Genomic DNA, 72,089 nt, shown 5'->3' on the forward strand with positions numbered 1-72,089 from the left:
GACCACTGCTTAATTCCATAACATGTATGTAACTTACACATTTGACTTTCATCATTGACTAACCACTCATTGTTTATGTATTTTGAATAACTACTCAATAGTTTATAGGTTTGTATTAATGTTGGGTATGTATGAGTTTGAAAATTAATTGTTTAAATGTTTCTATAAATCAATACTTTGTAAAATGTATCATATTTTTTTATGGAAATCATGTCCAAATTATACTCTGCAAGAGTAGGAAAATTTGGTCCATGTGACTGATAAGATAACATGTTGATTTTTGTATTGGGAGGAGAAAATAGCAACACCCCGAGCTAAGACAATCAGTGCAATCCAAACGGGATATATCACCCTCCGAAGGGCACGCCACATTAAAGGGTCATTCCAAACCAAAGTGCTCAAAACTGGCCACTTCAAAGGGCCCTTTGGAATGAAGGATTTTGACGGGTACAACTGATGGACACTTCTGGTTACCCTGATCCTTTGCACAGATTCTTTGCATGATGACAGCGCCTCCGTGTGGGCACATGATGATGACGATGAAGAAAGGCACTTCAAGAAATAGTTGTTTAGTACCCTACACCCTTCAACCCTTCTATGTTAAATCTTTGAAAGGATTAGAGCATAGGAATGAGCCCTTCCGAATGGAACACAGGGAATATCTTATTGGTCAAGACACCATTTTGGATGTGTCCAACAGCCCAGTTTAAATACCCAGGACACCATAAAATTATGCTTTTTGCCTTGTTGGCTTTTAGCCAATGCTTTTAGTCATAATTTTTTCTGAGTTAAGTTTTGCCACAACTCTGTATCTCCGAGTTCACCTTGAGTCTGTGATGCCTCAAGACTTCAACCAGCTCACAACTCCGCATCTTCAGCCCATTGGCTTTCCAAGACGTCACTTCAATGACTACTGAACTTCAAGCCAATCAGCAACCTTGGGATAGCTTTTTCTGCAACGATCACAACAAGGGAACCCCCAACCAAGTAATGCAAATACCTCCAGATTCTAGCTGAACTGGTGCATTTAAAGTGTTGGTTCATCCAAAAATAAAAATTATCCCATAAATTAATCATCCTCAAGTCATCCTATGTGTATATGTCTTCCTTCTATCAGGCTAATCCAGTCGGAGTCATATTAAAAATTGTGTTTGATCTTTCAAGTTGTTTCAATCTCAGTGGGTACTACATCAGTACAAAAGAATTTAAATAAAAAGCCCCCATCCATAAAAAAAGTGTCTTACACAGCTCCGGGGGGTGAACAAAGGCCTCCTGTAGTGAATCAATGTGTTTTTGTAAAAAAATATATATATTCAAAATGTCATATTTTAGCTGTAAAAATATGACATTTTTAGGTGAACTAACCCTTTAATATAATTTTTAGCCTCATTTAGGAACTCTATGCAAGGGTACTGAAATGATTGATGGTTGTTCAGGTCTAAGTTATTGCACATTGCTATAAACTTGGGATTTCACATTTTCACTCTCTCTTATATCATTTATAAAGATAGTGCTTATTTGAAAATTTGCTTCTCTGATTTCAGAGATGTGAGCTCCAGGTGATCAGCGGGTGCTCATATATCCACTGAGAGCAGCCTCACCACGGCAAGTCCTTCTGACAATTGCAGCTTTCTCTGATGCCTCGGTAGTGGTTAAACATGAGATAAAATTATTTTTGTGTATATATAACAGGTAATCTTTGGTATTGTGAATTTATTATTTGTTCCAGGTCATATCGTTTCAGCTGAGCACAGTTATGTTTCATAACTTTATATTTTTATTTAAATGTACTGTAGTACAGTGCTGACTTTGTAGTGTTTGACTGAATTGTTTGCTTTTGTCTTTATTTCCTATTTCAAAAGTGTCTTTCATAAACTTTCATAAAATTATATCCCCTTGAAAGAGTCCATACAACTTCCAGTCATTTGTGTTAGATTTCTCCCACTTCCCAGTATAGTTCACTGTTTCAGGACCTTGGACAGCTCAGTTGTATTGTAAGTATGAGAGAGAGAGAGAGAGAGAGAGAGAGAGAGAGAATTTTTGAATTTTAACATCACTTTATTTTGCCTTCTTCAAATGGCACTTAATACAGATATAAAAACATTTAAAAAATACACGCATTAAACAAAGTTTTCAGAAAAAGATAAAATTTCTCCATTCACAGTACATATTTTCCCATTTAAGCTCCAAATCTCTTTAAAACCTTCAACATTATCCATTAATCTATAATAATTAAATTCTAAATGTATCCTAGCTCTTGTTATACATTAAAAAAAAACAAGAACATCAATATTATTATTTTGTTCTATTTTTCTTTTTCTTGTTGCATAAATTGTTAATTTAGCTTGTCCTAATAGAAAATTTAAGATTTTACAAATATCCCTCTTATTTTTCCAAATTTTCACTCCAAAAATGAAACAAACATCAGAGAACATTTCTCCAAACAAATTAAACAATTCTTTCAAAAAAAACAAATAAAGGCAACAATCGTTTGCACCTAAGAAAACAATGAAAAATAGTTTCTCTACAATTACAAAAAGGACAGGTATCAGTAATTTCAGAATTTATAATAGACACAAAAGCATTTACTGCAATAATACCATGCAGTATTCTCCACTGAATATCTCCAACCTTTTTGGTCAATGGTGGCTTATAAATTGCTTCCCATACTGGCATTATCTCATCTTTTACATCCAGATATTTCCTCCATGGTGTGTCAATCCTATTTTTTAATTTTCCTTTATTCAGCACCTTAACACAAAAGGAATAAATACTTTTCCCTCCTACAGAATTAAAAACAGTAAAACGAACATCATTTTTGAAAAACCCTGATAGATATTGAAAGTCCTCTTCATCCATTCTCGGTCTCACTCCCATACTCGGAAAGAGATCAGTAGACTCAGGCAATTCACATCCTTCCATCCAATTTTTAAGTCTTAATTTTTCTTCTTCCGTTAATAACTCCCGAAAGCCTTGTAAAAACTGTCCAACTTTTCGAAAAGAATGAATACCAAGTCTTTCTGCCACCGCCTCCACATTATTCAAATTCGGACCTGCTAACTTTGTCAGATGTTTCATTGTCACCACTCCAGCTTTAATAAAAGCATCATTCATACCCGGAAATTCATCTTTTTTTAAAAACATTCGTGACCCATACACAATTGGTTCTTCTAATAACCAAAATAATGATGATTTTTTGTAAACAATCTTCTCCTTTCTACAACACTCCATGCTCTAAACACACTACAATAGAAAGAAAAAAATCCTCTCACATTCAAAAAAGTGGTATCCAGAAGAAAATTGTTTGTCTCAAACCTAAATTTCCAACCAGTTTTAAAATTCGCCCAGCTAACACTCTGCATGGAGTTTCCAAATTCCCTGTATACTAATTTCTGCACAAATTGTATTCTAAAAGCAACTTTCCTACTTACCAAATGAATCAAACCTTGACCTCCAAACTCTCTTGATAAAAATAAGACACTCTGCGGTATCCAATGCATTTGATCCCAAAAAAAATCAACAAGCATTCTTTGTATTTTCATTAACAAATCAATTGGAGGTTCTAAAATTGCTAATTTGTGCCACAACACAGAAGCTATTAAATTATTAATAATTAATATTCTACCTCTATAAGACAAACATGAGTGGAGCCATTTCCATTTTTTTAAATCTTCCTTCCACCATTTCTAAAATTCCATTCCAATTCTCTTTTTCTATAGACTCATTCCCCAAATGAACACCTAAATATCTAAAACCTCCACGAGTCCAGCTTAAACCACCTGGCAATTTAGGTTTTTCTTCCCTCCAATCTCCTACTAATAAACCTGAACTCTTTTTCCAATTAATCTTAGCAGATGAAATTATGCCAAATTCATCTACTACTGAAGATATTTTATTAACATCATCTTGATTTCTAATAAAAACAACAATATCGTCTGCATATGCTGAAGTACACACAGGTATAACATTATCATCAATTGTTAAACCTACCAATTCATTACGAAATCTGTTCAACAAAGGTTCAATAACTAATGTGTATAACATGCCCGATAAGGAGCAAACTTGTCTTATCCCTCGATTTACCTTAAAAGATGCCCTTAAGCCACCATTGACCTTCAGAACACTCTCAATACCTCTATAAAGGGCTTTTACCATATTTAAAAAAACTGAAGAAAAATTAAAAGTCTCCGTTATACTCCACAAATATTTGTGCTCCACTCGATCAAAAGCCTTCTCTTGATCCATTGAAAAAAGACCAAATTTAAGACCAAACAATTCAGAAGTGTGAAGTAAATCTCTTATAAAAGATATATTATCAAAAATGTATCTGCCTGGAACACAATAGGACTGATCACTATGTATCACAAATTCCATTGCCTTCTTCAACCTATTTGCCAATGTTTTAGATAATGCCTTGTAGTCTGCACATAACAAAGCAACAGGTCTCCAGTTTGTTATATCTCTTAAATCCCCTTTTTTTGGTAGCAACGTCAACACTGCTCTTCTGCAGCTCAACGGGAGCTGCTCTTCAGCAAAACTCCCATTAAACACTGCTAACATATCTGACCCCATTATGCTCCAAAATGTTTTATAAAATTCTATGGGGATTCCATCAATTCCTGGAGCTTTACCATTTGCCATACTCATCAAAGCTGAGTAAACTTCAGGCAATGACAATGGTTGCTCAAGTACAGCATTTATTTCAGCTGACACGTGTGGAAGACCTTCAAAAAACTTATGTGTGACATTCATTTCTTCTTTATATTCAGAGGCATATAATGCTGAATAAAATTCCACAGTTCTCTTCCGTATTTCAGAAGGCTCTGTCAAATCATTCCCATCATCATCCCACAATGAATGAATCAATCTGCTTTGTCCGTTTTTTTTTTCTCAAGACCAAAAAAATAACTTGTTGGTGCATCCATCTTGTTAAAATTTTGAAAACGTGATCTCACTAGTGATCCTTGTCCCCTAATTCCAAGCAGCTCAGTTAAAACATCTTTTTTCTTTTTTATAGACTGCAAAAGGCTTTGATCTTGAGTTGATTCACTTAAAATCTGAAGGTCTATTATATCAGATTCAACATCTTCAATCAACTTAACAATATTTTTAGAGGCATTAAGAGTGTACTGTTTACAAAATTGTTGAATATTAAGTTTGCCCACATCCCACCATTGTTGAATGGATTCAAAATGATTTACATTCATTTTCCACTGTTCCCAAAAGAACATAAAACCTTTTTTAAAACAATTATCATTTAACAACGAAACATTAAAATGCCAGTATGCACTTCTTACTTTAAGAGAATTAATAAAAACCACTCCACATACCAATCCATGATCTGAAAAACTAACTGGAGTGATAACACATGATTTAAAAATCTGTGAATGATGCTTATAACAATATATTCTATCAATCCTAGCCATAGAAATACAATTTTCCTTATAATGGGCCCAGGAGTACTGTCTAAAATCTCCATGCTTTTCACGCCATACATCTGCTAAATCAAATGTTTCCACAATTCTTAAAAGTTTATTTCTTGAAGCCATATGTGGTTCAACATGATTTCGGTCCAAATTATTAATCGTACAATTAAAATCTCCAGCTAAAAAGAGGAAATCTGAATCACATCCTTCCAATGTACTAGCCAATTTTTCTAAAAACAACATTCTTTCTTTTGCAAAAACAGGAGCATGTACATTGATCAGATTTATAGTTTTTCTTTCATATTTTGCAGTAACTTTAATTAATCTTCCAGCAATAACTTCATCTACCTCATAAGATAAAGGTGCAAAAGATCTTGAAAAAAGAATGGCTACACCAGCACTAGTGGAGCTTTTATGACTCATTATAACAGTCCCATCCCATTCTCTTTGCCAATCAATTTCATTTTCTTTACATGAGTGGGTTTCCTGTATGAAAGATATATCAATATTTTTTATTTTACTAATTCATAAAAAGAATTTCTTTTCTTTACATCACGTGCTCCATTTAAATTTAGTGAGGAAATCTTGAACTCAGCCATAAAAAGAAGTGTTATGACTACTAAGACAAACCTCACTCCAAAGCAAATCCATCTATTGTTGTGATCCTTCCAACTCATCTTTTTGCATTTGTGTTCTTGTCTTTTGTACTAATTTCTTAAGACGATAAATTTCAGTCTCAGCAAGACCATCTCCTCCCACATTTTTCATCACCTCCCTTGCAGATTCAATAAAATTAGCTAGATCTGGAAAAAAGTCATCAACAACCACATTTCTTTTTCCTTTTGTTACCTGTAAAAAACTGCGAAACTTATCCAAATCGTACCTCTCCGCCTTTCTTACATTTATTGTTGCTTGAGTAGAGACTCCTTTTTCACTATCAGATTCTGATGAATATTCTGTCTCACTGCCAGCATCAGTTTTACTCATATCCTTCATCTCAGTTTTTTCTTTGACATGACCCTTCTTTAAATTCTTCTCACTCTGTCCACTACTTGTTGCTTTACGCTTTGTAGCTGGCAATTTAAAATTTTGTTCAGCTGTTTCCATTAATTCTTGCCCTGAAACAATGACTTCAAACTCTTTTACCATTTTTTCTCTAGCTTCGTCTTCTTTTTCTTGTGCATTAGATTCTACATTATTCTCAATTCTGCTTTCATTATGCTGATTTTCAGGCACTTCGATTTCAGTTGTTGTATTGCTACTCTGAGTTTCTATCAAGACTGACTCTTTTTCTCTTTCCTTTTCAGGACAACCTCTCGCCAAATGTCCTTCAGTTTTACAAATGAAACACTTCATTGTTTCAGTTGTAGCAAAGATTACGTAATCGAACCCGTCAATCTTAAACTTGAACGAAACATTCAACTCATCAACTCCTTGTTTTAACACCATGAACGCTTGTCGTCTGAACGATACAACATGCTTCAACAGTGGTGATTTACATCCTACCGGAATTTTTTTAATTGCCGAGACAAATTGTCCATAACGCGACAATTCGCGTTCTAAAACGTCATCTTTGATGAATGGCGGTACATTTGACAAAAGTATCTTCTTTGTCGGATTTACGAGGGGAAAAACCGGAGTATATGCATTTTTCACAACAATACCTTGTTCAACGATCTTATTCACCTTATCTACTGAATCCAAGAAAAGAACCATCGCGCTATTCATTCTAGAAGCTGATCTTATACTTTCATGCCCGATCACCTGTCCAACCGCAAGACTGCACTCTTCCACAGAACAGTCACTCCCGACCGGCACTTTAATTCCATGCCGTCGGGTCAGCTGTTCTAACCCTACTCCCTCCTTCACACCGGCCATAATGGCCAGTATCAAAAAATAAACTACTCCTCTAACCCTTACACTTTTACCATATAAATAAATAAATAAGTAAATAAAATAAAAAAAGTCAAAACAAACCGTGAAAGTTGGGAAAACACACAGTCGCTCTCACAGCCACGCTCCACTCGCTCCACAAACGCCCACGCATGCGCACGAGAGAGAGAGAGAGAAAACATTAGCCATAATGTAAAATATAAGTGTTTTTTTTTTTTATCAAACATTTAATCTATTTCTTACCATTATGATTAATCCTGATAACCAACAAGTCAATTGAGAATAAATTCAGAATAAAATATTAAGCTAAATACTTTTTTGCATTTACTTTTTCCAGTTTGAAAACAAAATATTACATAATTTTTTTTTTTTAAATGTAAAAATAAATAACTTTAAATAACTATTAATTAACAATAATAACACAATAGTTTGAAAGTGTTAGACTCAATGGAAGTCTAAAGAAAATTTAAAACTATTAAAAACTAATATAAAAAATATTGGCAGTGTAAGAGTAAACACAAGTAAACATGACTTTAATCATATAAGATTTTCAAGTCTAAATATACTATAAATTACTAAGCCAAATACTGAATGTTCACATGAGTCAAGTATAGTGATGTGAAAAAGTTTTTGCCCTCTTGCTGTTTTTTTTTTTTTTTTTTTTTTAAATGTATATTACACAAATATAATCCGAGTAAATACAAAAATGTATGTATGAAATAGTGATTTAATAAATTAAAGGAAAAAGATGTACAAGCCTGACTGGCACTATTTGAAAAAGTCTAAAATCTAACAACTGGTTGTGCCACCCTTTGCAGCAACAACTGCAATCAAGCATTTGCGATAACTGGCAATGAGTCTCTCACATTGTTGTGGATGAATTTCGGCCCACTATTCTTTGCAGATTTGTATTAATCCAGCCACATTGGAGGGTTTTCAAGCACAAATGGACTGTTTAAGATTATACCACAGCATCTCAATTGGATTTAAGTCCGGACTTTGACTTGGCCACTCCAAAACTTTAATTTAGTTTTTCTTGAGCTATTGAGAGGTGTGTTTGGGATCATTGCTCTGCTGCATATCCCAAGTGTGCTTGAGCTGGAGCTGATGTCTGGACATTCTCCTTCAGGATTTTTTAATAGAGTTCAGAATTCATGGTTCCATCAATTATGGCAAGTCATACAGGTCCTGAAGCGACAAAGCAAATAATCATTTAAAACGGGTATTTTGTATTTGCCTGCATTGTCTTTGTGTCAAATTAATTATGTAAAATTAAGAATCTTTTAAGTGTGACAAATATGCAAAAACTAAACAACAACAACAACAAAACACACACACACACACACACACAAAAACATCAGGAAAAAACCTTTTCACGGCATTGTATTTTCACAGCTGATTCTCAGGGTAAGTAGTTTCACACTAATCTTTCAGTTCATACTGCTGATTTATGGGGCTGTTTTTAATACTTAAATTCTCTTATGTACCTTCTAAGCTGATTGCAAGTTGAAATTTATTAGGAAGCAAAAAGACTGCTCTAGCCAAAACCAAAAGCGTAATGGTCATAATTTATAAAGAGGCTATTCAAACCCTGTGCATAAAAGCAGGATAAAAAAAAATTAACAAGGGAGTAATTTGTATATTGAGTTGTGCTTTGCTTACTCAGAGGAAGGCAGCTATCTCTGTGGAAACTCAAACAGCCGTGCTGCATTAAAGAACCCCACTGAGCTTCAGGCTGCTCTCCTTCCCGCCACAAAATGGCTGCCTGGTGAGCCTGTTCGGCACAAACATCAATTAGAGAAAGGTTAGCTTGCACCACTGCTGGCTTGCACCAAAGACAAGGACAAAAACATGGGGGTGGATTCATTTTTGCCTTTTTCTTTCTCTCCTTCACTGAATTTTGTATTTCTGACTTTATATCAAAAGGTCACTTCATGCTTTGCTGTATCTTTTGGCCGGGTGCCAGCTGTGCTCCATGGGCGGCCCAGGTGAGCCTGAAAGACTCAGGCTTTGATGATGGGAATTACATTTAGAGCGGCTTGTATACACATGCACAATTACATCATCACATGCTTCCCAACTTACTGGAAAGCTGTTATTCACATTTGTCATTGTAACTATTGTTGTCACAGAGTGAAATAAATTTGGCCTACATGGTTCAGTCAACGTAACAGGTATCTGAGCACTGTCATTGCACTTTTAATTTACATAAAGGAGTTAAAAAAAATCTCAAACTTTTTGATTCAAAGCAGATCCCAAAATATGATGATCTTCCTAGAATATATGCAGCATATTACCTTGTTTAAAGCCTTTATACTGTGAAAAAAATAATAATAAAATTAAACTGTTTTACTATAATAATTATCATTAAATTGATGTTGATCTCATTTCTACCCACCATTAGAGTGGTTATATATATATATATATATATATATATATATATATATATATATATATATATATATATATATAATATCATGGAGAAAACTGTTCAAAAACCTCACCTTTTTAAAATATCTTCAATATTAGACAATATATTTTTTTCTAAATCAAAGGAATTTTAAGAAAAAAACTTAATTTTTTTTTATTTAAAAAATAATAAAAATTCTGAGTAATAAGAAAGGTTTCCTGAGCATATCTGAATGATTTCTGAAGGATCATGTGACACCGAAGACTAAAAATTCAGCTTTTCATTACATGAAAAGAGATTTAAAACTGTACCAAAAAATATTTAAATAGTAAAATAGAAAATGTAGATTTTAAAATGCAATAATATAAAAAATTCACATACATTGTTTTTACTGATACAGCGTAAATCAGAAAATACAGTGACACCCAACAACCTATCACTTAAAAAATACATAAAGGATCCATGCAAAAAACCAAGTCTGTACACAGGCTAACCATCAGGTGACCACATTTACCAAAACAGGAACAGGAAACAGGAAGTCGCTGCATCAAGTACAAAACAGTCCAAGATGCAATGCCCCATGTGGCTGCTTAATGTCTTAAGAAATTAATTAAAGTTAAGCATGTAAATTCACATTCCATTTTACTGTGCCAAATCAGATTTAGCCTTCCTGTTACTCCCTAGGGCAGCATAATATTTTTAATTGGGCCCTGTGTGTGTATGTGCAGGTACATGCATAAGATATTGTCAGAAGAAGGCATCATATGAAGGCAGAAACAATCCTGCTGGAGGAAACATCTGTAAAAAAGTAAGAGAATAAAATAAAGTGAAAGAGTATAAATAGGGTCGTAAACTAAAGCAGAGAAATGAAGGGAAGGGAGACAGTAGGTGGACCCCATGGGGACATCAGGCCGACAGAGACGGTCAGGCTGTGTTGTGGGGGGACAGGGAAGGACGAGAGGACACGTGTCTCAGAGAGGTCGGAAGCAGCCATGCGACTCTACAACCAGACGGGGTCAGCTGTCAGAGCAAGGCCTGCTGGGAATGGGGCAGGAGAGGTGGACGACAGGTGTCCAGACACAAGGTGAGTCGGGAGAGGAAGACAAAAAGAGAGAAAGAAAAAGAGATAATGAGAGAGAAAGAAATCACACAATACACAAATACACTAAAAACACAAGTCTCACATTATTTTCCCTTTCAGTTTAAAGGATTTTATCTTGACAGAAAATAATGGCATATCGCAATGCAAGCCATGTTTCCTGTCAGATTACGCTGCCGCCTGAAGGTGTTTGCTTTATTTACATTTGTTTCATAAATATAATTTATATCACATAATGCTGCAACTGTCACTTCAGTGCACTGGTAGCATTTCATTCTCAGGCACAGCAACGGCCTATAACCTGTCTAAATACAGATCTATATTATATCATATATCTCAAACCAAGTGGAATTTTTTTTAAAGAATGATAGCTTACATACACTTTTATTTCAAATGTAATTTATACTTATAATGACAAAGCTGAATTTTCAGTTTTAGTCTTTGGTGTCACTTTATCCTCCAGAAATCAATAAAATATGCTGTTCTGGGGCTCAAAAAACATTGTTGTGCTCCATACAATTTTTTTACTTTTTTAATATTTTTTCTGTGATTCTTTGATTAATAGAAAGTTCAAAATTATTATTATTATTATTATTTTTTTGCAGAAATCTTTTGTAACATTATAAATGCCATTCCTGTCACTTTAATCAATTTAATGCATCCTTGCTAAGAAAAAAAAAAGAAAAAAAGAAAAGAAAAAGACTCAAGTGTCCAAATGTATTTGGCTGCCAGATAACCCGTGGTGTGTTAGTGCTGTCTGGACCATGGCTGCCATTCCTCAGTTAATTGGATTAGATGAGTGATCATGTGATCATTATGAATTTATTCCCCATCACTTCTCTTCCATCATGATCCTTTGATCTCCAGTGGTATAGTGCGGATGACCACATTCATTTTCTCATATGGTATTCTGATTGCCATCATATGATTTCATAGGCTGCTGAATGTCACAAATCCCATGTGCTATTTGCTAAATATATATCTTGATGTTCATTCTGTTAGGAGATCATACAGATGGATCCAGCGGAAGTTTCATAAGCATAGAGCCACACTGCAATAAGCTCAGCAGTAATGTCATTGACCAGTACAGAGGTGATAAGAGCACTTATCCCATCAGCCAGTCTTATCTGCATAAAGATAGCTGGTGAAAATGTTGCATTCATTATCAGCAGCAAAACAAAGTTAACCAAAGCCTCTCCCAAACTCATATATAATCACCTCTGGAGTATCTGGAAATATTATGTTTTCTTTTCATGTTTTTCCTTATCTCCTTTTAACAAGATTAAAGCCTGGCACAGCACAACGAAGAGATAAAATTCATGAGAACATCCTCTAGGTTCTTTCATTCACTATGAGGCTTTTCTCCTTCTCAATATCTGTCTGATTTTTCCTTATTTGCATGCATCAACAATTTCCATTTTTTTAACAACCTGTTCTGTAAAAACTAAAATGTATTAGAGAAAAGTTTACTTTTGAGTTCTATCAATAATTGTCTTAATTGTAAAAAAAAAAAAAAAAAAAAAAAACTCTCACTCAGTCAATAAATTCTTCTCAAGACAATCAAAATGTTCTTGTTCAACAAATTATCAGCCAAGAGTTCAAATTATTTCATTATTGTTTACATTTCTCATAACTCTGTGAACTCTCAAGTGAACTTTGAACTTTATTTAATTAGCATATTTTAAAAAAACATTTTTTTCCCCTTTTTTTAAAAAAATACCTTGTAAAACAAAAATATCATGTGCAATATATGTCTTAAACAACATACATGCTTATTTGAAACTATTTCACATTTTGGTGGCAAATATGTACAATCTCATTTTTAAGCGTACATACATATGCCACGCTGAAGGTTAGATTTAGGGATTTACATTCTTTTTCTAAAAATCATATGTTTTTGAACAACACAAGTTGTACAAACTCATACAAATGTGCCATGAATTCACCAAAACATAACATAGTTTTGAGTTTTCTAATGAAATCAGGTTGGTTTTAACACAGAGGTCTAAAGAAGAGCTCTAAACATTACCACACAGCGAATTACTAACAGTAATAAAAAGAAAAAAAGAAAAAAGAAAAGAAACAAGAAAAACAAATAAAGTCAGCAAATAGCAAAACAATACTCCTACAACCATAACCGCATTATTTATTTAAGCTTCAATGAGTTCTGAGAGCTTATAAACCCTTAACAAATCAACAACATTGTTCAAAAAGAAACTGTGTGTTAGCTAGTTTGGACAACATTTGGTGGAGTACTGTCAGTCTAACATGAATTTTCATGTTGAAGTAAATTTACATTTAAATATTGAATTTATAAACCTGTTTTTTTTTTTTTTTTTTTTTTTTTTACAGTGGAACATCCAAAGTTTGTTGCTAGTATCACTATATCAAGGAACAGAGACATTCCGTCATATGTATTGGTTAAATAAGCACAGTACAATTTCATCATAACTTTAAACATTTATCCATCAGTTTCATCTAGAAAAACTTCCCATCACAAAGGACAGATACAGAAGAGCTCCAGGCACATCTCATTGTATGCGCTCAGCAGATGCTATTCCCTCGCTGCAGGGAGACACTCCATTTTACACCTTTCATTACCACACAAAAGACTGTGACAGGTTCCTCCTCACCTCCAGCTGCTGAAAGGAAATCTCCATTATTGCCTTCCAAATTACCCTGCTGCTTCACAGATAAAGGCAAAACATATTTGCCTCTTTGTGCCCAATAAACCTGTCAATCTGCCAAGCTGTGATACTATAGGCCTGACTGCTGTGAGTTATGCCTTTAATACAATACATGTACTCGAAGAGCACGATATATGTTTGTGCCAGACGCATGTGCGCGAAGCCCAGAGACTGTCTGTCTAGCCGTACTGTTTTGATATCGCTTAGTGTAATGCACTCTCAGTTCTGTTATTCACTGGCAGTGCCGTGTGCTGTTCACTGAATAGGCTTGATTAGTGTTTTGTTTTATTTAGTGGGAAATTGAAATTCTACCTGTTATTTCTCTGCTTCTACAGTGTCTGAGGAACAATCATTTCCAGACAATGGGACATGGCAATGGGGAAATTATTTTTACACATAAAAGCACATTGAGTTATTGGAATGCAACTCTTTAAGCATTAGGATACTTGAAGTGATTGGTTTTTGTCAACAGGACTGAATTGTGAGTACCTCAATAGTGTACGGCAACCAGGAGCGATGCTAGTTTTTTTTAGGTGGTATGAGCCTGAGTTACTGAGGACATTTTTTGTTCCTTAAAATGTAGTGCACCTAAAAATTTATATTGTGAAATCTTTGCAGTATTTAAATATAACATATGTGTATAATTATTATATGTGTACACTGTAAAAAATTGCTGTAGTTTCTACAGCAAAATTTTACAGAATTTTACTGTATAAACATTTTACAAGATGCAGCTGTAATTCGCAATGCATTATGGGTCAAATAAGGTTTTACAGTTGTTAACAGTATATTTCCACGTCAACTGTAATTCATTTACAGGAAGCAGGTGTTTCCTACACTAATTTACTGTAGTGTGGCATTATGGGATTGCGCGCGCATCATTCAAATTCAGAAACCCAGCCGACTGGAGCAGCTCGAGAACGATTGAAGATAAGAGGCTTTATTCATAATTCCTGGTAAGTTCACTTAATTATACTTAAGAAATATAACCCTTTATATTTATTTAAGTTAATCTATAAGCGATTTCATTTCACAATAGCCTCCTATCCTGACATTTAGTGGCCTTGGTAACTTCTGTGCAGTAAACTGGGAATTGCTATCATAGCATAGTTACGCCAAATGTTCGATTTTTGGAAGTACAATGTTCTTATTGAGAGCATTTAAAAGTAGTGTTTACCTAATGCGAACGATTGTCATAGTAACTAACGTTACTATCTATCTAAATAACTGACGAACAGCAACATTTGAAATTTCATTCGTTTATATGTGTTCAACTATCCCATATTGACTCGACGCCTTACTATAATAAATGAAAGACATCTTTATATGCCCGACTGGACAAGTTCGTCTGATTAAAAAAAAAAAAAAAAAAAAAAAAAAAGACTGAGGAAGCATCGAAACGCGAGACTGATTCTGATTATATTAACGTTTCATTCAACATCAAAAAAGCTTAACAGCACACATAAACTCACAGAAAACACATGAGGTAAGTTAAATGTTCAACTGTTGAGTTTATTTATAACATATAAGAAGCATCACAAGTGAGCTGTTTTGCTGAGTATCACGATTGCAAATACATAGTTCAATAAACAATTAGTTCACAACTTACTTACTTTTTTAGACACAATATTAACTGTTGTTGTATTTCACCGACGAATATAGTTCCAAACAAAGACCAAAGCAAAACTATTTTGCTCATTCTCAAATCAAAACTCTCCAAACTTGAGCTAAATGATTCATCTTTTTGAACGGATCAATGAATGACTCAGTTGATTCCAAGTATCCCAGAGTGCAGTCTGGACGATGGGGCGGGGCGACACGTTGGGGCGGAGCGACACGTGTCGCCCCGCCCACCTCAGCGGTTATTGGTTTATGATTAAGATGAGCTTATTGGTGTACAGATGAGTGACGATTTTACAGCTTATTGGTATAGAGAATTATGACGCTATTAACAGGATTGGAATGTGGAAGTAGACACTAAGATGAATAAACTTTTAATATAAATTAAAAAGTGAATATAAATGTTGTGTTTTTGCATTTATTGTTGCATTTCCACAACATCCCGTATAAATACAAAGAGATTTGGATTACGATGAACAGAATATAAATAAATGGTCTACTCCCTCAATGGCTGTAGTGTAGACGCTACCTCGGCATTACTCGCTGGTTTGAAAATGACACGGCAATATTATGCGAAGTATGGTTATGTAGATAGTCATGGAGTACCTTGATTTATATATTCAAATAATAAATACATACATATATATATGTGTGTGTGTGTCGTGTGTGTAACAAATTGTCACCAGTCTCTGAACGTCACCAATAATATTCTGAACATTCCCTTGGCCCCTACGAAAATTTACTATGGTTCTGCTACAGTAACTATAGTAAAACTATGGTGTTTTTATAATTACAGCTCACAGTAATTAATATGCCAACAAATATTTTTACTACAATAAATCCATGGTTACTTTTTGCAAGGAAGGAACTATACAGGTTCTAAAGAACTTGCCCAAAAACACTTGTTACTTTCTGTTATTTGTTTTCTGAACTGCACTACTGAAAACCTCATTAATCCTCACAATCCTGTCACAACTAAACTAAGAATCCATTATGAGCAATGCATAGCAAATCATGTTATCATCAAATATGAGAAACCTTAAAGAATGATAGACTGATGTAAATGACTGAAACCTGTTGTCATGCACGTGTTTTCCATAGCTTTTTTATTAAAACATTATACAGTGCAAAGTTTAACTTTAAATTACATCAATTAATAATCATGCCGCAAAAAAAAAAAAAAAAAAAAAACAGTCCTTGGACTGTATAAATCCTGTATAAACAAAAGCCCAGAAGATCACCACGCCGGTCTCTTCCCTGTACCCTGGTGGGTTAAACTTGAAAAGGGCTCTGCACTGCAAGCATTCCCTGATGCTGTACATCCGTCTGAACTCGTTCTGGGAGACAGGAGGACAATTCTTCCAGTTCGCCACAACTTATAGTGTAAAGACAAAATACATGAAAGATAATGATAATAAAAACAGCCTTCTACTACAAAATTCAATTGGAGAATGAGCATTAAACGGGGAAATCTTACTGTCTAGCCAGGCAAACTGTGCCGCTTTCCGAAAAACTTCGGAGCACAACCCTCAACCATCTGCAAACCAGAGAAAGTGTCAAATATGCAGAGTCACCCGCCGACAAAATAACTTCCCTGAGGATTTCCAGGGGAAGCTGTTGAATCAAAAACATACATAGGTTTATTTATACATGTATATAAAAGTTATTAAACATTATATAAACACTGAATACAGACAACCTTGCTTTAAACAAACTCTCATTAAAAACTCTATAGATTGTTGTCACAACTGCATACTCATTCTTTTATAATAACACTAATAAAATGTTAATATATACAGTACTGTGCAGAAGTATTAGTGTTAGTATTTTCACATTGAAAAAAAAACAGTTTTAAGCCAATTATTTATATCTTTTGCTGTTGTGTGTCAGTAGGATATATTAGTTTACATTTCCACACATTCATTTTGCCATTAATTGTAATAATCCAGTGAGATATTTGTATATATTTGTATGCATGATCCACATGAAGATCTTTTACATTGAATATAAATATTTCTGTCTTATATGGTGAACAAAATCCACATTAGATCACAAACAGAAGTTATTTAAAAAACTTGCTGCTGTCTGAAAATGAATTAAGCTGAAATGTTTTTAAATGTCTTTGATGCTGATGTTAACTGATAGTTATATATTAAATAATCCACAGTATTGACCAATATAGTACTTGTACATAATACCAATTTCACATCTGAACAACTATGTAGCTGTAATAACTAAAATACCTCTGCATGTACACACATGTAATTATTAGCTCTTAATGAATGTATGTGCACAAATAACCTGCTTTGCTGGACTCTGCCTGAAGACAGTGTCTTTTGAATGGTGAAGTTCCTCCCCTCAGTGGTTGAGCTCTAAAAGAACAAATGTCAAGAGGTAGGTATATTGCTAGATATAGTACAGAGTAATGTTTCATGTAGCAACATTCAAACAGCTACATACATTTGCGGAGTGAAGCTGTCCAGGAGAACAGAACACCACCACCTCCTGATCATGTTATCCTGAATAATAATAATAATAATAATAATAATAATAATAATAATAATAATAATAATAATATACACACAATAATCATGCATGTCTGTTCAAATAACTTGACAAATGTGATGCCATACCTCTGTAAAATCGAACCTATGAACTAAAGCCATGTACAGAGTGTACTGTTACAATCCACAAAGAACAATAAAATGAGCAATTTATAACAATTATTAACAATAATTATTCAAATTGAACGTACCATGGATAAATAAATGATCGAACATCGCATTTCATATTATAAGATATTTACACAACCACTTTTACTCACCTCAAGCAATCAACGGAATAGCGTTATTACTCTGCTGCTGTAGTTGCCACCGTTCTGTTTGTTTCAACGCAAACTGCCCCCTGCTGGCTCGGAGGAAAGTGTCAAAGGCGGGGAAAACAAATATGGGCGGGGCGACACGTGTCGCTCCGCCTCGAAGTGTCGCCCCGCCCCATCGTCCAGACTGCACTCTGGGGTTACTCGTTGATTCCCTCATTAAGTTATTTACTGCCACCTAATGGCGGATTAGTTTCAGGTTTAATAAGCAGCATTGCATTTTTCCAACATTTATTAATTGTATTTTCAAATTTCATATAATTTTGCACTGTTAATTATTTAATTTGATTGGTGGTACAGTCCTACAATGTAATATTACAATTTATAATTATAAATTATATAATTTATAATAGTTTGTTTATTCTAATATATATGCCTTTTGGGGTGTTAATTTTGGTCTCATTTACAATACATAATGCTTTAAAGAAATCACAAGATTATTTTCTTTATGTCTTTTAGGTGCAAAGAATATCAGATGATGTGGAGAAATGTTCGATGCTTCAAGACTCTGAAGCTGATTTTATTAGGTAATATATTAATTATTTAAATAATTTGATAAACTTGTAATTTAGATTACATACTGCATTGTAGGTTACATTATTGCTTATATTTATTAATTTCAGGTCCACCCAGTGGCTTTTGACTATTTGAGGGTCAGATGGTTGTGAATTCATACCTTAACATTGTGCGTCCCGGGAGCAGGCATCTTTTGCACACATTAATTTTTTCAAAGGTAAGAAGTTTTACTTAAGTAATTTCATTCGCGAAAAACGTTACTTATTCAAAATGAAATGTAGTCATTCATCATTGTTAACTGTTAATGTCGTTCCAAACCCGTAAAAGCTATGTTCATCTTCAGAACACAATTTTAGATATGTCAGATGAGAACCGGGAGGCTTGCGTCTGTCCCACTGACAGCCAAACAATTAACAATGTCTAAGCCCAGAAAAGTATGAAAAGGATTGTCAGAATAGTCCATCTGCCATCAGTGGTTCATCTGTAATTTCACGAAGCTACAAGAATAATTTTTTTATGCAAAGAAAACAAAAAGAACAACTTTATTCAACAAAGACGTTATTTTTTATTATGTCAGCCACACCACACGGATACGCTGTTTTCGTTCAAATCAAAGCATAAATAAACATAGAAAGCGTGTCCATGTGACCCAGCTGACACAGAACAGGCTATGTAGTGTGTGTCCAACAGATACTCTTCAAAAATGGCACTACACTGACGCAGAGGAGGCGAATTGTTGAATAAATCCTTATTTTTGTTTTCTTTGCATACAAAAAGTATTGTCGTCGCTTCATAACGTTACTGTTGAACCACTGATGGACTATTCTGATGATGTCTTTCATACTTTTCTGGGCCTTGACAGTGGTATTTACTGGAGAGTCTATGGGACGGTCACAATCTTCCCAGTTGCATTCAGAATATCTTAAATTGTGTTCCGAAGATGAACGAAGCTTTTACGGGTTTGGAACGACATGGACATAAGTGATTAATGGCAAGATTTTCATTTTGGGGTGGAATAACCTTTTAAGTACTGGTAAATGCTGATTGTATTGTATAAGTGGCATTTTGACATTTATTTTATTGAGCTAGTTTCATTTGATACATAACTTTATCCTGATGCTTTTGCTTGTTTTTATGTGCAGATGTTTTCTTGGAATCACAACACTCACTGGATACAAGACGGACACATAGAGGCAAAACAAGTGGAAAAGTCTCAGAAGAGGGACAACCCTCATGTATGTGCTCATCTCAGAAGTTTGATGGACTTTCAGTATGTATTTATTAAATTGTCTTTTGCAGGAATATTCTTAATTTAATAGAACATAAGCTCAAACAACAGAATTCGTGATTTAATGTTGATTCCAGCATTTTATTTGAATCCTTTTCTTTAAAACATTTTTATTTTTATTTTCAAATGTTTAAAAAAATTATACAAATTCTGTTGATTGACCTTCATTTTTATAGAAAGTTAATGTTCTACTCTGAATATGGCTTTTTTTTAACAGTTATTTGTGATGCTATGCTATTTTTATGATTAGATTTAACTGTTGAAAGACTGAAAATTTTATTTTACCAGTAAAAGCCTTGCAATGTCTTTCTGCCAGTTTTAATAAATACTTATTTGCAACATCATTGACTTGGTTTTCATTCATTTGTAAATGTATTAAGATAGAGCTCATGATAATGCATTTATATCAGTATTTTATAGTTTACTGTTAAAATTATTCTTTAAAGCAGTTTCATTGTTAAATTATTACAACATCATATTGTATTTAGGGGTATTTACATTATTTTATTGGCAACTTTTGTTGCCAGCTAAATACTGTAATTTAATGAAATTACAAAAAAATGCTGTAAAATATATTTACAGGATTTTATTGGCAACTTTTTTGCCAGGTAAATACTGTACTTTAGTGAATTTACAAAATATTGCTGTAAAATAAACTACTTGTAAAATTCAATGTTACTGTAAAAAATACTACAAACTACTGTATTTCACATACAGCAATTAACTGTTATTTGCTTTGCAGTAATATCCTGTAATCCATTTTACAGCAATTAACATCATTTTTACAGGATTTTATTGGCAACTTTTTTGCCAGTAAAATCCTGTAAATTCTACAGTACATTTTTTACAGTGTAGCCTACAATCTTTTACAACGAAAGAAAATGGAGTCCAATTTTGTTCTAGACACCACTGACTTTTTACCTGTCATAACTAATTAAGTTAAAAATATTTAACTATTTACGAGTACTGTAAACGTATATCAGCGTTCACAAAAATAATTTTGTAAATATTAAATTACAAATATTTCGACCATTAAACCATTAAAATTTTAAAAATGACATTAGCTCAGTCAGCACTAACAGCTTTCCCCTCATATCAAACAAATCTGATTTTCTGTTAAGTTACTAACTTTCAGTTATATTTTGAGTGAAATGAACCATTTTCATTTAGTAGATTTCACTGTTAGGTTTTTCATTGTACATAAAAACAGATTTGGAAAAACACAAGGGAGAGTAAATGAAAAAAAAAAAAAAAAACTGTCCCTTTACGATATTTGCAAAGGAAAGGCTGGGATGACACCATGTATATAGGTCTGTCTATGAAGGCAACCTTTCTGTCTCATTCATACACACACAAAACAAACAACGTTGTGTGAAGGACACAATTGTGACTGCTACCAGCAGGAGATGAGGTGATTTATGAGGTCTTGTCATAACAGCGGTGCTGACACTGTCATGGGGCCCAGAGAAACACCGGGAGGTAGAGGGTGTGCTTGTGTTTTGTGCTCAACTAGTTTATTTGAATGTACCTCAAATATCACAAAAGCATTCAGCATTCAGCCTCTAAAAAAATTTACACTGTAATAAAGTTGGGGTCAGTAAGACATTTTTATAATTTTAAAGAAGTTAAATTTGAGGTTAACTTAAACTATTTGATCAAAGATACAGTAAAAATTGAAATATTGTGAAATTACAATTTAAAATAACCGTTTTCTATTTGAATATGTTATTTATTCCTGTGATGATGTGATATATGTATACATAGATGCCATTGCTGCTTAATGTTTTGTAGAATCCATGATACATTTTTTAAAGAAGATTAGACAGTTCCAAATAACAGTATTTCTTTGAAATAGAAAAAATAATAACACTTGTATAGGGACCAACTCTCACTATTAAGGTAGAGTGGTAGAAAATGCCCCCTACAATTTTTTCCAAAATTACTGAGCTCTGCAAATGGTGCGCAGGAAAAACATTGTAGGCTAAATCGTGTGCATGATTTACTGTTTCGTTCCCTCGATTTATAAATTGTGCGCACAGTTTACTAATTTGTTTCCTCAATTTGCTAAATCATGCACACAATTTATAAATCGAGAGAACAAATTAGTAAAAACTCTGCCATAACTAGTTGCTTATTAGCATGCCTATAAATAACATATTTGCTGTTGGTACTTATAAATCAAATATTCTGCTTGAACATATTGTACATCCCTAACCAATACCTAAACTTTACAACTACCTTACTAACTATTAATAAGCAACAACTTAGTTTTTATTAAGGCAAAAGTTGTATTTAATATTTATTCAGCCAAAGAGGCATTAAATATGTAGTTAATATAGATGTAGTTAATATTCATTCAGCCAAAGCGGCATTAAATATGTAGTTAATATAGATTAATATATATGCATAAAGTAGTTAAAAAGTGACAGTAAAACATTTATGTCTATATTAAAACAAAACAACAACAAATATTTAACATTACATTTTTTTGTTTGTTTGTTTGTTTTGTTTTTTTGGTCACACTATTTAAGGTCCAATTCTTGCCATTAACAATCCATTCATTTCTTTCAAAAGCAACTACATATAGTTCTAGCTTCCCAGCCATGTATCTGTTTTGTTATTTGCTATTATCTGTGCTCATGGTAGAAATTTGTAGTTTTACAACATAATCCCTAAATAGAAAGAATGGTATGTAAAGGTTTAGATATTTTTGGTGGAAAGGTCAGACATTGGTAAAGAATGCAGCAAGTCATGCTTGAAACCAGAAGGTATGACAGTCAAACAATAATCCCATGGCTGACAAGCCATCTGTAATGTAACATATACATGTAGGACCAGAGCAACTGGCATTTGGCATTGACAGTATGGGGCATTTCAGACCAATTATGCCACATACAGATGGATTGCCATCCGACGCCTCATTCAAACAATGTGTCTAAACGTGTTACCATAAATATATAATACATATTTGTGAATTTGTGAAAAGGTAACAAAGGAAACAAAGAGCAGAAAACAAATGAACAGATGGCTCTGTTTTTTTTATAGCTACTACTAAACAGCACCTTAAAATCATAAGATAATGACAACAATTACTATAATACTTAGACAAGGCAATAGTGTATCTGCATTGTGACAGAAAAGCTGTATTGACTTTTCCCCAGACCTCTAATATGCATCTACAGAACTGGCTAATAACCTGCTTAAATCATTCATTTATGCCCCAGGGGCGGCCCACCCTTCAGTAGATGCTAATCGTTTAACATCACCACAGATCACAGTGTGCTGAGTGTGTCTTGCTCCTGTAAGAGGGCAATTCATCTAATCAATCCTGTCTAAAACCAGGGGTCTTAAGATAGGTGGAGGGTGGACAGCATTTTCCAAAGCACTTGTGAAAGTTTAAATCCTCCTAAAGTCTGATTTCTCATCAGATGATCTTCAAATGGTTCAGATTGAAATTAGATACAACATTTAATTCTGTACACCACTGTACGGATTCTAGATGCAGATTCTAGAAGTCTCTAGGTACTCAAAAGCCATCATATTTCAGCACATGCAGATTCTTCAGCTGTTTCTCACAGTACTGGCTGGGAATTATGAATAATTTGGCCTGGTTTGATTATCAAAGTTGTTTCCCACATCACCTTGACCTGATTCTTGAACACATTTACATTTGCATTACACAATATAAGCACCAAAGCTGTTTATAGATTTTATTTAACCTATAGCTGTTTATAGGTTCTGACACTCCATATGCTTGATTATGTGTAAAGTAGCATTATAATAACTAAACATTTGTGGCATTACACTTTGTTCAGGTGTAACCATAGAAACAGCACATAATTGTATCCAGATTTATTTGGACTGAAGAGTTTGAAATAAACGCCTGTTTTTCTCTAAAACATTTTAGATATTTGTGCTGCCAGTGACTGCATGAATTATTCATTCAGATAAATATGACAGGAGATGCTTTAAGAAACAGAAACAAAACTGTACAAAAGTCATCTTGGCTTATGGTTTAATTGGACTGAAAAGAGCTAATGCAACACAATTCTTAAACTTAATTTAATTGTGCGCAGTTAAGTTCAGTTTGTCAAATAGATGTTTACTTAATCAGTTTGTGCTGTGAATACACAAATCATACTTGTTCATAACTGAAACTGGGTAAGGGATTTGTAGCTCCCAGCATGCTTTGCATGGAGCTGGATGGGAAGAGTAAATGTTAAAATTAATTGTTATTTTATTTATTTATTTATATTATTTTATTTATTTTTAATAAAAAGATAAACATTGTAGTTTTTATTGTTCTGTGGGATGTAAAAGTCGAAAACTATCATTGCTGTCTCCCACATCATCTTGACCTGATTCCTGTTGTTATTGTTATTTTTCCATTAATTTGGAATTTTAAAGAGCTTCTGTACTATTGGCATTTTGGCGTTTCCATTATGTTACCAAATAATGGTTAGTTAATTTAGGTTTCTGGTACATAACTTCTTTGACTTGAGTTCATGTTGAGAAAACATATTTTTTATAACAAGTAAACATTGTGCAGTTGAACTGTGTTCAGCTTAGGACACTTTTTCCACCCTAATTTGTCTGAACAAATGTGTCTCCAAGGAACCGTTAGGGTTATCAGAGCCTTTAGTTAATATTTGTAACAACTTCCACCACATGAGCAAGCTTCAAACATAAAATATCAAAACTACTCACAGTTCTACTCCCTAAACTCCAAAGCTATTCTGCCTTTGATTTCACTGATATTTAAATCGTTAATATTTTAATAAAAAATTCAAAAACCAAAAGTAACTTTATAGCACACAATACCAGTCATCCAACAACTAGTCCAAACGAGACAAGCATGTTCATTTCAGTGTTGACTGCCCCATGCGTTACCCGATGCAAATCCTTAGTTTTTAACTGTCATGATAAGGATTTTTGTCTTGGTTCTCTCTGGACTCCAATTCCCATAAACCCCTGCCTAGGAATTCATTATTGCACCACACCTGTTTCCTATCAGGGACACTATAAAGGTAGCACACACACATTGCTGATTATTGTTTAGCCTGTATCCCGTTCCAAGTCTCTGTGTTTCCTTGCCTTGCTTTCTTGTTTTTTGACCACAGAATGTTTTTTAGATTACTCTTTTGTCTCTTCCTGAATTGTACCAGTTTGCTGGAGTGTAAACGTGCCTGTTTTTACCAATCTTGTGAATAAAAGCTGCATTTGGATCCTCAACTCTGTTGTCATGCCTCCCACTTTACAGAATAATCAGCCACACCCAGATCCAGAAGCTTTATGAGTGCATCCAGAACCACAAAGATGAATCCAGCAGCACAAATTATGTGTCTCCGTCAAGGAGATCAGCCCATCAAGGACTATGTAATGGACTATGCTGAGCTGGTCCGTTTGACCAACATGGACAAGGTATGCCTCATGATCTTTTTTTGATGAGGGCTGTCTGAGTCACTTAGTTTGAAAATGCCATTGGACAGCCAGCCTCCAGCTACACCAAGCTTGGAGGATCCCAGATCTTTGTCTCCGGCCTTCGAGTCCTGAACTACACTTCAGTCCATCGACCCTTTGGTGTCGCCTTGGCTCAATGCTCCCTCATCTCCATTGTGGCCTGCCAGTCTACTGGCTCCGCCATGCTTCCTCATTCCTCCGGCTCCATCTTGGTCATTCTTCAACCTGCCCTCATCTCAGGACTACACTCCTCTGGCTTCGCTTCATCCCTCCATCCCTCTGGCTCCTTTGGGCTCCTCTCTCTCTCTGGCTCCTCCTTGGTCCTTGGTCGCTCTGGCTCCACCATAGCCTTCTGGAACCCCATCTTTGCCTCTGTCGCTAGAGTCACCCTGGCTATTCTGTTCTCCATCTTAACCTTGGGCCGCTCGTCCACCGGCTCTGTTTCTGTCAGTCAGACCCTTGAGACCTCCTGTTTCACTCCCCTAGTGGTTCCTCCCTCCATCAACTCCACCGTGGACTGTGAATTTTTCTCATAATTCAGTTTGGAGTGTCTAGAATCCACTCTTAGTGGAGGGGGCTATGTCATTATAAGGGGTTTTGTCTTGGTTCTCTCCAGACTCCATTTCCCATAAACCCATGCCTAGGAACTCATTATTGCACCACACCTGTTTCCTATCAGGGACACTATAAAGGTTCCACACATGCACACACACATCGCTGATTATTGTTTAGCCTGTATTATGTTCCTTCTCTCCATGATGCCTTGCCTTCTTGTTTTTTGACCTTGGACTGTTCATCGGATAACTCTTTTGTTTGCCCTGCATTGTACCTGTTTGCTGGTGTTTGACCCTGCCTGTTTTGACCACTCTTGTGAATAAAAGCTGCATTTGGATCCTCACCTCCCACATTACATTAACCTTCTAACTGACTTTTACTAGTAGTATTGTGTTAACCTGACATGAATAAAAGTTAAAACTGTGTACATTCAGTCATATGAAAAGCTATTTGCACCTTAGAAATTAGAAGAAAAAAAAACTATGATTGAAGACTGCATCATTTGTAATGATAATTAATTATTCATCATAACATCATGTCAAGGCATTTAATTAGCTCCTCACACCAAAGTTCACTCCACAGCTGGCACTGTAGAAGCGGGTGAGGGAAAAAATAAAATACATGTTCTCAGTCAAGGCTATTCATAAAACCCCAGATGCAAATTAAAAATAATGGCATAATAAGAACCCTACGGCCAGTTGTTCTCAGTGACGTGAAAAGGTAACATACACAGAAAAGTGTTCAACCGCTGCAGGGACAATTAAATCCTGCATCCTTTTCATCTGAAGCACTCCAAACTGACCCCCCCCCCCCAACCCCAGTTCACTCTTAATCAAGGAACTGATTACACTTGATTCCCTCAGAACCTGTGGCTTGGAAAGACAAGCAGCCACCACTGCAGCGTTTCTTCTGTAGTACTTCTGACCATGATTCAAATTGCAATTATCCTGGTGTAGTGTGAAGTCTCAGGAATGTCTGTAGCCCTCGGTTTAAATGAACAGATTGCTTGGCTCAACAAAGAGTTATATTATGCTTCAGAAAAAAAAAAAAATCCTGCTCCCACTGTTTAAAGACTTTTTTTTTTAATTCAAAGAATATGACGTTTGTATACATTGATATACAGACTCAGTTTTAAATCCCACTAAGCTGCCTAGCTAGACCTCAGAAACATTTCAAATGCAAAGACTGTTCCAAAAGTAGCCGGAAATATTATGCTGCTTTATAAGAGACGTAATTATGGCTAAAAATCTAAAGCAACATTTTATATATAATCTCCAGGCGTAACTTGATCTCATGAGAAAAGGAAGTTATGGAAAATACTGTGCGTACAATTTTATTTGCCGTAGCACAAAAGCAGATCATAAAAAATGATGTGAGATTGTACAAATCCATATGAATATGCCACCAAATTCAGTGACAATCTTAATGAAACTGTTCGCCCAAATCAAAAGAAAACTACTCAACAGTTTATGTGGCATTTTGTCACCAAAGCATCAAGGAAATAATATGTTGATTACAAACAATATTTTATTAAATACTGGAAAATACCAAAAAAAGTTTACAAGGTAGTTGACAATGTACTGTAGAACAGATTCAGACCAATTGAGTTCAATTCAATATGGTCCATTAAAAAAATAACATTGTTCTGCTGTAATTCAAAACCCATCACCTTATTTTTCATCCACATGGCTTAATACTAACTCAAATCCTTTGTTATATTTACAAACCAAAATTATAAACCACTGTAAACCTAAATCGATTGCAACAATTTAAATTATGAAAAATCAGTATAATTGTTCTGAGGTAAAAAAAAAAAAAAAAAAAGAAACAGAGAAAAATAATTATATCATAACAGTTTGTTTTCTCATGCTGATTTATTATTCTGTTAGCTTTGTGTGTTTTGTGTTCTGAAGCACTTTTATTGCATTAATGAATCAAGCTTATTCTACCACCCAAAGGAATTAAACTGCCAGACATGGCCAGGTAGGCAGACAGAAGGCCATTTCACGGCTGATAAAGGGGCTAACGGTGGTATAACGGATCAATAAACACACGCCAGATTTACACACGTCCAGACAGTCGATGAACAGACAGCAGGAACACACACACGAGCCAATGCCACACCAGTCATGACCTCATTTCCTGCTCTGGTACCAGAGGTGAAAGTAAAACAGTGTAAGAGGCAGATAGATTTTAAACCAAGGCTCATTGCTTATGTATTGCAAGACTGGTGTTAAGATGAGACATGCACAGAATAACTGTAGATAAAGAAACAGCCATAGGGAGGTTTACACTCTGTGTGCTAAAGCATAGAAGCAATAGAAATGTCTACTTTTTATTTGTCTTACAGATATTCCCACTTTGGACCCAATGTGAGTTTGTGGGATCTAAGATATTGGATGTTTGACTGATCTGAAATTAGGTTAAAACAACAAAATAACTTTTTTCCTTGAATTGGAAATGCATTGCTGGAAAGTGAATTTCATCTGATTTTGGGCATAGATATTACTAGTGGGGTGACCTAACTGTTGGGAAGAGCAGATGAAGATAAGCTACATGATTATTTCAAAGCACTATGTACATTAAAAGAATAGTTCACCCAAAAAATGACAAATTGCTGAAAATGTAATCACCCTGAGGCCAGGGCCGGATTAACGTACAGGCCTACCGGGCAAGTGCCCAGGGCACTAGACCAGAGGGGGCCCAGTCAAAATACAGTTCCCTCCAGACTTCCACGTCATAGCCTGGCCCTGCCTGAGGCCATCAAAAATAGACAAGTTTGTTTCTTCATCAAAATAAATTTTAAATTAAATCACTTGCTCTCCACTGGGTTGTCTGCAGTGAATGGGAGCCATCAAAAATCATTGCAGACAACAGCCAACATCTGATGAAAAAAACAAAAAAAACAACACAATAATCCACCCAACTCCATCATTTAATGTTGTGTGCGCGTGACTGATATATTTGGTCTTTTCCACTAGAGAAAGCAATATTATGGATAGAGGACTCATATTTACATATAGTCAAAATAACTGGTTTGATTCTTTTTATTATAAACACAGCTTTTTACTTTACAAGACATTGATTGAGGGACTTGAGTAATATGGATTACTTATGTATTATTGTGATTTTTTGATCATGTGTTCATTCTGATGGCACCCATTCATTGCAGAGGATATGCTGACGTGAAGTGATGTAATGCAACATTTTTCCTAATCTGTTCCAATGAAAAAATAAAGTATTATACATTTGAGCTGAAGGTGAGTTATTTTTTTTTTGCATATTTAATTTTTGTGTGAACTATTCCTTTAAAATGTGCTTCTATTTAAAGGGTTCTGTAAATAGTAACCAAGCACTTTAATATATCTTACAGAGTTTAAGAAGTTTATTTTGAAAAGCATTATAAAAGATCATAAGAGATTACCACAGTGGTTGCAATTAAGATGAACGTTAAATATAACATATTTAGCTACACTGTTTGATATTATATAGAGCAACTAAAAAGAGCAATAAAGTGAATTACATCCTAAAATATTGTGCTGAAAAAGCCTGTATGAATTATAAAACAGTATCGCACAAACAGAACCTGTGTGAAAATGTGTGAGGCAAGGCAGTGGAACGCAAAATAACACAAGGCCTAGAGAGATGCACTTTAAAGAGTTACAGGGATACTCCACCCCATAATGGAAAAAATTTCATTAATCACTTACCGCCATGTTGTTCCAAACCGTAAAAGCTTTGGTCTTCTGTGTCATCCGCACTGCACAAATGTGATGTTTTCATTCAGATCAAAACGTAACTACACATAGAAAATGTATCCTTCTGTCGTGGCTGACACAGAATAGTGTACGCAGTTTGCTTTCAGCTGTGTTCTCCAAAATGTAACGTATCAGTTACATATTATCATTACTTACTTATAAGGCCCTAAATGGTTTAGCTCCTACGTATTTAACTAGCCTTATACCACATTACAATCCATCACGCTTCGTTAGGTCTCGAAATGCTGGACTTTTGGTAGTTCCTAGGATAGCAAAGTCCACTAAAGGAGGTAGAGCTTTTTCACATTTGGCTCCCAAAGTCCGGAATAGCCTTCCTGATAATGTTCGGGGTTCAGACACACTCTCTCTCTTTAAATCTAGATTAAAAACGCATCTTTTTCCACACCAAGCTTTCGAATAATGCATCTCTTAAATTGTGACTGCAGTTGTATCTGATCAAATGCACATTCTTATTCTTTAGCTTGGGTTAAACAAATTAATTTTACTTTGTTGGAACAGCAGCTATGCTAATGATGTCTCTATTTGTTTCTCTGTTTTGCCACGGGATTTACATAAAGCTCCAGTCTGGAGCTTTATCAAAAGATGATGCTGACCCCTCAGAGGACCTCAGATGATGCTAACCCTGAATCAACAAACAGAACTAACAAATACTGCTACAAGTGTGATTGCATCATATAATAATTGCTGTTAATAATGTTCATCGTCTGGCTGACTACGTCTTGTATTATTTTTTCGGAAAAAGTCCTGTCATATGCACACAAACTGACAGTCACCACTTATAAGCTACTACTAAATATTGTATAAACATAATTTTCTGTAAAGTTGCTTTGTAATGTTTTGTATCGTAAAAAGCGCTATACAAATAAACTTGAATTGACAATTGAATGGAAAATGGTGTACATTTTTGGGGTGGAGTATCCCTTTAACTTGAAGTGCAACGGTCAAACACAAACTTCAAGTTAGAACTGTGCAGTGGCAACTTGGATTATGTAACCACAATTTCTGAGACAAGTTGCTTAATAAATAAATGAATACTGAGTAAATTATATATTAATTATATATACTCAATATATTCATTGCCTTGAAAATTGTTTCAGAAAAAGCTGCAACACACAGTAGTGAGGGGTTCGTTACAAAATAGTCAGTTTGGAGAAAGATTTAATGACTTATTCATAAAGACAATACATTTGTTCCATTCCTGAATGAATCACTTTAATAAATTAGTCAATGATTCACACAAAAAGGCAGTTACTTGTCGCCACCTACTGGTGTAATTATGTAATTTGCACAGCAAGTCACTGAAAAATCTGTTTGCAAAATGAAAAAAAAAAAACATATGGCTGGAATGATGCAAACATTATAATCTCTTCAGATTAATCTGCATAATGTAAAACATCTCAAACATTCACAATCTGCACCGAAAATAAACAATATTGTAAAACTAAAACTAATGCCAAAAAGAACCAGAACTAGATGCTATAAAAATATCTGTATGTATTCAGAGAAGCGGCGTTGTCTGTTGTCTGTTTTGGAACTGCATCCAGCTCAGTTTCTCTATGAGGCTTTAAAGCTTGCAATGGCTCTTTGATCCCTGCTTATCTGCTCTTCTCTCTCAAACACATGCGTGTGGCCCACACACCCTTGGGGCTCATGGGAAAACAACTGAGAGTGTGTGCTTTTGAGTGTGTGAGAGCACACATGAGACAGCGACTCTTCTTGGCATCTGGCAAGCTCGTGATGTGCTGTTTCTCTTCTTGGGGAAACTGAGGAAGGAGTCTGGCTAGTTCCTGATTCCTCCCCTGGAAATATTGGAGCAGAAGCTGACAGCAGCGACTGCTGTGATGAATAGCCTTTTAAAACGATGAAGTACCTCGCCGTCGTTGTTTTTTCCTCCGACCTATGCCTGATGGATTGGCTCTTGGCTTGCAAGCGTCAACAACATTAGCTTCAGACCCTCAACATTGCCATAGCTTGTAAAGAAAATTGCATTCACAAAGCTGCTATACCACTCCAGAGTCATAGTGAAGAATATTTTCAGCCATTACAATGATACCATTTCAAAACTATTTATGTCTTGCACATTATATTCCATATCAATGGCCATCTAATACAGAATTTGATTTTACCAGACTAATGGGTATCCTTTAACGTTAGTTTCATTTAAGGATCAACATATTCAGAATAAGCAGGGAATAATTAATATCCTTATATTATAGCCTCCATATCCTTTGAAGAAACTTTGTTTCCGTGATATGTTTTCACTCTAAAACTAAAGGGAAAAGGACTAATTTGCATGTGACTTTGTTTTATGGTCTTAAAAAAAGTTTTGATCTAAGATTGTTCTCAATAGACTGTATGTGCCTCCTAGCAAAGCATTTAACAAGTAGCACAGTTCCTGTAGTTAGCAAACATTAAATTGTTTTCAATAAAATGATAAAAATATATATTTTATTTTCAGTTTAACTTAAGCTATAGGCACATTTTTCTTAAAGAGGTCATTGGATGCCCATTTTACACAAGCTGATATCAGAATGAGCTTATAGAATCAGAATCTGAATGAGCTTTATTACCAGGTATGTTTACATATACAAGGAATTTGTTTTCATGACTGGAGCTTCCACAGTGCAACAGAATGACAGCGACAGAACAAAAACACAGTTAATAAAAGAATAAAAATAGAACAAGTAAGTAAGGAATAATAATATACAAATTGACAATTGTATGTACAGGTATATTACAATAGACAGTTTTGTATGTATAGGTATATTATGTGCAAATTTGAAGTGTAGACTAAGTATGTGTGTTAGATAAATAAGCGTATGAGTGTATAAATAGTGTTGTGTGTTCCACAGTTATTATCAAGTGTTCATGAGATGGATTGCTTGGGGGAAGAAACTGTTCCTGTGTCTGGTAGTTCTGGTGCTCAGAGCTCTGTAGCGTCGACCAGATGGCAACAGTTCAAAGAGGGATTGTGCTGAATTTCTCAATGGTAGTGTAAAACAGGAAGTCGTGGCCTAGTGGTTAGAGAGTTTGACTCCTAACCCTAGTGTTGTGGGTTCGAATCATGGGCCGGCCGACTTAGGTGCCCTTGAGCAAGGCATCAAACCCCCAACTGCTCCCCAGGCACCGCAGCATAAATGGCTGCCCACTGCTCCGGGTGTGTGTTCACAGTGTGTGTGTGTGTTCACTGCTCTGTGTGCGTGCACTTTGGATGGGTTAAATGCAGAGCACAAATTCTGAGTATGGGTCACCATACTTGGCTGAATGTCACGTCACTGTTCCATGTTCCTTTAAATGCTAATGAGCACTGCTCACCCTGCCCCTCTCATGTGGGATTGTTTACATGATATTGTTTACTTTAGCTACAGAACTTGCTAACTAGCACATTATTAGGAAAGGCAATTTGCCAAGATACATAAAAGAACCTTATTCTCAATTCTTTTGTAGGTAAAGCTGGATCGCGAATGCGAGCATAAATGCATTTAGGTAGATCAGGGACACATTCCCTTTGAAAACAAAGGTAATGCACTGCATCTTCAGTGGCTCAGATGTTGGGAGTAAATGACAACTGCTATGTTCATTATCAAATCCAACAACAGAACACCTCAATCGCTTAGGAGACATACTTGTCTACATATAATCCAGAATCTAAACAATGGCAGCTCACTTAGGGCATTTCTGAGGTCGTGGGAAGGCCTGGGTCTGTGTGACATCACACTGACAGGCATCTGAGAATGGGAATAATAAAGGGCAAATTATTTAATGAGATCTTTATATTATATAATTACAGGGTTGTTGAGTACACAAACTGCCAACACACATTTCAGTTCAAACAACTTGTAAAAGTGAATATCACATCCGATGACCCCTTTAAGTAAAATATATAATATAATATAATATAATATAATATAATATAATATAATATAATATAATATAATATAATATAATATAATATAATATAATATAATAATTCACCTATAATAACAGTAACTTGTCATCACCTCTTGGTGTAGAAAAGTAGAAAGAGCAACTGTGTAGCATATATAAATATATAATCTTACATAATCATATTAAATCTCTTCTTTTGTCTTTTGTACCACATTTCAGTATCCTTACTGACTATTTTTTAAAACACTGTAATTTTTATTTTCTATGAGTATCTATCTTGTAAAAGAGATGTAATTCTCTGTGGCACCAACCAGGGAATATAAAGTTTTAATAACAATAAACTGCTCTGTGCTGATCTATTCTCATTACTTCTGTCAGGAAATAAAACACATTTCACATTTAGGTTCATGTTCTCCGAGAGATACAGTATGGAACTAACTGAAGTGACTCATGAAATATCTGCATGCTATTTGAAACCACACTGTAAACTATAATGTGCAAATTAGAATTCAGCACTGATGACAGCTATTATAAGAGAAGACATTGTCTTTCCTCTCTGCTGACTCTGACACTATGTACCAGGCAGTGGAAATGACCGCTCATCATTCCTCACTGTATGAAAAGAAATACAAACATGCTAGGTTTCAAGGGACCCACTTTATATTAAGTGGCCTTAACTACTATGTACTTACATTTTAATTAATAATTTAGTACAATGTACTTATTGTGTACATACATGTTTTTACATTGTACTTATATTTTTAAAAAATGACATGTAATTACATCTGTATGTAATTTCTGTAATTACATTTATAATTACACTGTTGACCCATACTTTACACCTTAACCCACCCTTAAACTTACCCATACCTCCAACCCTCTCCCTAACCTTACCCCTATCCCACCTCAATAACAGCAAATGTGTTTTACAATACAATATGAACACAATAAGTACATTGTACTTATTTTTTTATGTAAGTACACAGTAGTTAAGGCCACCTAATATAAAGTGGGACCTTTAAATCTTTTTTTTAAAACTGTTTTTCCGGGTGTCTACTCTCCTGTTCAGTTGTCCTTTTATTTATGAGAAGTGCCACAATGCAGCTTGCATGCATGGTACGGTGTGTATGTAGATGAGCTCTAATTTATTGTCTGTGAGGCCTCTTAAAATTGATGTAATTAGAAGCAAATGCCTAGACATGTTATACATTTCTTTACGCTTGAGATAGTAGAATATAATACGCATTCATGAACAGCTCATAATGAGTTCACATAACAACATATAATCTAAATGCTCACAAAGAATTATAATTATACATTTTCATACAACACAAGTCCACAATTTGCATGACACAAAACTAGATTGAAGATTTGTGAAATGATTTCTGTTTATATGACATTATACAAAGATGTCACCTGTTACCTGAAGGGACATGAGGATGACAAATGAGATAATTTTGCATCTTTTCGCACAGTCCCACAGACTGTTTAACCTTTAAAGATGTTCAATTTAATTCAATTCAAGTTTATTTGTATATCACATTTCATGAGGCACACCGTTGCAAAGCAGCTTTACAGAAAATTTAAGATTCTACATAATATGTAGTGATAGCTTTACAGTGGAGACTACTATATGTCAACTTGATGTCCATTATTGCCACATTTGGTAGCTTTCTATGTTGTCAGAGGGTTGGCATCATCTGTGGTCTTCTGGGGGTTGGCATAATCTCTTCTCAGGTTTTTGGTCGTCTCAGGTCTTTGTAAGGGGTGGATCAGGAATGAAGTGTGTGTAATTCATAGTTTCCATGGGATGCCAATCCAGAGAAGGTAATAGAGAAACATGGGTTTAGCTGCTGCTTCGACTAAGCAAAATATTATGTGTTCAACCCAAGCAAAATAAATATAATGTGCATTTGATCAAATGTAACTGAAGTACAGGGGTATGAGATACATTATGTGAATGTTTGGGTAAAGAGATGTGTTTTTAATCTTAATTTAAACAGAGAGATTATGTCTGAACCCCGAACGTTATAAGGAAGATTATTCCAGAGTTTGTGAGCCAAATAGGAAAAAGTGCTATTCCCTTTAGTGGAAGTTGCTAACAAAAGTCCAGAGTTTTATGACCTTAGGGAGAAGGATGGAGTGTAGTGTGATAAAAGACTAGTTAGGTACGCAGGATCTAAACCCTTTAGGGCCTTAAGATGTCAACATAGAAATCTTATATACTGATCTGAAATACTAATGGATCACAGGATGTAATTCTTGCAATCACAGTGTATTAAAGCAATCACCCGCATATTAAAATTTGCTGAAAATTTACTCACCCTCGGGCCATCCAAGATGTAGATGAGTTTGTTACTTCACTAGAACAGATTTGGATAAATTTAACATTACATAATTTGCTCACAAATAGATCCTCTGTGGTGAATGGGTGCCGTCAGAATGAGAGTTCAGACAGCAGATAAAAACATTACAATTTTCCACAAGTAATCCACACGTGTTTGGATGTGATGTTTTTATCAGATGATGTAACTCTTGTTCTGATGGCACCCATTCACCACAGAGGATCCGTTGGAGAGCAAGCGATACAATGCTTAATTCATCCATCTGTTCTGATGAAGAAACAAACTACATGTTAGTTAAGTACAATTTTAGAATTAGAATTTAAATTTGTTTTTTACAAAAAAAAAAAAAAATTCTGATAAATACTACTGGAAGCTGTGTTAAGCTCAAGCTATCTGAGCACTGCTGATGCTTGATATGTACTTTCCATATGAATTCCAGATTTGTGCCCAAGGCTGGGCATTCACTGAGGACAGATGGTGGGTAGGCAGAACATGGTGTTTTAAAGCAGCTCAGGGTCAGTCCAGCTTGCATCGCAGTCCCATTTGGCCTAATGGGCATCGGCATATGAAGTTGAATCCCAACACAGGGAGTGGGCAATTACTGTAGAGTGACAGAGCAATATGATCACATAATCAGTGCTTAGATAACAGCAGTCTATTTTTTTTCTGACTACTACTTTTGTTAATATCTCCTATATTTTAATACAGCACTGTACCTGTATTCTTTTGCTACATATTTTATTTATGTGAGTGAGTGAGTGAGTGAGTGAGTGAGTGAGTGAGTGGGTGAGTGAGTGAGTGAGTGAGTGAGTGAGTGAGTGGGTGAGTGAGTGAGAGAGAGAGTGTGTGTGTGTGTCCAGCAGCTGTCAGTGTTACTGTCCCCAGGCCGGACAGAGTCTCAGGTGTTTTTAAATAAGAAGTCTATTTCATAGAATCTCCTGAACAGTTTGAAGCATGGCAGCCTGTGTTGTGTCTGCTGAAGACGTGATTTGGGCACATTATTTTCTTTTACTGTCTTTTATGCAGAGATTTAAAAAGGCATAAAGGAACAATGAATATGAGACCACAAATGAGTTACAAGCTTCAGTCACACCAGAGAAGCAGCAAAATGAGAACAGAGAGGGTAAGATTAGATCCAACCCAACCTGGGGTAAAAATGTCTTGCTCAATGACATTAAGGGCCCTATTTTAACGATCTGAAACGCAAGTGTCAAAGCGCGAAGCGCAAGTAACTTTGTGGGCGGGTCTCGGCGCTGTTGCTATTTTCCCGGCGGGATAAATGGCTCTTGCGCCCGGCGCAAATCTAAAGTGGGTTGGTCTGAAGTAGCTTCATTATTCATAGGTGTGGTTTGGGCGTAACGTGAAATAAACCAATCAGAGCGTCTTCCAACATTCCCTTTAAAAGCAGGTGCGCAAGTTCCATTATGGATTGCTATTATTATGGCGTATTTACCAGGCGCACGCCAGGAGCGGTTCACAGCCGAGGAGACTGATGTTCTTGTAAGAGCAGTGAAAGACAGAGAAGTTGTGTTGTATGGGGATGGGAGAAACCCACCCAAAATAGCGTCGGTTAAACAGGCGTGGGAGGAAATAGCCACAATTGTTTCATCAATTTTTTTTCCTGGTTCTTGACGGACAAACCAATTTGTCAGATGTCCTTATATACATATATGTCTTGCCACTATCGGGCAAACAGGTCTGATCCTTAATTAATACAATTAGCCTGAATAATTTGTAAGCTAGATTTATGCCTAGATTTTATGCCCAGATTTATGGCACACCACAATGATTTCCGTCATCTCATGTGTTAATATTTTTTTAGTGTAACAATTTATGATTTGCAAAAATAACTGTTGCATCTGTGTAGATTACATGAGCAAAGTGTATGCGCGTTGTGCACGCTATACATTATGGTCAAGCATGCGCCCTTAAAATAGCATAATGAACAACGCGCAACGCGCCACTGACTTTAGACCAGGTTTTTTCTGGTCAGTGGCGCAATTGTTTAATGGAACAGCAAAATAGCACCAGGGATTGTTTGCGCCGGAACACGCCTCCTTTTTTGCGCTGAACCGCCCAGGGAGCGCAAGTTCATTCACTAGTTTAGCGACGTGCTTCTGTGGAGGAAAAAGCGCGCTTTGCGCAGGTGCAAAATAGGAATGACACATGCGTCGGTGTACAAAGTCAATTGCGCTGGGTGCAAGATAGGGCCCTAAATCTCACAAAAGTTACTAAATCTCTTGTCAGTACATTATAGCTAAGCTCTTAATTGTGGGATTTCAACTGAACATTTACTGTATATTTTACCCCAATTCATCATTTACAAACCCTCATCTTATTTTATTTATATCTTACTGGATAGTAAACTGTGTACTTAAGTTATTCTGGATATTAAAATTGAATTAAATTTATACAAGTGTTGTTTTTATTTTCATGTGAAAAGGTAGTTTAGACCTTTAGGGTACAACAGATCTCCTGATAATTGGGACAGAAGGCCATAGTGGGATGTTGTGTTTGAGCTTTTAATATTTATTATAATGAATGGACTTATTTAACGCTTTCATAAAAATTGGACATATATTTTTCATTAACTTCATTATTCATCATAACCTACTGACTACTTGAATGTTATTATTCAATTCAGCTAAATAATATAAATGTATAATTTTACAAAAAAATATTTTATTTAGTATTTTTCAACAACTAAATCATTAAATGTTGATTTAAATATGCCTGATATATTCTGTGAACTTGTTAAGATATCATGCTTTTATTTCAAGTAATATGTGAGTATGTACAACATAATGAGACATTTTAGTCAATTGCCTTTTGTTTATATAATATTCCATATTGCATAATAGGTAAATTACCAACATACCATTATATTTAACAATAGGCTTGCCCACCACATCAAAGATATGAAGTATTGACAATTTAATGAATTACAGTGCTGTGCTATTGTAAAACAAGTGTAGTAGTAAGGCACCATTCAATCAATCAAGACAAAACTAATTATGCCCGTGCTGTGTGGTGTAAAGAACTAATTTGTTATGGACTGAGACAGTGTCATGAATTGATAGACTGGGACTGCAGGTTCAACACAGATAACGAGAGGAGTACACAACTGCTGTTTCTTTTGATGGGCTTGAAACTGCTGATAATGTGCATAATGACAAGGTTAAGGTTATGGATTTTTAGGCAAGAACTATTATTCTTTTAATGAGAAATAAATATGGTGTGACACCATGAAATGGCAAACCTGTGTTCTCATAAAACATGATGCTGAAGATTGCACAACATGTCCAAGGCCTTATGTAGATCCTAAATAGTTTATGTTATACTCTTATGCAATCCAGTTGGATATACTGTCACCATGTTCATAATTGTTTGCTTTGATTAGGACAAATGCAGGGTTAGGCAGATTAGGCATACATCACATTTTCTGTGAGCAAGACATGTTTTATTCATCTGCTGAAAGCTCAGCCCTACCTCACTGTCACACTCGTTCTCTCATTATCAGATTTGTTCCACCGCTAGAGGAGGGACAGGATGACTCTATATCAGTGACAAAGAAATGATGGACAGATATCCAGGCAGCTCTTCCTCTAAAGCCTGCGGTACGATTAGTGCTGACTGCCATGAAAAGCAGCATCAGGTTTGTGCCCATGTGTAGTTGTGTAAAAGCTTATGATTTTTCAATACTTGTATTATCTATTTATTTATCTGTCTGATTTTTTTTTTTTTTTTTTGTTATAAACAATAATACCGTACTTATATCGAAAATTCACTTAGTTTAATTATTATTTATATATATTTTTTTATATTTTACATTTCCTTTTCTTTTGTTTTTAGTTTATTATTATAATAATTTTAATTTGTTGTTTTGGGAAAGCTGTAATTGTTCTGTATTTTGTGTTAATCAATTATTTTCTTAAAAATTATGTAGCTCATCAAGAATAGTGTTATTTTAGCATCATTATCATTAATATTTTTAGTTAGTTTTTATTGTCATATTACTATTATTAATTATTTAATTTCAGTAAAATGATTAGCTGACTACACAATTAAAATGTCCTGATAATTTACTCACCCCCATGTCATTCAAGATATATGTGCCTTTCCTTCTTCAGTCGAAAAGGTATTAAAGAGGAAATTGAGGAAAACATTTCAGTATATTCCTCCATATAGTGGATGTCAATAGGGATCAAAGGGTTGAAGGTCCAAATTGCAGTTTCAAAGCAGCTTCAAAGGGGTCTACACAATCCCAGCATATATATATATATATATATATATATATATATATATATATATATATATATATATATATATGTAATAAATATATAAATATATTGCATAAATCCATGGACCTTCAACTGCTGAATTCCACTATATGGAGAATACAGTGGGTGAATAAATTATCTGGAAAATTTATTTCAGGAGTGAACTAATCTTTTAGCATTTATATCTATTTCAAGTAGCTATTTATTTATTTATTTGTTAACTATAACAATCTGATCCAGAATTCATTAATGTGTTTGTTAGCAGAATATGATCTGATCACAATCAACTACACAATAACTACACTACAGTCCAGGTATTAGTTTTCCAACATGCTTTGGTAGCACATATTTCAGAGCCGAGCCGAGCTGAGCTGCCAGACACTGATGGATAGCCAGGCTGTCCGAAGCTCATATTGTTGGGGAAATTAAAGTGGTAGGTGAGTCAATAAACATTATAAGGTTTTGGGTCAAGGGACCTTTCACTGCCACACTCGACTCCAATCACTCATTTGGTCTTCTACAATAAATATTGAAAAATCCACAGATCAGTGCTAGCAACACTACATAAGCTAATACTAACAAAATACACACAATTAAGCTTAAACACTTGCTGGGTTAAAATCATCCCAGTGCTAAGTGAAATATAGATAAACCCAACTAATCTGTTGTTTTGACCCAGCAGTTGGATTAAATGTTCAACCCAACCTTCTGGGTAGTTTTACTCAACTATTGCTCAAAAATGACTGTATTTCTCACTTAAAATTAACACACAACATGTTTACATTGAACATTTATTAATATGTTTAATAAATAAACATTTATTACTAAGAGGTGGGGGCTCAAATAGGCAATTTGCATGAAATGTCTGATTTATTATTCTGAATGAATCAAACGTTCAGACTATAAATATGAGAACTGTTCATGTCAATCAAATTCATCAATCAAACTCTACTCATATGACAGACACAGAACTGTTCAGGGTGAACCGAGTCACTAAAATGAGTTATACTTACTAACTCTACTCATTTGAGAAAAATTAACATTCAGGATGAATCGATTCACAAAGTACTGCCACTATATAACCAGCTTTTAGTGAGTAACACCCCAACGCTGTTTTTGTAGTGCTGTACATCTAAATAATATCATACATTATTTTAGTGAAGAGTTAATGTTAAAAAGTGAATCATTCTCTTATAGTATTTATCCAGCTCAGCAGACTTCATTTATGACCATAAAAAAAAATCTTCTCTTTGAATAGAGATCTGAAGCAGCTAATGATCACTTTTCCTGTGGTGATATTTTTAATGCACCTACTGTAATACCTAACACAATCACAGCCTGCCTGTGTCTATGCAAATGATCCATCTGCTCCAGGGAACCTCATGAGGGTCTGTTGTGGAGAGCGGTGTGATTAGGTCCTATTGTCTGTCTTATCTGCTGTGTTCATTGCAGATTGGAAAGCACTGCTCATTTCCTTGCCTTTTGATGCCAATGCGAGTGAGATTTTTGACTGGATTTTCTGTTGCTAGATTATTGCACCTGGAAAACTTGACACACCGTGATGATGAGTGACTATATTTATTTATTAAAGTTTAGTTTTATTTTCATCGAAAAAGAAGAAAAGTCAATCAAACCACTGTCATCTTTTTTTAAAAGGACAGGCATTAACTTGGGTAAATGTAAACAATAGTTCAGTTTGTATGCATACTGATAAAAAGTGTTTTCCTGATTTTGCAGAAATAATTTGTCTCGCATGACAGGCTATTATTCATTATCACTCCTAAATGTGTAAAGATGTTTACCTCATCACACCAGCTATAAAATATGATTTAGCTTTTCAGTCAAGTTTAAGTTATGTTTTATGTATTGAAGTCATGGATAAAGTTGTTGCCTCATAAACCATAGACTAGCTATTTGTAACACCGCGATAATGAAAGTTAATACTGGCCAATAGTTAACAAAATGGCACATTAATCAAGCTATTCATTATAGAAGAAAGATGACTGCACTGCTGTATCCAAACAACGCAATAAGCACCCTTTGCTTTACCCTCATATATTTTGCAATGTGTTTTCTTGTATTTAATATTCATTAACGCTTCTATTTAGGCCTTAAGTACAGACTCAATTTGTCTCTGGCTTGTAAAGGACTATGGCTGTGTAAATTAAATCCTGCTAAAATGTTTTATTGCCCTAATCCATAATATGTAATTGCATTCATAACCAGAACAATATATTTGTGCCAAGAAGCAAGCAAACAAACAAATGCATTAAAAAATCATGACAATTTCCCTTTTCAATCACTGACTTGGGGTCATTTTGAAAGCAATCATTTCATCTGTATAAATCAACAGCTCCCCCAGATAGGTCATTCTACCTCCCTGAAATTAATTTTAGAGATGCATATGTTCAGCAAAATAAAACAATAATTCACTTGCATTGGAGGAAAGACAAAAATTGGACATAGTGAGAGAGTCTGTGGGATGGAAAAAGAGATAAAGTGTATTTGCATGAGCACATGAGTAGGTTTAAGTGTCTGTGGGTGTACTGACTGGGTTTATGCATTTGCCATCCGGCAGGACCTTGAGGGCAGACCTCACACATTCATTTCCGCAATCACTGTCATTCACCTTAGACACAATGACCACATTTACGAGCCCCAGCATCCAATTTACATGAGAGCTCATAAAACCTGACCACAATTTTATATCATTGGCCATTAATGACAGGGATCACTGCCTTCACCATCAGGACAGAAGAAGAATGGAAAATCAAGCCCAAAGGGACATCAGGCAGCATGTATGGAGGGACGTTACACTCACATACACACATCATTACAGCCATGAATAATGGTGGGTCAGTAAGTCATAAAAATGTCTCTTGTTAGCGACGTCTTGTGTGTTTTTTTTTTTTTTTGTTTTTTTTTTACCTCAGATTAAATGACCCCTAAAACTTATAAAGCATCTGTCCACAATGTTTCAGCAATAAAAAAATGTCTGTTCCATACAGTAAAAAAGTCAGTTATTTTAAATATTTACTTAATATTTTATTGCCAAAAAAAATCGGTTTTATTTTTCACATCCACAGTAATTCATTTTTAATTATGTAAACAAAATGGAAATACAGAGTCATTCCTGTTAGGGGCTGTTCGCAACATGTTCCTGGATCAACATCCTTGTTGATCCTGGAATAACATTCCAATCAACCAATCAGAATTCAGATATAACTTTTCTGGAAATATCTGTTTTAGGCTTAATCAGAGTTAGGTGCTTCTACACTCTTGTTAACCAGCTAAATTTCCCAATGATTTTAGGAATAAATTATGGGTAGAGTTAGGTTTAGGGGTAGGGACTGGGTTAAATCTATATTTTTATTAATAATGTTGATCCAGGATCAACAAAAGTAGTTTTTGCTATTTTTGGACCAAAATGTATTTTCGATGCTTCAAAAAAATCTAACTGACCCTCTGATGTCACATGGACTACTATGATGATGTTTTTCTTACTTTTCTGGACATGGACAGTAGAACGTACACACAGCTTCAATGGAGGGACTGAGAGCTCTCTGACTAAATCTAAAATATCTTAAACTGTGTTCCGAAGATAAACGGAGGTCTCACTGGTTTGGAACGACATGAGGGTGAGTTACTAATTACTTAATTTTGATTGGGTGAACTAACCCTTTAATTATGATATTGGGACAAATACTAACTAATATGATTAATGAAAATGGCTCAGTGAATATTTATTATACATTTTTTATCCAACAACATATTTGTTACAGTATGATCTATTCATGTAAAAATTTAATACGTAAGAGGTACAGTATTACCCAGTTTTTTTCTGGACAGATGGTTTGTAGATGAATCTATCTGTTCTGAGAGAAGCTCTGGTGCACTTTCTATCACTCTGCTGGGGGAATTTATTGTTCCATGCACAAAAACTAAATCAATAGACGATTATGTGGATGGAATGGTCAGACATTATCGCTCTACCGAATCATGCCTGCAAATACACACAGACTCGCAGATAAGGGGTGAGATGGATGTCTCAATAAAAATACAATAGCAGTCAATCGATAGTGCCGAGATGGATCCAGATTCCGTCAGAGATGAAACTGTTACCTCTCCATATTAAAAACTCATAAACAAACCCAGCTAAGACAACATTAACTTTCATTAAGAGCTTCAGTAATAAAGCAAACAGGTATAACAAGGTGAAGACTTCATATATTAAAAGTTTGTCTCTGGTTGTTTCTGTTTTTATTTATTATTATTATTTTTTTAAAGGTTTAGACAAAAAAAAATCTTATTTTTAAAGTATTTGATCAGTAAAACAACTCTTAGAGTAGTTCACCTTAAAAATGTGGTTTTGGGCAGTATTGGGGAAGCTATTCTGAAACTATAGTTTGATCAGCTACAAACTACTCATAAATTAAAGTATTTTAATCATGACAACTCTAAGAAGATTTTATCATGATGAGGAAATTACAATGTTGATGTATTTGGTCTTTGCAGAATAGATCTACTACATTGCTGCTGCTGCTGTTGGTTATTGCTGTAGTTGTAGATTATTGCTGCTGCTGCAAGCAAGTACATAAACTTGCTTCTGCATGTTGCATATAGTGATACGGTGCCATGAGTATTTAAGACATACTGTACTGCTACTGCACAAATAGCATATAAAATAACTGTATCAGTGTATGGGTTGGCACTAGCAAGTGAGAGGTGCAGTGAGTATTTAAGACATACTGCTGCTGCACATATAGCATATAAAATAACCCAGAGCAGATCTTTACAAGTGGAGCTGGGGAAGGTGGAGGATTTCAGAGAAACTCTGAAAAGCGCGCTGCAGGAATCTCTAGTGAATGTTAGCCAGCCATTCAAATCCAAGGCAGTTAGCTCATTAGCTGCATAGGCAGCATGGACCAATCACCTTGTGCCAAGTCATTTAACTCTCTGAATATCACCAGTTACGTTAAAAACCCGTCAGCCTGTGCTATCTAGATGTTCATGATTAAATTATGTATGTAAGCAACAGTCAAGCTACCCTTCTGAAAAAGTAGCTAGCTACTTCTACACTACAAGTTACTATCAAAACATAGAATTTTTCTAACCTACACTGAATTATTATTATTATTATTATTATTATTATTATTATTATTCTCATACTTTCTTGTGTCAATCCTTCCATGCCACAGACCATTTTTGCAGTTTGCGTTTGAGGGACGTGCAAATCAGTACAGAGTCCTGCCCGGGCTATCCCTGTATTCCTGTTTCTACAAAAGGTCACAGATGGGGCTCTGGCTCCCCTCAGAGTGTTAGGTATTCTCACCCTCATCTATCTCAATGACTGGCTTATTCTAGCACAGTCTCGAGACCAGTTGTGTAAACACAGGGACCTGGTGCTTTGGCACCTCAGCCTGTTGGGCCTACAGGTCAACTGGGAAAAGAGCAGACTCTCCCCAATGCAGAGGATCTCTTTTCTTGGTATTGAGTTTGATTCGGTCGAACAGACAGAGGGCCTCACAGAGGAACGTGCGCAGTTGGTGCTAGCCTGCTTGAATATGAAAACTTTTTCAGAGGCTCCTAGTGACACCGCTCGGGTTGTTACATATGAAAATGCTCCAGAACTGGCTTTATTGCCGAAGTCCTAGGTGGCCATGGAAGCGTGCCACTCACCGAGTCCAAGTTACACTGGCCTGTTGCCAAACATTCACCCCGTGGTCAGATCCTACGTTCCTCCAGGCAGGGTGCCCTAGAACAGATCTCCAGGCATGCTGTAGTTTACACGGATGCTTCCACCACTGGCTGAGGGTCCACGTACAATGGGCATGCAGTCTCGGGTTTGGAAAGGCCCACAGCTAGGTTGGCACATCAATTGCCTATAGTTGTTAGCAGTTCGCATTTCCTTGAACTGTCTCAAAGGGCACTCACGTTGCAAGCATGTGCTGGTCCAAAAGGACAACTCAGCGATACATCAACCGACAAGGTGATGTTCACTCCCGTCGCATGTCACAACTCGCCCGCCACCTACTCCTATGGAGTCGGAAGGTTCTGAGATCATTTCGTGCTGTCCACATTCCGGGTCTGCTCAACCGTATAGCCGCAAAACTTACTCGAGCAATGCACCCAGGAGAATGGCGACTCCATCCCCAGACAGTCCCGATGATTTGGAGAGGTTTCAGGTAGACCTATTTGCAGAGACCTCTCACTGCCAGTTTTTCTACTTCCTGACCAATGGCACACAGCTGGCCGCTGGGCCAATGCAAATAGGTATTTGCCCAAGTAAGCTTTCTCACACAGACACTGCGCAAAGTCCACTAGGATGAGGAGCAAGTCTTGCTAGTGGCTTGTTCCCACTCTGACCTGATTCCCTGAACTAGTGCTCTTCCCGACAGCACCTCCTTGGCCAATTCCTCTGAGGAAGGATCTACTGACATAGAGATGGAGCACCATTTGGCACCCCGTGTCCAGACCTTTGGAAACTCCATGTCTGGTCTCTGGATGGGACATGAAGGTTCTAGGTGACCTACTCCAGGAGGTAGCGAACACTATCACTTTGGCGAGAGCACCATCCACGAGACACGTGAAGTGGTCCATAAAGCCTTGAAGAGGAACCTGGTTAATCGAGGGGTGTTCTTTTCACCAAGACGATCCCAGGAGATGGTCAATTGTGGTCATGCTTTCCTTTCTGCAGCAAGGGCTGGAGCAAAGGCTGTCTCCACCCTCAAAGTCCAGGTTGCTGCTATTACTGCGTACCATGACCCCATGAATGGGAAGTCTTTGGGTAACATGACCTTGTCATCAGGATCCAGGAGGTTAAATCCTTCCCAGTCCCCTTCTATTCCCTCTTGGGATCTGTCTCTAGTGCTAAAATCACTACAGTAGGACCCATTCGAGCCTTTGCATTCAGTTGAACTAAAGATTCTTTCATGGAAATCTCTGCTCCTGCTTGCACTGGCCTCCATCAAGATGGCAGGGGACCTGCACGCATTGAGGCCAGCAGAAGGGGAATGCCATCTCTAAGCAGAGGATGGCCCACTAGACTGTGGATGTCATCACCCTGGCTTATCAGGCACAGGGTGTGCCCTGCCCTGCAAGCTCACTCAACTAGGAGTATTGCATCCTCCTGGGTGCTGGCTCGTGGCACCTCACTGACAGATATTTGTAGAGCTGTGGGCTGGGCGACTCCCAACATGTTCACTAGATTCTATAGCTTTCGTTTAGATCTGTTATCCTCCTGTGTTCTCACCTCAAACGGGTAGTGGCACAGAGGGGCTCCAGTTAGTGTTGGCTTGCTAAAACTGCTCCAAAGTGTCCGTTTTGTAGACCCTGTTGAGATCCTCCATCACCTTCGGCAGTCAGAAGTGGTGGAATGTCCGGCTCCAGGCCTTCATGATGAATCTGTGAGAACCATCGAAGGCTGGGTTCCATAATGAGAGCTTAGTTGTACTCATATGTGTGTAGTCCATGGCATAGCCTTAGAGAGTGTTTCCCCGGCAGACTTCTGCTTTCCAAGAGGGTTACAATCACCTCCAATTTCTCCATATACACCTAAATGGATGCTATATGTGTATTTGCTTCTGAAAACTCAGTGGAAAAGGATGGGGCTTCCGCAGCATCCCTGTTCCAAGTGGAACAAGTATGTTTTACCAGTGTTGTCCAATCTCACTCAATGAGCTAGTGCTTTGACAATGGTGAGTGGAACTACTTGTTCCAAGCCCCTGCCTACACTAAAAAGGGGTGCAGGTGACTCACACATGGCACTGGAAGGGGCAGCACCCATGGCGTTTTGGTAGGGATCCCAATTCATTGGTCACCGATGTGAAGTCGAAGGTGACTGACTGAAAGGGAATGTCTCGGTTACGTATGGTAACCCTCATTCCCTGAAGGAGGGAACAGAGAAGTCGCGTTCCATTGCCACGGTTGCTGTACCACTGCTGAGCAATTGTGTCACTGGCTGGGCTCTGAAGCGAAAAGTTGGTATGCATTGCATCTGCTATCTTTTTATACTCACACTGTGATCAGCTGCAGCTGGATACAATAATTGCATGCCAATTTGCATTGGCTCATTTAGTTTACACTTGAAGTAGATTGTTCTATCGAAGCAATATTCCATTTCACTTTGAACTTTCACTGAGACACCGTATAGAACTACTAATGAGTGGATGTTAAAATCTTCAGTGAATAATAGCTCAAATTAAACTCTAACAAAATGCTTGAGAAGATTTATGGACCCATTTAATGATAATTTTATGTTTGTTTTTTGTACTTTTCCTCATTCACTTTTTATTTTATTGAATGTAAGTGACAGAATATTTTCCTTTTGTGTTCTAAGGAGTATGAAAGTCATACAAGGTTGAAATGACAAAGGGGTTAGTAAATTATTAGTTTCTGAATTAACTCTCTTGTAAGTTTCTTTAAGTCTGTTATTTATGTGTGAGATAAGCATTCAGGCTGACAATACTTATAAAGCACTCTGATATAGTATAATAAATATGCAGAATAATGGATGAGTCAGAAGCATTTTAAAAGCCAGAGTATGAAGTAAAAGAAGACAAGTTCAGACAATGCCCCAACCTTTCTAAGAATTCTCACACATCTTCCAACAAGAGTGTGGCAGACAGGGTGATGTCTTCTGTTTCAGAGCAGTGTTCCATGGTGACCGGAGTCGACGAGCTAGAACACAGTTGGATACACAGTTGGAGACATTCACACACATATTTGAGTTTGGACGCCAAGAGAATGCAAACTGGGTACTGTTTTTGCAGAAAGTGTAACTCTGAAAACAGAAGCATAAGCTGCCCTCATGTGAAAAAGAACAAAAGATGAGATGCCATAATGTTGCCTGAATGTTTGTGTCATTTTTTGTTTGTACTTGACTATGCACTCTACTCATGAAAGAACAGTCTAGACAACATAATCAGTCTATTTAGATGCTTCTAGTTAGTAGCATTCACTTTTAACACAATATACTTGTGTACCAGCACAGTGTGCAGGTCTATGTGCAGGTCAATTTACCAACACTCAAACAAACTAATCTACTGAAATAATAAGAAACTATAATGATTACAGACACCAGAAAGAGAGTATTACCCTTGAGCAAAAGCTAAAGGACACCCATTCCTTCTGAATTTATTATGCTTGCTTCCAACTGTTCTAGGACCAGTTCAAGGGCTCTCTATTCTATTATACTGATTAGACTCAATTCCAGCTGTCCTGAGATCTGTAATGTTATCTTGACATGTCCAAACCTAATTTTAAACCTGCCTTGCTAAGTCAAATAAAATCAGATGTGGTTGTAGTTGTCCAGAATTCAAAGTAAACATTAAATATGACAGATGTGTGTTTAAGAGTTTCCATCTTTGTAGCGTATGTTTTTGTACAGTCCTACCAACCTTTCTAGAATGACCCCGAAAGGAAGCTTTGACTTGTCTAATCAGGGCCAATAGATCAACTTCTCAGTGATTTGTCCTCTATGCTGATATGATAAAGGACATTTGTTAGACATCTGTTGACCTCAGACATAGGCTTGGATAAAAAGCAGCCCGGGACTCACAGTATGTTGGCAACACAATTTAATACAGAGAAAAAAGTAACAATGAAACATTTAGATGGTTGGAAAGATACAAGTCTTGAAATCACAGAGACGGTTCAAATAAAGATGTTCAATAAATTCAGGAAAAACTGTTTAACAACGTTTTTGTTAAATTGTCAGTACTAAAGACTTTTGTGAAATTGACTTCTCCAGCATTTTGAGAATTTGTATTTATAATAGAAACAATTACAGATTATTATCAATCTGATTGTATATACAGGTGCATCTAAAAAAAAAAAAAAAAAAAAAAATATATATATATATATAATTTATTTATTTATTTATTTTTTATTTATTTTTATTTTTTTGAAAAAGTTAAACTTTCCTATATTCTAGATTCATTAGATGTTAAAGGAACACACCACATTAAAAATAAATAAATAAATACATAAAAAGGCTAATTTTGCAACTCCCCTAGAGTTAAACAGTTGAGTTACAAGAAGTACATATCTGAACACCAAGTGAAGCTCTACAAAATTAATTTGTGTATATTTACTTTGCACATATTTGCTTCCTAAAGCTGATAAAGATCCTGCTGCTACCTATGGCCCTAGCTGTCCCTAGCTGACCCCAGGGTATTGAAAAAAGTCTGTCCTCACTCTGTGGTTGACTCTTTATTCTTCAATCAGACCCCAGCATGTCCCAATGCTCTTCATGAGCAGCCCACACAGCCCCTTTCAGCTGCGATTTAACACACACGTTTCTTTACAAATATATTGGCAAAGTCTTTTTTTTCTTCTGAATGCTAACAACTGGATGTTAACATATAGTGTGAGCACACGTTTTTGATGAAACAACCTTGCAATTCAATTACAAAGTAATTTCCCACCTAATGCCTTGAAGTGAGAAAAATCTAAACAAAGGTAAAATATGTCTCTCACCCTTCCCCTGTCTCTCTCTTTTTTCTTATTATTTCTGTTCCTTTGTTTCTCATGGTGTATCATTGTGCGCCAACACTGCCAACCCACACAAAGCTTTTAATTTTTAATGCGCTGCCTCCTGCCTGGCCATTAAAAAACCTTCAGTGCACTTTCTTCATTTTTCAGTCTAAGTGCAGAAAACTCTATTGTCATTGCAGTTTAAAACCACCCACACACATAAACACACATATTCACTGGATTTTTCTTTATTATTTGAGGTAAAAGGCAAGAGTGGGATTTTTTTCTTATTGTGCCGTATACTTACTCCCCAGCTTAAACACACATTTCCCCTATGATTTGTGCTCATTAAAAATGAGCAAAAATAGGTAGGGAAACTTTTTTCTGTGATTATGTTCCCACTCTCTGACACACACATACACACATAATCCACAATCAATGTTCTCTCTATGAAATGGGCCCAAAAGAGCCTCTCGGCAAGTTGCTGCTTATACAAAAGACAAGCACACAATATCCAGTTTAACTAGACATCATGTGTCAAGCTCTCTCCAGCAAACCCCCAACTGAGGGAATGAAAAATATGAACAAATCTTCCTTCCATTACTTCAGAAACACCCAAGAGAGGGTGTTGCAGCACAAAATCAATGCGTGAGTGGCAAAAACAAATCCAAATTCAAAGCACCAGAGAGAAAGAACACGACTGAAAACTAGATGACAGCAAGCGACAAATTTAACTGCAGCAGAAATAATCTGAAAAACAACAAAAGAGATGGACACATCTCACACATTCAGAAATGAACTTTCACAGTTATTTGTTTCCATGCTATAATGGCAACCAATATATTCTGAGAACACTGAGCAGAATATAACACTGAGAACCCTAATTTAGCAATTAAACTGATCAAAAGTGACAGCAGAGTCATTTATAATGTTACAAAGAAAATCTGTGTGAAATAATTCCTCCTTATTGCACCTGAAAAAAAAAAGTTAAAATATATTATGTTTTCCGCAAAATAATTAAGCAGCACATCTGTTTTCAACATTTATAATAATAAGACATGCTTTGTGAACAGCAAATCAACATATTAGAATGATTTCTGAAGGATCATGTGACACTGAAGACTGGAGTAATGGCTGCTGAAAAATCTGATTTGACATCACATGAATAAATTACATAAAAAAAAAAAAAAAAAGATATATATATACATTCAGGGAGCCCCTCCATTGCCAAAAAGGTTCTATACTGGAAAAGAAAAAGGTTTGTTAGAATTTAAAACTGTTAACTAAAAGTTTTTTGGAGGGAACCAAAAACGATTCCTTTATGGCAATGTACAAAACACCCCTTTGGAACCTTTATTTTTAAGAGAGTATATATTCTATAGATGCCTAGGTACCTAAGATATAAGATCAAGTAATTAAAAACACTCTCAGTATGTATTCAAGTTGTTTTTGAATACATTTAATGATAGACAAAAGAAGTTTGTCATTGATTTACAAATACATCTTATTTTATACAGTATTTAAAATAAAAGATTCACCTAAATAACTTTCTACAAAGGGAAAGATATGCACAACAGATGGTGGTGAAAAACAGGTCTTAACAATAACTAATGGCTACCTGTGGACAGAACATTTTTTTAAAAAAACTGATCTGCACACTCTTTCTGTGTGTTCGGACGTGGCCTTGAGGAAGAGAACACACACATATGGTGTTGACCATCATACTCCGCAGCGACAGACGGAGCAGACTCATTACGCGACAAAACGACAGGCAGCGTGTTGGAGGGGAGGTTTCAGACAGAGGAGCAGGACTGCTGTGTGGAGAGGATGCGAAGGAAAACAGAGAATGAAGCACAGTGAGTTATTTTCCTTTTACTGACAGCTAAACATGGCTACAAAGTCCTTTGACTAATGAGATAAAGTCAGAGCTTTAATTAATAATGAGCATTAATTAATAATGATAATAATAATAATTCCTTACATTTATATAGAGCTTTTCTAGGCACTCAAAGCGCTTTACATTGTCAAGGGGTATCTTCTCATCCACCATCAGTGTGCAGATCCACCTGTTTTGGAAGATTTAAAAAAAAAAAATTAGTTTTGGTTTAGGTAACACTGATCAAACAACATCATTAGCACTCACCGAATGAATAAAAACATCTGTGTTTAGCCTTAATCAATTATGTCATGAATCATCATGAGAGGGATTTGTCTAATGCTGTAACAATGTTGTTCCATTAAATCAAGCACATCCTTATAATGCCTCTGTGGAAATCACCACAATTAGCTTAATCTCCTCGTCCCTTGTGTTGATCCCTCTCACTAAATAGCCTGGGAACAAACGCAACCGATCGCCTCGGAATTTAAAGTTTAGTAGCTGAACAGTGCATCATCTAGATCAGAGGTTCCCAAACTTTTTTTGGAAACTGAACACCTTTGATGGAAATGATGGAAAATATTTATGTGAAGTATACTTCATAAGATTTTTAATAGCAATTGATTGAAACATTGGCATGGTCACGGTTCTCTAATATCAGTTAATTTTCAAATAACAAAGAGATAATGAGTAAGAGTTCTATTTTACTTGTGTTTATTTTAAAGTGATGTTTATATGGCTACACCACTTGGCCAATGATGATGTAATTAAATTAGACACACACTGAGAATTAAATTTGAACTGTGACTGATGATATTTAGTTTCATATGAAAATGTCTCATATTGCTGCTGCTGAGTCATTCTGATACAATGAAAAATACAATATTGCTAATGAAAATACTTACTTTTAAGGGTGTTAGCATTTGGGTTCACTTTTTACACTGAAATATCAAAAATATCCTGTTAAATTTATGAAAAAAGAAATGTCAGAAATTTGCAGTAAAAATACAAATAAAACAGTAATAGACAATTTAACACAAAACACAGTATTGAAAGTATTTTACAGTAAAATTGTTAAAACATTTGCAATATTTCATTGTTACATGTTAAATCATCTTACACTTAAGCAACAGGCTTTTACTCTAATTTTTAGAGTTGCATTGACTTTTTTTTTTTGCTCTGAAAACACAATATTATAAAGCGGCACACATGTAAATGAACACAGTACAGCTCATACTCTGAAACATGCAGAGCAACTGAATATACACTTCCATAAATCTCAACCTTTGACATGATAATCATGATTTGGTATTTCACAACTTGTATGTATTGTATTTCACCATTTGTATTTTTATCAGTTGTATTGCACAATTTGTTTATTTTAAAGTTCGACTCAGAAGGCCCTGCTTGAGAGTCCCTGGTCTAGATAACATTGGCTGCAGAGGACAAATTCTGTACTTGAGATAATGCATTTAATATTCCACTCATGGCTGAACTCTTAACCTGAGGAACCTCAGGAGTTTGCATTAATAGCACTTTAGGCCCAAATGTCCAGAAACTGGCGTTTGGCCTTGTAGTGCGTGTTCCTAATTTTGCAAACTCTTAAATCCTTAAGGCTTCAAGTCTGTATAAAAAATTGTGTCTGGAGAAGAGGAAGAGTGCTTGTTTGTAAGCATTTCATACCCTGTTATTTATCTGGATGCAAACATTAATGGACAGCTGCTGATGAAATGATAGTGACAAGATATTGAGGCCCCCTTATTTTAAATAAATTATCTTTTCAATGTGTTATACTTTGCTTAACAGCCTTGATAGGCACACTGAATGACAAAATATATAAATACATCTATGACTGAATGTGCTAAATTACTTTTTTTAGTGTGGTAGTCTATTTTATAACATTATTGATTAAATCCATGTAATAAAAAAAAAAAAAAAAAAAAAAAAAAAATGGCATATGCTGGTTATGTATGTTTTGAAACATGGCTGCTGGTTTGAGCTTCTTTAAACTGGTCTTTAGAAGGTCATGAGCTAATTTAAGCTGGTTCTTATCTGGTCATGTCCTGGTCCTAAGCAACTAGCTCCTGCTCAGGACCAGAATAGGACTAGCACATGACCAGCTTAAACCAGCTCATGACCAGCAGCCATACTTCAAAATTTACCTACCAGCATATACTGGATTTTTTTTCCAACATGGATTTAATCAGTAATATTATAAAATAAACTACTACAGTTAACAAGTAATTTAGCACATTCAATCATTTATATATTATTTATTTAGTTTGTAATTCAGTGTTCCTATCAAGGCTGTTAAGCAAAATATAAAACATTAAAAAGATAATCTGTTAACACTGACCAACCCACTTGAGTAAAACAATATGACAACTAGTATAAGTTATCAAATTTCTGCAACATTACATTTATGCAGTATGCATAAGCATGATTACTCTCACTGCCCTTCAAACACCAGCAACACAACACAAGCTATTCACAAAAGACATCACACATTTAATTGAGGAAAAGTGTCAAATGTTCAGCCCTTTAAAACTCCTGATGGCTTCTTGGGTGTCTCCAACAACAGATCCAACATCAACATCATTCAAAATTAAAATAATTGTTAAAATCGTTATCAGATGTTCAAAAACAGGCTTTTTGAACATTGTTTTCTTTACAGTGACTCTTATAGGTTGATGATTTATAAACATATGGTTTTATTTAAATAAGTAAAAAAAAAATCACAATTTAAATTTTTGCTCTATTGTTAACATCACAATACATTAGTAATTTACATAATTTTCAGAGAAATAAATGTATAAGATGTCATATACTGTATGGAACCTGTAAGGAGCCTGTAATCTCTTTTCAAGTCCGATTAGAAGTGCAACTGCAACATGACGATGAGGATTCAAATAAAGTCAATTTAACCCATTTAAATACTGTTCAGCATGGCACTGAGTTTATGTAAATTGAATCAGTCCAATTAGCATCCATTTGGGAGAGCTATTTTTGTTCAACAGTATTTTCCCTCCATTCATTTGTCACCATGGTAACATCATTTACTTAGGTGAACTAAATAATGCCCTGTACTTTTGGACTGCAGTGGTAAGCTTAGAATTTGCCCTTTTTATGTCTTATAGCTCTTGTCTGACTGGAATGTGCACAAAGCTTTTCAGGCGATCTTTATATAATCCAAGTAAAATGGATACAAGGTATAAACAAAATGCCTCAAAGGGGTCAGGTTTGGCTGGCTAACATGGTTCACTCAGTCCCTGCTGGTGCTTTACCTACCCTACCATCTGGACAGTCATTCAAAACCAGTGTATTGAGAAAAATAAATAAATAGAAAAATATGTCATTATATTATTGTTTTGAATTTAATTTAGAAATTAATTTGAGTTTAGTTTTTGAAGACTGCTTTAAAATAACTTATTTAATACCCGAATACAGTTTATGAAATGTTTTACAGTTTTCTTGTAGCAGCATACATTACATTCTAACTATAAAATGCATAATTACAATCAAGAAACACTGAGTTCAAATGAATGCAAATACGTTGATAAAAACCACAACCAGATTAAAGAAAAACAAACTGAAGGTCAGTCTCCGAATAAGTGATTAATTAAAAACAGAAGGAACAAAATGAACACTACTGAGCTTTACAAAAACAACTGAAGTCACGCAAGAGACTGGTGTGAACGACGTGCTAAAATGAGGGAATACAGGACAAGCAAGGTGTCGCGGTCGCCCTGTGGGTGTGATGTCACATCAGCTGAGCTGTCAAACTCATATCTCAGATGTAAATAACTCCAGCTAGACTTAAAAACAGGAGCAGAACACTCTTGTGTAGCTCGGGTGCTTTGAAAATCCTATTTAATTGGGGAAAAGTGACAAATGTTCAGCCCTTTAAAACTCCTGATGGCTTCTTGGGTGTCTCCAACAATCAAGATCCATTAGAATCTTGACATATCATTCAACATGACAATAACTGAGTGAATTTGTTCACATCATTAGCAGATGTTCAAAAACAGGCTTTTGAACATTGTTATCTTTACAGTGACTTCTACTGTATAAGTTGGTGATTTATAATCACATTGTTTTATTTTTTTAAAAAAAAGAACAATTTTGTCTTTTTGGATGGTTGCTATATACTATATTATTGTTTTGAATTTGTTTATTTTACAGAAATTAATTTGAGTTTAGTTATTGAAGACTGCATTAAAATAGTCAATTTAATACCCGGATACAGTTTATGATGTGTTTTATTGTTTGCTTGTAGCACCAAATTACATGGTATTCTAACTCTAAAATGCATAATTAAAATCAAGAAATGAATGAAGTTCAAATGATTGCAAATATGGTGATAACAAGCACAACCAGATTAATTTGTGGCTAAAATCCAATTTGAGCACAGCACACATAGAAATGTAAAAAAGCGGGCTTTGATTGAGATAACGGTATGTTTCTCCTTTGTTCACACCATATCAGGGTTCACATGCAGAGAAAAACACTCAATACCACATGCTGGGGGTAAGTGAGTGCTCTAAAGGCTCTCTGGAACGTGTTGGTAAACAGCACTAATATTGTTCAGCTATTTTTAAATATTCCTATTTGGAAAATACAGCAACCTCATTTCAATGCTTCTATACAGAGTTGCTATAAAACCCTTTAAATCATACTGTATTTTGCAGCGTGTTTCGTTATATGCATGTGCGGTGAGGATTTGCAACAACTGTGTTTTTTTTTTTTGGTGGTGTTTTTTCAATTTGCATGTGTTTTCTTAAATTGCAATGCGTTGAGCTTTATATTATAATTTAATCTTACATTCTGGCCACATAAAGCAACATAGCATCAGCAACTGCACCAACTTACTACTTACTACTGGACTACTTATTTATTAATTTATTGATTCATACATTTGACATATATTTTGTATAAAGGTTCAATAAATGGTTAAAAATCTATTTCTTAAACTATTATACTGTAGGTTATACAGGGTTAATATTAATGTTGAAGATGAACGATGCTCAGCTGTACTGCTACACAGTAATTAACAATAAGTATAAGTACTGAAATACAGCACAACACTCTATGGAAAAAAGGTATTGTTATGTAGAACTTCCATTAATGTGATTTGAGCACAAAAGACGCTTAGATAAGAAAACATCTGCTGAAAACATAAATCCAAACAAAACAATGGGATCCCAGGGAGCCATGCGACAATAAACAATAAAGCAATAAAGCATCTAGATCTAATAATCATGCTCCTGTTTTTACTAATCCAAACTGCAAATCAGGATCGAGATGTTTTAATGATTTATGTATTGATTGATTTATTATTTTATTTATTTTTTATAGCCAAACATATTTGACGGTTACGATTAAGATTTCGACCTGTGTAGAATTGTGTTAATGTTGATGCAGTCATGTATCGGATCAAGCTTAGTAGACTGACACCCCATTAAAACACTGTGCCAACTGGAAGGGAAGACATAATTATGTCTTTAGGTCAAGACAGTTGAACATGAGTGTGACCTCTTCACCCTCAATGTCCCCAATTCTAATTACTATTAACACACTGTCAGATTCTGGCACATGGAGTTCAGAAAAACAAATTAAACCTGCATGCTATCAAGACATCTTGATTAAAAGTTCCTCATTCATTATTTAATGCAGAAAAGATGGCACTTTGTTTCTAGCGCAAGTGACCTTTGCATGCACAACCTTTCACATACTTAAGAATTCCTCCATAAACATCCCATCAGTCTGTTAACTAGCACTCTGTATTCACACCTGTTTGATCAATATACTATTTGTCAGTTCAGTCAACCTTTATTTGAATGTTAACTTGAAATGCCTCACATTTCCTGCTGAAGGAAGAAAACCACAGTCTTTGATATAGGACAGCCAGTCAAGTATCTTTTATGTATTTATTTATTATAATTTTTAAATAAATGTTTAAAATGGTCCTTTGCATTTCTGTTTAGCCTTCTTTTATACTTTACAGTTTCAGATTTACAAGATGATTTTTACAGATACTTGCTATTAGTAAAATATTTTTTCATCAATATATTAGGCAACACAACCGTTTTCAACATTGGTAACATTTACCTTTGTTTCTTGAGCAGCAAATCTGCATACAGTATTCTAATTATTTCTGAAGGATAATGTGACACTGAAGAAGGGAATAATGTCTGCTAAAAATTCAGCTCTTGACATTGAAGCTCACGTATCACTGAAAGGAAGTGTCTTTCTATTTATAATTGTGCATCTTTCACATTCATGCATCCAAGAGAACCATCACATTCACTACAATCACCATCACAACAGCTGGATATCGAACACTTAATACAACCCTTACACGGCCAAGCTCAAATGTCACTGTGTTGAGCTGAGCCCATCGATATTTCCATCCTGACCTTTAGCAGTGTTTACCTACCCAGGACATCCTGGGCTGGCTAATCTAATAGCACATAGTGGAGGTGGCAGGAGAGAAGACTGACCGCTGAGTGCTTGCTTTAGTATCGGGCAACAGCACAGATTAATGCTTCAGGGTAGCTGCCATTGGGATTCGCACAGGATATTTAAAAGTCAAACAATATAAACAACTATAGTAACTCCCAGGTAAAGATTAACTTAAGTGATTTATTTTTAAATACACAAAATTAGATCACAGAAATATTTTTTTTACAATGTTTCCATATTAATTAGTAAGGCTATAGTATCTCTTCACCAATGCCAAAGTTTCATTAATATAACTAAAATGGTCTTTATTACAAAGATCCACCTTAAAACTAAAAACTATCAATGCTGTAGTTGAAAAACAGACTCATCAAGTCTTATTTCACCTTCGCCTTTAATGAGAATTTTGGACAGCTCTGGGGACAATAATGAAGAAACTTTCAAGATAAGTTAAGAGTGCTGCTGCATACGTGTACTTTATTGTACGCGCACACACACAACAACACAATTACAACAGAATTTCAATGGCGTTCACTTAAGTTAGACACAGTTCTGACAGGTAGCTCTTAACCATTGTGTTGAGAAGCCATCATCTCTTCAGGTGTTTAGATGAAGCACTGAGGTGTCCTAGTCTGTAGAGAAAAATAAAATAAAATAAAAAAATAACACAACACTTGTTTGGAGTATTATGTAAGTAAGTACAGCTTTAAAACTATGGTTCTTTATCTTTTGACAATACAAAATGCCTGGGGAGTGCATACTTCATAATTAAGATGTAAAATAGAACCACTGCTACAAACTGTATACACATTGAGTCATACCAACAACTAAACCTTACATTTTGTAGCCTGGCATAAACCAGGATTTCTGAAACTTTTTATTTTTGATCTTTTTTGTACCAAAGACCCATTTCATAACCCCACACTGCAGCACAGACTCTGTACTAGCAAAAAGCATTGCACATCCCCCCACTGTCAGTCAACTCTGCAGTCCTGCATTCTCATTACAGCTTTTGATTTCATTTGTTCAGAAATGCATTCAGAAAAACCTGTTTATTTAAGAATGCAATGTAACTGTCTTTATGAGTTTTTACTCTATAATTCTCTAAACAAGGGGTTCTCAACCACATTCTTGGAGCCCCCCCAACATTGCATGTTTTCTATGTCTCCTTTATCAAACACATCTGATTCAGATCATCAGCTCATTAGTAGAGACTCCAAGACCTGAAATGGATGTGTCAGACAAAGGAGATATGCAAAATATAAATTTTATTCAGAAATAAAACAAGACTCCTACACCCCAATTAATGCTCCTAAATCGGATTTAAGATAACTAATCAAGCACAGTTATTTATTTAGGGATGAAACACTCATGTGCTTTCCTGAGACGCTTATCATTTGATTCTCTGATTTAATATCATATTATTTTCTTTGGTGGAGTAAAAATAGATACAAAAACTTGCACAACTCTTGTTAGTGTGATATTGCAGTCAAAAAAGTTCTGGTTTCCAGTTAGCATTTAAATTAACTACAGTTTTAACAGGAAGGTTATGATTTATTTCAATTGATTTATGTTATTGAAGGATCCTTAGATCCTCATGTGCAAATTTTGTGTGGTGTTTTTTTTTATTTTTATGTTTGTTTTTGTTTCACATAATCATTTTATAATCATTAGTCATTCTTATGATTTATTATTTGATTATGATTTTTTATTTGATTGTTTTTATGATTTTCACTATATAATGTAAGTATTTCTAATGTTTATTAATTTATTTTGTTTATTAATTTATTATGTTTCTGTATATTACATTTCCTGTTCATTTGTCCTTGCTTATGCATTTTCATTGTTGTTCAGTCTCATGCTTGCGGGGTTCCATGAACTGTTTGTCTGTATGAATAAGAGATGGATAAGACAGAATTTTTATGGAAACCCAAGGTTTATGGGATGCTGCAGTTTTGGTATAACAGCACATGTTAAATTTGTGCTGGTCAGATGAAGTTTGAACATTGAGACATACGCAACTAAGATTGTTCAATAAACTTTTTTATTATTTTTTTACTATCATCACTTTGTATCCTGCTTCTGCTCTTCTCTGGTTTTCCTCTGTCAATTTCTTGACAGACAGAAGACTGTTAAACGCTGATTTTGGGTATTAACAGTGCTGCTGACTTGCTGCTAACAGGATTTGGGTATTAACAGTGCTGCTGACTAGTTGTTCTGCATCCGGGGCTAATTGTTATCTGGTGTGGAGATCCGATCTAACATTATGATTTTAGTTTGGTCCAAGGCATTTTTATATATATATATCTATGGAAAATGACAGTATCACCCAGGCTGCTGGCAGTTATTTGTGATGGTTGCACCTGAAATCCCCAATCTGAGAAACGCTGGAGTTAACCTCTTTTACATTAGTGTTAAAGTTCTCTTCACTTATAGCTTTAGAGGAGCAGGCCAGAAGGTCCATGTGGTAAACCATAAATCCAGCCAGTTGGATAGATGTATGAACTTTGATTTAAGCCAAATCCGAGAGAGTAAACACAGCAGTGTAACACCTTATATTGTGAATGAATGTGACGTGAGGTTAATGTAAATCTGCGGGGTTATTTGGCATCTCCACTATGGACAGCTCAGGCAGTCTGACATGACACACTCCTCATAATCTTCCCGAGAGTCTCGAGGCTGCTTTGATGAAGCAGCAGCACATAAAAAGATCCTGGCAAAGGGTGTCTGAAGAGCTTTTTCAACAACCTCTAAGGCCTCACCCTACAGTATCTCATTTATATTCTATTGATGTGACTTGTGTTTTCAGGGCACAATCTGGAATAGTGACAACTGGCAGGGAACGGTGGCGAATGGATTAACAAAGACCTTCAAACAATAACGTTACACAGATGCGTCCACTTACATTGCTCTTATTGAGTATTATAAAACCTTTTTCAGAAGTGGAAGTAATACAACCGTGTCAGAAGGGCTATTGTGCTACTTTCAAAGTCTAAACTTTAGAACAGAGACTCGATAAAAGCGCCAGAAAGACACTGATGACCACTGACACAGAAGTGTCATTAAACGCTGCAAAATTAAGAGGAATATTTTCTAATGAATAATTTATATCCCTGTATGCACGTACACAAGACGCTGTTTTTCTTCATTCTCTGACATTTGGGTTGTCTGCTGAGTATTGTCTCCTCTAATTTCCAATTCAGCTCTCCTGCAACCGACTGACTCTCTCTCTTTCCCCCATGGTTTTCTCCTCATTAAGCAAACACTAGGATCCGTATCAGCTGCCATCTTGATTTCTCACAGATAAATCTTTTGTTTTCCAGCAGAGCCTCCTCCGCCAACGCCATTTCATCAGGTGTCTTCATCTGAAGCAATCTTGCAGTGTTAACCAAACATTTAAAATATGCGTAAAACATTTCTAAATGTATCTATGCCTCTGAGATGGCATGCTTTATTTTTAATGATCATTTAGCATAGAATGCGGAGATGGTTGTATGAGAAGGGCAAAACAAAAATATTCAACTCTGCTTGTGATTTTTTTCCATTTCAATTGTTTCTTTGCCAGTTTTCTCTATTTACTCTTTCCCTCTCCTCGTTGACCTTTGCAGTCACTTTCCTTGCATCTCACTTTATCTTTACCTCTGAGGTGTAGCTCTTTTCAGATATCTCTTCATCCTCGGTTTAATGATGGATAGTGATAAATGATGACCAAACCATTATAGGAGGAGCTTCTTTCGCCTGTGGCTATAATGACCTCAACTGGCTTAGTTTCCAGACTCACTCAGCGAGATGATTAAAAAGCAGAGACCTATCAGGCTAAAAGACAATGACTTCTTTTTGCCCCAGCCATGGTTCAGTGAGTCCTCTTAGAAACTATGAATCACTGCCAAAGCTTATGAAGGAATGAGCACCAAAATTTGAGTATATGACAAATAAATCATTTAGAGTTGTTGTAGGACAACAATATCTTTTTTTTTTTTTTTTTTTTTTTTTTAAAGGGATTCGGTCCAGTGATTGATTTAGTCCAGTCCAGACTATTCAACATTTTAATTATTAATACAAATTCATTAAAATACATAGAGGTCACATAGAGGCATAGAAAGTTCCCAAAATACAGCTGGGTCCCAAAGTTTGGGTGTCTCTATTTTATGGATATTTCATGCAGTATTTCATGACAAGATGATTTTAAATTTTAATGTATTTCATACAAAGAAAAAAAGGCATAAGCCAGTTGCACTGCATCAACAGAAATTTTAAGTCAGCTTCAATACCATTTCATGCATGAAACCTATTTTGAAAAGAAGTGCAGACTTTACTATTCATGAAATGCAACTGGCTTTTGTCTTTCTATGTATGAAATGTATCAAGGCAAGATACTAACCACTGCTTTCAAGCACTGGTCAATTTCAAGATTTGTATATATTATTACGACCCTGGTCTAGGCTCAGGGATATATACATACATATGTACATATATACAGATCCATAGAACACATTTGGCCCATACTACTGCACATATTGTCATTAGAAGTTTGAAATTAGTTATCTGTGTTAGAAAGATATTTTAACAGACACGTCAAGAAGCTAACACAACCAACTGAAACAATTGAATTATGCCTTCTGAATCTAATATAGTCAACAGTGTGTTTTACCGTATCCTACAGTACAGTATTGTATTAACAAGTAACCATAGACTAAGTGTCTTTCTCAAGTGCATAAACACTGGTGAAGAAGTAAAAGGTGTTATAACATCACCCCCTGAGATCAAACCAGAGATATCTGTGTTAACAATGTTTTTAACCACTGGAGACCTATATATAAATATTTTTACTGTAAATTAGGTATTTTAAAACTGGTTAAATATATGCATCGGAACAACACAACAAACACTAAATCTTCTTAATGTTAATATGAATTTCTCTTTAATTCAAAACTGACAAACACAACCTTTTTTAAGACTTGCTGGTAAAACTGTTTTACATCACTGAGGTCTAATGAATTAGTTTGTCACTGCAGACTGATCCAGTCAGAGAGCAGCACATTAATAAACCCCACAATTAAGTGTGCCACAGCGTAAAAGACACTTTATGATAAATTGTCATTGGCGTTGTTTTTAAAATATGATCCAAATGGCTACATCAGTGTCAACCCATATTAGTTCAGGATGAACTTATTGCAGATTTTAGAAACGATTAAGCTAAAGTGTACATGCCCTTATAGAAATACACACACAATATCGCTTTTGCTCACCAAGGGTGCATTTGCTTAATCAAAAACACAGTAAAAACATTAATATTATGAAATATTATTGCAATTTTAAATAACTGCTTTCTGTTTGAATATATTTTAAAATGTAATTTATTTATATGATGGCAAAGCTGAATTTTCGAGACAGGAGTAGCTGCAGCCTGGAGCAATGGGCGCGCCGAAAGGTAGGGGCGTGCCAAAAGTCAGGGGCGTGCCAAAAGGTTTCTCATTGGTGAAAGGAGTTTTACTGTGCTGGCCAATCAGCAGTAAATATACATTTAAGTAATTTCCTTAGACAAGGTGGCCGCGATAAGACGTGAGGTAATTATTCATCGTTTATACGTTTATCTATACTTTATATACCACAAATATGTATATTAAGATAAGTTTGTTACAATACGATCATAATTTTTCCTTTGCGTTATATCTTGCAACTTTAGTAATTAGTTTATTGTTGTTGACAGACATATGTACAGTGAGACAAAACGATGACCGCATCGACAGCAAATCCTTCAGAGATGATAGTTTATATCTGCATCCTTTTTGTACAATAGAGTACAGAATACATCCTGTAAGTATAATAATTATTACCACCTCTGCTATTACAACTGTACTATGATCAATTCACGATCTGAAGATGATTAGACAAAATAAAAAAAACTCTAATTTAGAGTTTGTTTCTACCTTTCTGCCAGGTGTGCAACTAATGCAGAGTATATTCAAAGCTGCCAACACACTGGTTGTGAAGAACCCTTTCCGGAGAAATATAGAAAGAAATGACTGTGTAAGTTAAATAGTTTTTTAACCATTGATTTATCTCTATCAACATAATCACACACAATATTGTAGTAACAAGATGTTGTAATCTTTATTTGCTGGAAAATGACAATCAGTCAAGTTTGTGTTTTAAGCACATCTGACACATCCCTAAACCTGAAATGTAAAGCAGAATGTGCTCCACTTGCAGGTTATTGTAGAATATGTAAGCACACTGCCATATGCATCATTTATTTGTGCACTGTTAATCAATTTTACATTTTCACTTAGTGCAGGTTAATGTAAGGAAGACAATGTACTACAGACATTTAAATCATTTTTGTATGTACTCCACTTCTTCACTGCCTGACCATCATCTTAATGTTTACGCAGTTCAATGTTTTTAGTATTTTTTATATCTAAAGCACCTTGTTCAGTAAGTATTTAGATGTTTTTCATATCTGTCACGGTCTAAGCATGATCTGTTTCTGTTGTTCTGATGAAGGAAGCTTGTTTTGGGGAGGATTCAATGTCTGTTGAGGCACATGTGAATGTGCTACAAAGTGAGTATCAGAAAAACATCCAGACCCCTCGACGGTCAAAGACCACACGGCAGGAACATTCTCCTGTAAACGCTGAGAAAGCACGGAAGGAATGTCTGAGGAGGATGTATCCTCCTTGAAATTATCTTGTTTCAAATCTTTTCAGGTAATATTTTATTCTTCTGTTTTAGCCCATCTGTTAAAAATTTAAAGCAATAGTTTTAGAAAGCAATGTAAGATTTATCAGTGTATACAAGAACATGAAATGCATCGTATATTGTGAATCTTATGCATTAGTCTTCTGATTGTTTCTGCAGTTCTGCACTGTATGTAGCTACACTGTCTGAGCCAAAGAGGATGCAACAGAATCTGATGAATCTGAAAAGTGTTTTCTTTTTTTTTCTCGTTATTATTATTATTATTATTATTGTTGTTGTTGCTATTCTTTTTATTTATTTATTTTATGAAAGGGGGACCCGGCTACACCTTTCCTACCATACACCTGATGGATACTGACTGTAAAATGTCAATCACAGTTCGAGCGCTCAGTGTGGTGACAGAAGATGGAATAGATGTGTGTCAGTGCACCAGCCTTGATGAAGCTTCATAACAGCCTTGTGGATGTATTTTGCTTTCGACATTGCATATCCACCATACCTGAGAAAGACACTGACTTTCCTTCAGAGGCACATTGTCAACATTAGAAGATGGAGACAAGCACTGTCAGTAACTTTCCTCTGAATGATTTGCCTCTTGTATTAGATCCTCATGCCTCGACTGTACCATTGCCCAAAGTGCATTTGAAGGACATTCACTCTTTTGAAGTTAATACAACATGTTGGAGTGGTACATGCACATTAACCAAATAGCTTGCTCTGTTCTTTTTCTATTCTATCTGTTTTCTTTTTATTTATTATATTATTTAAAAGCCCTTGCTATGTGTACTGTGTTAAGCTAACTAAGACTTGTTATAGCTCTTATATATTATTGCTCTTTTTGTTGTTTTTGATTGCTTCAACTCTGTCGTCATTTGTAAGTCGATTTGAATAAAAGCGTCTGCTAAATGAATAAATGTAAATGTAAATATTAGTTTAACCTGTGGTATAGATGAGTGCCAGTCAACTTTTTTCTGATTCCATTCTTTTAGAAACCATGCACAGGAAGCATATGTACTTTTGGTACTCAGGGAAGAGTCAGTAGTACAGTTGTATTATAATATAATGGAGAAGGGTCTGGCTGCAAACTTGCACTCTCAGACACTTGCACTTCTTTTTTTATTGGATATTTTATTATACTTATTGGTTACTTTTTGTTTGAATCTCTCAACATTTGTTTTTCTCTTGTGTAGGAATGCTTGACTGGAAGTCTGTCAGTCCAGATGTGAGGAAGACAAACAGAGTAGAGCTGGAGCTCAGCAGATGTGAAGCCTGTAGATACTGTATTCTTGGAAAGAAGGGCATCTTCACAGCTTTCTATTCAGACAAAGAGTTTGCTGGATTCTGTTCTATGGATTGCTACTACAGAATGAATGAATGAATGAATGAGTGGTTTATCTATTTATTTACTTGAATTGGTGACTGAAACTGAAAGCTAAATAAATGTTTTAGTAGATAAAGCTGTGTCTGTTTGCTTAATTGGTTAATGTCACTTAAAACAAGGTTACTAAACTCTTCCGACTAATTTTTAAATGTATTAGTTTTTTTTATTTTTACTAATTTTTCTCCATCAGGCAAAACCTAGTTTTCTAGTGTAACACTTTACAATAAAGTTTCATTTGTTGACTGATGTATTAACTAACATTAACTATAAGCAATACATTTGATACGGTATTTATTAAACTTTGTTAGTTAATAAAAATACAGCTGTACGTTGTTTGTTCTTGTTAGTTCACTAATGTTAACAAATACAGCGGACTTTAAATTAGTTTAACTTAAGAACAGCAAGTGCGACTAACCGTGTTAAGAGACGTTTGTATTCTCAAAAAAAAAATTGTAATATGTTTTTGATTACTAAGAAACTAAGACCTAAACGTGCGGTGGTGATTACGTCAGTAAGCCGTTTTGAAGATACTTTCGAAAGTAATTAAAAATAATATTCTTTACATCATTAACGCTGTTTTTACATTGGATGAATTTCAATTGGTTTTAGGCCAATAGCGATTAACAGTATGGCTCGCCTTTAGGCGGAACAGCCAGTTTCCGCTAAACCTTTTGCCACGCCCCCTACCTTTCTTTTTCACCAATGAGAAACCTTTCGACACGCCCACCTTTTGCCACGCCCATTGCTCCAGGCTGCAGTTACCCCTACTTTGAATTTTCAGCAGCCATGTTTTTTATCAGTGCAAAATGCTTAACAGTTTTGTGAAACTTTTTTTTGTATTATTCTCTAATGAATATAAAGTTAAAAAAAAAGAACAGAATTAATTTGAATTAGAAATCTTTTGGAACATTACAAATATTTGTATTATCCCATTTGATTAGAAAATAACTGAATGCATCCCTGGTGAATAAATCTTACTGGCCCCAAACTTGTGAAACGTGATATACACAATGGCTAGGTAATGTGCATTGATTCTGATCCTGAACAGATAAACTAGCTCAGAAAGCCCCTTTCATCTGTGTTTTATCTTATCAGATTCAGCTGTAAAATTACTGCTTGGGCCTAATTTGTGTTTTTGTATAAGAGACAGAGAGGAAGTGTGCAATACAGTGAGTAAGTGAGTGTGTGTGAGAGAAAAAGAGAGCGAGAGACAAAGACAGTGAATGATTGTAATTAAACCCAGGCTTGCATTAGTAATAACATGTGTCCTCCAGACCTGCCATTGTTGCCTTACTAGTTAATGACTTTTGAACACTGTAGGATGTTGATGCCGCAGCAGGTGCCATGATATCATTGTTAGTGAAGAAAATAAACAGGACCCTCATGTACCTGAGGGATTTCATGGGCATTAAATCTGTGATAATATTCACAGGTTGATGATGGGTTTACAAAACATAAATACATTGCTTGTGGACTCATGGCTCATGGGTTGGAATACAAACACTGGCTTGCTTCTGAAGTACAGTATGTATATATTACATCCTTGACCTGCAACAGAATTAATGCTAATCTGTTTACTGATATAAAAAGACTCAACGAAAATAAAGCAGCCTGATTTGTTGATGCTTATCATGAAACGCTTCAATCAGAGCTTGTTACTGAGTTTGCCTGTGCTAACAAGCCAAATGCGAGTTGAAGGCTTTGAAGAATCTGCTTCATTTCGATTAAATCGCACAGCAGCCCACATCTTCAATATTGAATCTGTTCCATGTAGTTCATTCTGCAGACTGATGAGATGGCATGGTTTTATTCCTTCTATCTCCATTCAATCTTTTTGACTGTAATAGAGAATGTGTACATCTCGTCGAAAGGGAGAAAGAGTGAGTGATGGAAAGCAGGAGGCAAGAGAGTGCACTTTCCATCAGGTCCGTCCCAAGCAGGCAATTTGGGGCCCATTTCAGAGGTCTAATGGGAGATGGGCACTGATGGACAGCTCGTGTGGGTTACTTATTAATCCAGAAGAGGCAATTGGAGAACCTCCATCGACCTGCAGTAAATTAAATAAGGCCTCTCCAGAAATGGCATTATTCACGCAGCTCCCGTTCCCATCTTTCTCTCTTTCTTTCTAATCCCCTCCTTCCATTTTGATTAAATGAAATACAAAGGGAGATCTGAGCACTGGGAACTGATATTAATCACCCCCGCATTCCAAAGGAAAACTCATATCCAGAGATTGATAGGACAAAACTTATATATTAATCACAAGAGTCAGATCTGCTATGTATTTTATGTCCCCAGCCATGTTTGAAGAAAAACAGTGGACTGTGAAGGTTTAATATTAAATGAAGGTCTGTTGCACTTCAGAGAAGATAATTAATGGGTGACCGAGGACCTTGTGTGCTGGCCCAATTTTAGCCTTACAAAGTGTTTGATTTTTTTTTTTACTTTGTATCTATGGTTTAACATGGACAGAGTTTGAGAAGAGTTAAATATTGTGTGTAATGATTAAATATCTGTGCTGCCAAAGCAAAGGTTACGGGTCCAAGGAGCTTACTATGTACAGGAGACATATAAACCTTGAAAATGGCTTTTGAGACCACCTTGCACTGGGAGCTATAAGCCACTGTGGATAACAGCATCCATTAACTGGCAAAAACTACAAAATATAAAGTACCTGAACCAGTGATTGTATTGATATATATAATTGCTATTGCTATAAAGAAAAACAGTTTGAAATGTTAATGTTTTTTTTTTTTTTTTTTTTTTTTTTTTTTTTACAATTATGTATTGTTATGATGATGATGATGATGATGATGATGATTATTAATATTATTAAAGTGCCCCTATTAGGGGTAATGAAAGTTTCTGGTTTTTGGAGTACAGGTGGACAGGCTGATATGCGTGCCAATTCAAAAACACTTTCATTGTCTTATTATATGCATTTAACTTACCTTGTTTGCTCAGCGACTCCTAAATGATTTGCTCAGCGATTCATTTTTCCAAACCCTTCCTTTGCGTGAGGCTTTTCTGCAGTGATTGGTCCGATTTGTCTCATTTAATCATGCCTTTAATGCTTGATAAAGCTGCTTTGTGTAGCTACAGCATTACCGGGGAAACCGATATTTTACTGCTCCAAAAGCGTCATCTAGTGGCAAAAAATTTATTAGCTTTTTCATTCAGACGAATGCAAAAAAAAAAAAAGGGCTCCTAACCCTAAGGTTAGGAGTCAAACCACTAGGCCAGGACTTCCCTTGTCTTTTGAGAGACAATAACTTTAAACACGGTGCACTTTTAGATTTAAAACTTTGCAGGATGTTTTCATTCACTTAGAGCTGTGTTACACACTCCATGTAAGGTAATTAAATTGTTCAAATTCACTACCCATTTGTTATGTCCGGGATGAAAACATCCACTCAATTAAACTGCTGTAAAAATGTGTCAGATTCATATTTTTTCTCAGTTTTGTTTTGCATAAATCTGTTAATCAACTTCAGTCCTGATCAAACCTACCAAATGTTTTTTTTAAAAATCCAAGATTTTAACTCTTTAATTGCAAAGTTAATAAATGATGTCACTGATTTGGGGGGAAAAAAACACAAAGTGACTTATTTTCAATATAAAAGTAATTGTGGCTGGATTTTTTTTTTTTTTTTACTTTTTATAACAGTCTTGGGCATGTCAAAGATTAGTAGCAACATTGGCTTTGATGCATTTTTACTTTTTGTGCAGCATTAGATTTACATTTTTTTCTCCCTAATTTGTTGTTGGTGGCTGTTTTTGCCCCATTGACTTCCATTATAACAACATTTTTTGATTGCAAAGCCATGACACCATATAATCATGCATTCTTGATTGTTTGTGGTTTTCCCTTTTGGGAAAAGGTAAAATTTGTTATTTTTACAGTTGATCACTAGGTGGGACCATTAACCCTTTAGATAGGCCTGTGCAAAAAAGGCTTAGTTTCTGGCTTGTATATGGAGTTATATGGAGTATAACAACAAATTATAGTGTTTGTGTGTGTGTGAGATTCTTGATTGTTGGTCATTTTCCCTGTTAGGAAGAGGTAACATTTGTTATTTTTACAGTTGATAACTAGGTGGGACCATTAACCCTTTAGACAGGCCTGTGCAAAAAAAAAAAAAAAAAAAAAAAAAGGCTTAGATTCTGGCTTGTATATGGAGTTATATGGAGTATAACAACAAATTATAGTGTTTGTGTGTGTGTGTGTGTGTGTGTGTGTGTGAGAGAGAGAGAGAGAGAGAGAGAGAGAAAGAGAGGGTGTGAGAGAGACCTTTGTGCATTTACCTTGATGTATCTGAAAAAAATCCAAATATGCACCTCAGCTCCCAGGAGTAAGCAATAAAAAATGAAGTGTGTTTATGCACCTGCTGCCTTTTGATGGTGAAAAGTACGGATGGTCTATGTGTGAAATGCTCATCTTTTCTTGATGGTAATGCCAGTTTAAAACCTTAAAATCCTGTAAAAAATCTACTTTGCATCAAATTTAAGAACATAATGTATTATGAACCAAAATGCAATACCTACTTCAAATAAGCTGCAGCTCGCTGGAGGGGTCAAGCTGCATAATCATTCAGTACAAGTCAAGCCCTTTCTCGTGTTGTTTGCTGCTCTTCTCACCATTCAATTACCAGCACAATGGCATGCAAGTGTTTAAAACCACGTATTTTGCTTTTGTTTAGTCTATACTGATCACCACCATCAAAAGGCAGCAGGTGCATAAATACACTTTTGTTTACTTCATGTAGTTCTGAGAGCTGAGGTGTGCATTTTGATTTTCTCAATACATCAAGGTAAGGGCGCAAAGGTCTCTCTCACATGCTCTATCTCTCTCTCTTTCTCACACACATACACACACACACTCACACATACACACACACATACAATATAATATGCTGTTATACTCCATTTAAACCTATATACAAGCCAGAAACTAAGCCTTTTATTGCACAGGCCTATCTAAAGGGTTAATGGTCCCACTTAGTTATCAACTGTAAAAATAACAAATGTTACCTCTTCCCAACAGGGAAAATCACCAACAATCAAGAATCAC

The 72,089-nt window shown here is 35.5% G+C and overlaps 1 long non-coding RNA gene and 1 pseudogene across 1 annotated transcript; both read left to right on the forward strand.

Annotated features, from left to right (window-relative positions):
- LOC113108058 (inactive phospholipase C-like protein 1) overlaps positions 1 to 917 on the forward strand; it is a 50,080-nt pseudogene extending 49,163 nt beyond the window's left edge.
- A 13,513-nt stretch (positions 918 to 14,430) lies between these two features.
- Positions 14,431 to 18,650, forward strand: LOC113109358 (uncharacterized). Its single transcript, XR_003292942.1, has 3 exons — positions 14,431 to 14,471; positions 18,473 to 18,540; positions 18,637 to 18,650. It is a non-coding gene; the product is annotated as an uncharacterized LOC113109358 (long non-coding RNA).
- The last annotated feature ends 53,439 nt before the right edge of the window (positions 18,651 to 72,089 follow it).

The sequence above is a fragment of the Carassius auratus genome, chromosome 9 (assembly GCF_003368295.1).
Source record: "Carassius auratus strain Wakin chromosome 9, ASM336829v1, whole genome shotgun sequence".
Lineage (NCBI taxonomy): Eukaryota > Metazoa > Chordata > Actinopteri > Cypriniformes > Cyprinidae > Carassius > Carassius auratus.